The 72089-nt window shown below is 40.9% G+C and overlaps 2 long non-coding RNA genes across 3 annotated transcripts; one reads left to right on the forward strand and one right to left on the reverse strand.

Annotated features, from left to right (window-relative positions):
* Positions 1-12454: 12454 nt before the first annotated feature.
* On the reverse strand, positions 12455-34916 carry LOC111262972 (uncharacterized). The gene is made up of 3 exons (XR_002681959.2): positions 34641-34916; positions 33637-33754; positions 12455-12836 (listed from the first exon to the last, which is right to left on the reverse strand). It is a non-coding gene; the product is annotated as an uncharacterized LOC111262972 (long non-coding RNA).
* A 35-nt stretch (positions 34917-34951) lies between these two features.
* LOC111262973 (uncharacterized) lies at positions 34952-52752 on the forward strand. 2 transcript variants are annotated; one of them, XR_002681960.2, is made up of 5 exons: positions 34952-35559; positions 36706-36919; positions 37849-37919; positions 51967-52108; positions 52388-52752. It is a non-coding gene; the product is annotated as an uncharacterized LOC111262973 (long non-coding RNA). The 2 variants fall into 2 exon arrangements; XR_015312098.1 differs by having other exon boundaries at positions 52082-52108.
* The last annotated feature ends 19337 nt before the right edge of the window (positions 52753-72089 follow it).

Below are 72089 nucleotides of genomic sequence, written 5' to 3' on the forward strand. Positions count from 1 at the left end.
TAGCGTTTCAATCTAATACAGCAGAACAGCACAATGCTTAATGTATGCTCAGTGCTGGCAACGAAGTAACTTCCCTGGCGGCATCTTTATTATATAGAGTCCTTTCCAGTCGTGGTTCCTTCGTTGCTTTGGCATATGTACGAGAACACAATCGTTGCTAGATTTTGATTACATGTCGCAGTTTCGTCTCGCCGCTAGACGGTCACTAGGTTAGCATGAGTCCTCTGCGGCTGCCATGTCCGCCTAAAACGATTGTACGCATTACACTAGAATTTATACGTTCTACATTCATCCGATTAACTGTCTTATATGTAATGTAAATTAAAGACAATGAGGATCTATCCTATCTATCTATGCAAACCTTTTTGTGAACCGAAGCAAGGGCATTAGATCAAAACAACCTCTAGTTTCTATAAGGTGTGACAACTTGCCATACTGCGCCAGAAATAATCTATCTGCTTAAAACCATGCTCGCAGACCAGTTGATCTCGACGTATTGCTACCGGTGATTTCGAATAACTGCCGTGGTCCTGGGACTTGATTTCATCGTTTGCATTTCCTTTTTATGTTATGTGAAGAATAAATTCGAAAGGAAAACTCCGAAAGCCATCAACGATTCCGAATGTCGCATTCGTAAACCGATAGGTAAAACGACTTCCGAACTACGAAGGGATTCAACATTGCACAAGATTCATAAAGTTACGAGAGCGGTCTCCGAGAGGACATTTGCGGATATAGTTTTCCATTAAGGCCGTTGGGTTGTGCTAACGTACGAATAAAAACAAGCTCGCTGTTATTTTTCAATTCCGAAGGCATTAAAACACACTCGACTCTTAGGCTATACTACATGATATGCCTCTAAAGGTATAGTATTCCCTGAGGAAGCACTAAATCATGATGATATTGTTTCAATGAAACAAGTCCTATGTCTCGGTTCTAAATACATTAGTAATTCCATGAAGTGTATTATATAATAGGAAACAAATTATATGTATAGGTGATTTCAACGCCAGCTTGTCACATTTTACAACGCTCATTGGGCGTGTGCTTCCTAAAAAGGTTATTTTCGGGTAAAGAGCATTTTTGCTTTTTCCGAATTACGTCTTAGCTCATCGCTGGTTCGTTCGGTCTTGACGACGGTCCGGGTAGTAAGCGACCTCTAAATAAAAATAACTGTGACCTTAAACCACGACCAACCAAACAGCGAGCAAAAACCTTACCTTACTTAAAAAAGTAAGTACCTTTATTTGTACCAGTCTGATTTTAACTTACAAAGACATACGCAGCTTTAAAATTTTCACGATTAATTTCATGTAGCAAATGTTAATTAAATCAAATGAATCTTTTATGTGCCAATTGAAATAAAATAATTTAAAAATTATTTATCGGAAATATATTAATTAACTGTTTTAACGCACAGCAAATAAATGGTACAAATAGATGTCTATTTTTTTGAAAGGCCAGGTACCCGCCTACGTAACAATAGGCGGCTTACTTTGCTAAGATTACGCGTTAGAGGATCGACGCGTGTCTGCAGCGGCGCTTCTTCGATGTTTCATTTCATTCATTCATCTATTCATTAGTAGATTTTGCAACTTCGTATATATCCCCGAGTTTATTTGAAAATATGGCACTTGCAGGCGATGAACAATGATGAGGATGTTCAGGTGGCCGTTACCTCGGTCCGATGGAGACTATTTCAGCGTGTAATTTTTACCCCAAATTAACTCTTTCCACAATGTACATCACTGGTGCCGCGACGAAGGAAAAAATGAAAGATTCAGTTCAGCAACGGTTAATTAGGGCGCATGAATTGTCAAAAGTTTTGCAAGTCCTCCCTTTATGGCTATCAGAGAACGGCTTCAGAAATCCGACCACAAACATGATCTGTATATTCGAATTTCTAATATCGGACGCCGATTGACACATCTGGGCGCCACGCTTCGGTTGTTCGACCGTTACCGTCAAGGAAAGCGGACCAATGTAGTTTGTTATCGGCAAACAGCGACGGATGCCTTACAATCTCTTCCTCTATAGTACGCTAAATCATGAGTGTGAAATTGAACATGATCAATATGTTCATATGAAAATATTTCAAGTAGCTACAAATATCTTTGTTGCACAATCCCCTACGTTCGTTTTAGGACTAAGGGGGTAGTAAGCAATGAATAACGAATCCCTACAATAGACATGCTTTAACTGTTTCCCCCCTGTGAGTTCACGTCTAATGTATTAGCTTGAAAAGGAAGTTACCGTTGCTTTTTTTTTTTCCCCCATTATAATGTATTATAGCTCCTGAAAAAGTAAACTCATCTTAGCTGAAGTTGCGTACTTCAGCACGGTTGCGCACATTTTCTTATTCTTCTTTGTGTCTTCAAATCCCACCTTTTTTGGGATCACTTCAGCTGTAGACAGACGATTGATGCTTCCAGCCGCGCAGAAATCCCTCGGAGAGACTGCGTCGCATTTTGCTTACTAAGTGCCGGCATTTGGTCGTGGTTCGCTTCTTGTAGTGTGATTTGTTAAAACCTTCAGTTTGTAAACGATTAGATCATAACCGGCAAACAATAACGCCTAGTGCGCGTTCACCTTCGCAATCAACTCTTTTTGTCTGGGGGGTGATTTTTCAAGAATAATAAAAAAGACAACGTTCGATCCGTACCTGATCTTTCGAACCCCATGACTGAACGCACCCAATCATAATTTTTACCGAACTTGGCTTAATGAAAACAATAGGGCACACGCCCAACAATCAAAGTACTATCCTGGAAAATGTCAGCCGGACACTGCCCGCCAACACAACGCTAGCGCAATCTGTTGGCTTTAGCAGAAACATTTTCTTTAATCTAATAAGTAAATAAATAAATAAGAATAATAGTCTCCTCATTCAGGTGGACTTCATAGTTACTTCCTTCGCTTGGACACGCCATTGATAACGGAAAAATCTGAACATTAAGTCGCTTACACCTGACACTCAAATGATAAATACTCCTGGAAATCCCGGTAGCATTTTCATGCTTTAAATGGAGATAAATCGGGTCAAATGACAGAAGCCATATTCTTCGGTGAAATTTGTGGCTCTGGACCCATTTTTCTAGCACCCCACAGGTCCTATGAGGTCCTGTTTTCGATCGGGTTACTATTATCAGAGCTTGCGGTAGTATTTGCATAGGTTTCAATAGTGTATGGCAAATGCGAAATGGGTTAAGAAAAATAAAAAAACTGATAATCTGTAGTTTCTTTCACGCTTTGATATTTTCTTGCCAGTATCGCTACGACCTTCCGCTGTGTAAAGCGAAATGACTGCATGCTTCCTTAAGTCATATGTGAAGTGCATTGAATAAAGAAAAAGGTGCAGTGGAGGAGCTATAACTTGGTATCATATTCTGGTCCAAGAAACGGCATCTTCTATCGCCTAAAAACTGTCACCACCGTTCAAACCATTCTTGTTCTCCTTTTTCAATTAGCAGTCCATATAGAGGGATTTATTATTATTACAGGAAGGGTAATATTAGCAGAAGAATACCGTTTCACGTAACGTCAAATAGTGTGAACTTGAGGTCTTTACTAACAGATCTTACTTGCATCTTTTCGAAATAGAGTCGATTCCCATTTCAGAGCTTACAGCCTGTGCTAATATATCAAATGACTTCTACATTGTGCTGCGTTCTTGTAGCTCGTTTCTATACCGTCATGTTAACAAGCTATACTTGTTGATTGATCCACGGCCTAGACTCGACGTCCGTTTACTCATCCTTTCTGTTCCGCAGAAGGTCAGACACCACTACGTTTCGAATAATGACGGCGTATTTCTTTTTTACAGTAGTGTGGACTGAGGTGGCATTCAGCGACCTTAGTAGAAACTGTCGATCTCTCTCTTTCCTTTTATTTTCACGACCAGAGAATAAGGCGTTACGAATTTCCTTGATCGTGCCTAAATGGATGCCTTCCACTTAGGCCAGTTTAGCGTCACCGCACTAAAAATCATGCGAACGATTGCCCATCTAGCCATAGATACTAACCACGATGTTGACAATGGCGCTCTGCCTCGTCGAATCGTCATTTGACCAGCGCTTCGTTGTACTGCCACGATCCGGAGAGGCGTATCGTATTGGCAATAGCCAAGCGAGATAATTAACTAATTTGTATTAGAAAACAGAAATGGAGGACCAGCGTAGGTGCTAAGGAGCCAGTAGCCGCTTGACTGGGTTTCAGACTAGCAGTCGTTTATATGTTTAACGAGGATGGTACGGGAGTGGACTACATACAAGATGGCAAAAAGATGTGGGCAAGTGTCTAAATGTATGCTAACAGTTGGTAGCATACCGGAAGCCACCAGTGACATTGGGAGATTTGACAGTTTTCGTTAGATAGGACATTGTAGTCTGCCCACTAAACCCACATTGACCTCATCATTCGATCCGGGCAAGAGAGAAAGATTTCGAGGAGAATCGAAAAGAAGACGAACCGATTAAGGACGTCGGCAGCTCGGATTCGGGCGACAGAGAGGCGACTACTAGTTAGCGGCCATGGGAAGGCTCTGGATATCAGTGGTCACTGCGTCCTATCGGTAACACGGCTTGTTAGTTAATATTAAGCAGCTCCTTATATTTATACTATTACGTTATAATATTAGCGCTCAGTCTTCCCAGTTGACAGAGTCCAAATGCCATACAGTGCACGTATTTCGGTACTTATGGAATATCAATCAAAATATCCAGATGAAAGGCGTTAAAAACGCACTTTAATATATAATCCACTATAGCCCCTTATTCGACTACATTATCTATGAGAGCCATTGCTTTCGATGTTCAGAAGTCAGTAAAATTATTGGCGGTATCGATAGACTGAAAGCTTTAGAGAACAGACTTCCCTACGTTTATCTAGTTTAGTTATAGTAGCATAAACGTACACTTCTAAAGGCACTTTCAGTTCAATATTATTCGACTAGAAGGTCACCATTAGCGGTAAGGTCAACAGTCACGTACTTCATATGCCCATGGTCGTATTCGTGTTCATGGCGGCTGGTCGTTTGACAACAAAGATAAACACAAGAGAATCGTAACGATGCGAGGGTTCCCGCTACCTTTGACTACGGCTAATTTTTGTCAATTCAGTAAAAAACAATTATATAAGCCAGATCGCAACCATGCTATTGATTACCGAACTGTAGAACAAAGCCGCTGCAAAAACAAATTGCTCTTCAAATTTAGCAGGGCTATTGCAAGCCCTATAGGAAACTCAGGAAGGGCTTTGACGTGGCATTAATATTTTAATTTTAATAAAGCTGATATCATTTACTTTATATTCTGAAATAGGCAATGGTAATATTTCACTATAACGTTCTTGGATTGTAGCTTGGGATGAATTCTGTTTGACCTAGAATTAATTCTGTGATACGCTGGAATTAATTCCGCTTACAGAATTCCAACTCAAATAATTGAATTTCGTAGTCATGGAACAGGCGCGAGATTCGAATTTACATAAGGCTAACTTTTTCTAAGCATCTTCAAGACGATCTTCTAGGATGTATAATAATATCTTTAACGTGCCTGCTGAGCAGGAATTTCCGGAAAATCCACTTCAGGAACATTATTGTCCTTTCTGTCCCAGATAGATTTTATTTACTAAGCAGACGCCAGCGCACGTGCAACATTATTTTTACAAATGGGGCCTTTGAAGATAAGCTCGCAGCCAATTTTCACAACATTTGAGCTACGGGAAACTAAACAATTCACGTTGATGGTCGGTCAACAGGCATTTTTTTTCGACAATACAAGAGGCTGGTCTAGCCTATTCAGATGGCCTAAATAAAGTTCAACTTTTAGGCACATAGCACATACGTTGCCCTTCCGGCCGAAGTAATTTTTTTTTCATTTGTTTCGCCAGTTTCTGCAAGCTATTGTTTTGGAGACTGTTCCATGGCTAGGAAATTCAATTATGACTACATTATTATTATACTCTTTAAGCCTATTTGCATATAGCAAGCGCGTCACTAGGTTCCCGGCTTCTGATAGATTTATTTTAAGGTTATAGCACTTACAAAATTATCATATTTTATTAATACGAATTTGCACAGACTTACCATACAACCAGCGTTGGTTCTTACTTCGTAAGTGCGCACAAGATATTAGTAAGACCTGGGTCAAATAGCTGTCTATGGTATCGACATCAGAGATTACCACCGTAGGCCATATTTTGAAAACTGGTTGATTGGCTTTATTTATATATGTATATGTAGAGAGAGAGAGAGAGAGAGAGGGAGAGAGAGAGAGAGGCAGGAGTCTTGCCATACAGTTAACTAGCTTGAAAATAACACGATTTACATATACTCTTTTATGTCTAGCCACCGTTATGCCTATGATACTTTGTGTCTTCTTATTTATTGATCAAAGCCACTTTTGCACTAGTTTCACCTTACATATTTGCGCATACTTTTCGCTTTTTATATTTGTTATGGATGTTGTCCATGAGTGCCTGCAACTTATATAGCTATACAAAGCTATATATGTTTCGATATTAATTCAAGTTGGTGGTCGTTGCGTGCCTATTGTCCAGATAGGCCACTCAAGAAAAGTTGTGCGAGAATTGAATAAGTGTGCAGGTGAGCAGTGTGCAAAAGGGATATGTCAGTCGTTTTTACCCTTATAGAGCTACCCCTTATAGACCGCTAATATGCGGCATTTTCTTTTACATTCTCGATGATTCCAACTGCCCTGGCTCTTTTCCTTGCGTAGAAAAACGTCAAAAGAATTGAGAGGTTGGGTAAAAAATGAGCAGAGGAACTTGAGGCTTATTAGGTTGGGCCAGGGCCATGTTTGCGTCGTTGCTACGTGCGGGGTTGAGGCCTACAAGCATATAAAAAAGACTATTGAAGAAAGCTAAGAGAGAGATAGAGAAAGCCTGGGAGCCAGAGGTCTGCGGTAGGTAGGCCTGTAGTAATGGCAGTAGCAATTGTAGTAGATATGTACTAGGGGGCAATATTAGCAAGCTACGTAGATATTTTTAGTGCATAATATTAGACGGTGAAGCGGCGGCGTTCAGCCTTAGCAGACCAACGATGGTCTGCTAAGGCTGAACGCAGACTGAGAAAAGAGAACGCGCCAGTGCGAGTTGTTGAAGGACTAAGCTCCGCAGACTGACTGTACACCTCCATCATGGCAAAAGTAGGAACTATTGGTGGGCACCGTCACTGGGAATGAAAACGGATATTGCGCCCACTGCTCGCCGGAACTTATAACACTTGATAAGAGAGTAGTGGGTCCGGTACCTGCTAAGCATCCTGACTGCTTTCTCCGACAGTGCCGAGGCCTAAACCGCTGAGGCTGGGGCAACGGTGTCGACAAGAGTAACACACCTGGACGGACCATCAGCAAAGGGCGGGTCGATGGACCAGCAGCAGGACGACGGCGACAGTAGCGAGCGGAAAAGTTTCTACAAAAGTAAAACGGTTGTCATAGTCCAGTAGCTAAAGTCGACCGAAGGAGTGAGCAAAAAAAAAATTATTTTTTTGAGAGAAGCAACAGACCTTCCCTCACCACGATCATCTTAGTATTTACCTAGAAGGCGAACATCGACGCACAAATACACACAGTTGCTGCTCGGTACCTCGAACCGTGAAGACCGACTGGCGGGCTGGCAAGCAATCTGGCGAGAGCCGACTACCCGCCTGTCTCGGCGCATGATTCTAGAAAAGAAGAAGAAGAAGGATGGCATGGAATGAAGGAAGACGGAAAAGAACAAGAGAGGAGAAGTAAAAGAGTTGAAGGTATTGAAAAAAGTTAGTGGTGTATGACAGCCACAACGATTAGCAAAGACATCAAAAACTCAAGCAACAGGAACGGCTATATCAGCCACAACAACAATAGCAGTAGCAACAATATGATTCTACCTCTATTAGTATGCGTTTTCACGTCTTCCTACGGATGTTAGAGTTCCTACCGTCATTTGCTAAGATTAAGTTCAGCCTGAAAAATATCAAGGAGTACTGCCTAATGATTTCGCACTGTTACCAGCCAATACAAACGTTTGGTTGCTTGCAGGCCGAAGCAGATTTTACGTGCGAAGCAGGATGTCAATCTTACTTCCCATGTGAAATCTACTTTTACTACTAAGCTTATAAGAAGACAATGGCTTCCGAGGGCCCAGGTAACTCAGCACATGTCGAGATAATATTCGCTTCTCGCTCCTCGTGCCTCCCACAGATCCCAGTAAACACTACCCGTTCATTGGACTTTATGAGCACAAATGGCGATGTTGTCTTCTAGACCTCATGAGCCTCGATAGACTTTGGCGTACAACGGATTCTATTTCTTTGCTAGCGGCAATTTTTGGAACAATTTCATTATACATGGACGCAAGCAAGTAAAATCTATGGACGTTTAATGCTAAAATAACATACGTATCTGCGTTGAATTGAGCTTTACTGATTCAGTCGAGGTTATCCAAAGGAGGAATTTATTGGCTTCTAGCGAGCTCGCCCGAATGTGCTTCAAGGACCAAGATTTGAGCGAGCTTGCTCAAGATTTTTCATTTTTAGCCATATTACAGCTCGTCGTATTTTGAATCATGTTGAGCTGTGTTTGACGTAATAACGATCGTATCCGTTTTTTCGATTTAATTAATCTTTGTGCTTGCGATCAACTATGCTTTTTGCCAGGGTCGTTCAAATAAATCATCATAATATCCGATAACACTTTGGTTGCTTGTCATCTTTACACAAAATTAAGAGAATCCCATATCAAGTACGTACGAAAAATGATGGCAACTTATGGCTTGTAGACAAGGTACGGCTTCGCTCTTCTCCATGGTAATAACGCCTTCGAATAGATATGGCAGAGATATGTATCCATTTGTCGAATACAACTACAAGACTACTATACGGTCACGACATCGACCTTGCTATGCGACACGGTAATTCCGGCGAACCGTATAGCTACACAAAATTCGACTTTATACGGGTCTGTTGTTCGGGCTGATGCTTCGAACAGCGCTCACAGAAAGAATGTGGAAGTGGGTTACTTACTCTGTCGAGCACTAACCGGCAATGCATTGGTACATCAGCAGTGTGTCACAGTCAGAGCAGTTGTGCGTTTTACTTGAAGCCCGCAGTTTGAACCAGCAAAAGTTGCCCCGTACATCGGCCACAGGCATCTGGCACGCCCTACCTGCTACACCGTATGCTGTCAGCTGTTCTTGATAACGCAGCAGGTGGGCGATGAGAGCAGAAATCGCCGGTGACAGGTGTTTTGCAAAAGCGGTTACCGTAGACTAATTAACCTGACCAGAAGGTTTGAACAGACAGGTTTGAACAATAATAACGGCCGGTGTCAGTTTAAACAGGTCCAGTAGCATGAAGCTGATCAAGCTTTTCTGCTTCAAAAGACAACCAATACATGCAACGATAAAAATTATCCTAGTAATGTTCTTAATCTTATGTAACGTTCGAAACATTTGATTTGGCTAGATGTTAAATTATTCCCGACCATTGACTCTTCACATGAGGATATTCTCAGAACTACTTCCACTATAGAACCTATTATGGATCCCCTTTATTGGCAACCGGAAGAATCAAATGTAGATGGCCGTATAGTACCCATCTTAAACTTTAGCTCCGGAAATCCTTTATGACGTGCAGATAGATTTTACATTGAAACCTATATCAAAAGCAGGGTAGCGACCACTTCCTTGGAATTTTAGTGTGCTTCAATAATGGCCTGCAGTGTATGGGAGGGGGATTCAGAAACTACCGTTTAACATTTTGTAGATATCAGAATTATGTACATGCCTTTAAAATTGACATGCGGCTTCTGATTCTGAATTTCTTCTTGCTAGCCATATATATAACCCCGACAACCCTCCTCAGTTAGTCAGGCTGGTTCTGACTACTCTAAGTCTGCCTCATTTTTGTCATATATCGAGACAAAGGATAACGGTGAATATTAGCTGCGATTGAAAATGGATGGTGAAAGTCGGTAGATAAAATTTTATGATATGATGCAAGGAAAAACAAGGGAGAGACTAAAAGAAGATCAATAATGCTGGAAAATCTGTTTTGTACAACGGAGAAAAAAAGAAGGGGCCACTGCACACCGCCCCTTCAAAGTGACTGATTGAAAAGAAACGAAGACAGAAGAAGCATCGGGGTAGCTGGATCAAGATGGTTTTTGATAGCTGTGATTTATGACGGGAGGAGAACGAAATAGGGCAAAGGGGGTGTGACTAGCGTAACGCAAAGTGTCTCGGAGGAACTGCTGCTGATCGCCATTTGTGCCTTTCGACGCGCCGGCATCTGCTCGCCGGGCGGCTGTTATTTCTCGAGCTTCGTTCTAGACGCCGCCATAAGCGAAAGAAAAGCAAGCCTGTGTTCTTCTCTGCCTTTTGCGCTGCCATTGGCGGATCACTGGAATGGTCTCATCCCGTATATACGGGCTGTCCGTGGAGAAAGGACGGCCACAGATGTCGCACACAGTGGTCCGAGACAAATGCCTTTAGCCTGGAAGACTTTCAATACTCAGATCATTTCGACGGAGCTACCGCCAGACGATTCGGATCCGCTACAGTTTTCTGTACCACTATGTTATTCGGTGTTTACCGGTACCTTTGCTTCCAGTGGCGCTTTCGCGCACTGCAACTGCGATAATATTTGGCTATATTCTTCTTCTTCTTCCTTACTACATGCCGCAAGGTCGGGTCGTGCTGTTTACGGTATATTCAGTCCTACCTAATGTCCTCCGAACCATTGATTGTTCTCCGTTAGCGCTGTTGCTTCGTTCGTATCGTCTACATACGGTGCAAACCGCTATAGCCGTTGTAATAATAGACGCAGGAGAGAACGAAAAAGCAAAACAAGGACGAAAATAAGGAGAGAATTATTACTGTTAAATTATAGCTGTGCCGTCCAGATTTTGACGTCGCGTCATACTGCTGTAGTTGCACGTGTAGGGAAGGGCTGCTTGGTACTTATCTTGCTAAAATTAATGATCTGATAAAAACGTTACGGTTCTTAAAGGATTTCATTATCGCCACTAAGCTATGGCCTGACCGTTTATGGAGTGGTGCGCCCGGCAGGAGTTCAACTTTGAAACAGACCACTGTAGCTGTCTCAGATGTACAAAGTTTGGGCTGGTCACCGAAGGACGTTCAAAATATATATGTACAAAAAGCTAACGACTCGCTTTGTTGTTGTTGGCAATGTGGGATGCTTCTGGCTGATATCGAGCGAGTGCCTACTACAACGTTCCATTATTTTGCCTTTATTGACAATATTTGCCAAGGTAAACAGTGGCACAGAGTCTCATCAGGTACTGATTGTGCTCATGTAATGAAAGCATGTTTAAACTGAGTTTCAACATCGTTACTCTACGACTATCTTTTCGGTCTAGGTAGCATTGTAGGTCGTATATTTACGTTTCATCTAAATTGAAAAAAGGCGTGCATGTTAACTTGTAGAGACTATTGGCGACTGTGTTTGTTATTAAAGAATGTTTATTATGTTACTTAAGTTAACTGGGCTTAATCTTACCTTCGGCATCTACTCTATTTTGGGTATCGATTGACAACAGGCAGGCATTAAATAGCGTGCAGCAATCTTCAAGGACCATTGATAAATAGGCAATGTGTTCTACATTTGGATTGACTGCAAAGTTAGTACGTATACCGCTTTTTGTTGTCTCTTTATCGACATTGTAAAATTTCAAAATGATGTAACGGAGGGAATAATTTTTCTCTTCTGCACAGTGTATACCAGACCCGTTCTGTCATTTTATAAACGTGAAAGTAACTAGGAATAGAAAATGTCTGTAACATTTTCGAACATCAAACGATGGCGGAAATTCAATATTAAATGTATAAGATTTTCATATATCTGTGGCTAATAGATTTTTCGTGTAAAAGCTATATGTGAGTCCGAACTATAGTGGCATTCCGTCCACACCTTGGCTTCGTTCAGATTCTATAGGCATGGAAAAGAGCTCTTTAGCTTTCAGTATTGTATAGTGCGTACTGACGGTTCAAGAAGCTACTAGTAGTTTGTAGGAACCTTGGTGGGACAAAGATCAACAGAATTGCAATTCCTGTTTGATACTTACCCCCCCCCCCGCCGTCGTCCAGCTGGAATTCCGTCGTGGATTATGACACCGATCTGTCGTCCCTTACGCTATGCGTTCTAGACATTTTTTTGGCATGCTCAATTTATTGCCGTACTACGAAATGGTTCCTCGTTCACTGATCATTATCAGTTGGCTGATTAGAACGAGCAGGATGATGAAGGTCACTTTCAGATAACGGTAACTGTCTTCTTACTGACGGCGCACAGGCCATATAAACTACTGTAATTAATTTTTCTTTTATTGGTGAGTTTGTTAGATGTATAAAATGATAGGATTAAAGCGATATAACAGAATGTGAATGAGATATATATATATATATATATATATATAGTAATATGGCTCAGTTATAGTCGACATGGTTCTTATAGAATTCCATTGATTTATTTTGTAAGTAATCATTGATTTTATAGAAGCTTGCACTAATCCCTACTTCATGATATTTTGGCACTACCAAATCTAGGCATTACACACAAATGGCAAATTTAGATCTTTTTGGTATGGGACAACCTTATTCAATTTGTACAAAATGTAGATAAATCAATCGTTTTACATGTAAACAAAGTTATCTGTAACCCAACGATAAGCTAATTTGCTGAAGTTAAGCCTGTATAATATATGTCCTGAAGATTGTCCTTCCTTGGTATGTAGTGATCCATTATGTAAAGTAAAAGACTGGATGCCGGTCTATACTCGCCCACTGATGGAGGACGTAACAGGGACCAATTCCTGAAATGTAAGTATTCATCTTTCAAAGGCGGACTACGACTGGAATCGCAATGGTTGTACGTACATATCAACTAAGCTTCAAATGGTCGATAGACTTTTCGCATGAGTTATTCGATTTACAAAGACATCACTGCACGTATAGCGTGTACGTTCAGGCGTTGTATGTGTTTGCACGTCTAATTCTACACAATGTAATAACAACTGAATCTTGAGATAGCGCACACAGAATACACACCTAAAATGTAAAAAAAACATTTAGAGTTCTGAAAAAAATAAAAGAAGCTAAACATAAAGTAAGCTTGGTTACATCTGCAATATACTGGGATATACAATGGGGAGCACTGATTCAACGGTCGATATAGCGCTATATTTTTAATTCGAAACAGAATTAAAAATGATAATTTGCTGATTAAATCTAAAGATTCAGTACGCAATTCAAGGCTTAAGCTTTTTTTTAAAAAAGCTGCATCCAAAGTATTATAGTTCGCACATAATCCCCCAACAACTAGAAATTCCATTAAAAACTAAAGGAATTAGTTGGACCAACTGCAGTTTATCAGTAGATTAAAATCCATTACCTTCTCCAACCACAGCACTTTAAGAGAACACTTTAGCCATTCAATTTATTTAGGATCATTCATATCAGTCGGAAATCTATACCTTTTTATACAGCCTTAAATTTACTGATATCTACTGCCTTGTATGCAGTCGTTGCACCGAAGAACTCACACTGCACTGAATATCTATGCTTTTAAGCTCACAGCTACTGCCGACTTCAGCGTACTGCTATGGAACAGACCACCCTACTGGAGGCGTTCCCACCGTGACCCATGTGATAAGGGACCACTATGACTTTCTGGTAATTCCTCCTGTCCTAAACTTGGTTGGGCCAAGTGAGGTCTATTGTTCTATCAAAAGTTCATCGAAAAGTAACGATAGAGAAATGGAGGAACAGATGGCAATCCCGGCTCCCGTCAAAGTAAGAATCCTAGTAGGGGGCTAGTGATTGTACTAAAGTTAGACGGAACGCGACCAGACCCACAGAAGCATTGAGTGTCCTGGTTTCTTGTGAGTGTGATAAACTACAACGTCTTAGTCGTTTATGATCTAAAGCGATACCTAAGCACTGATAGCTAAGACCAAGGGCCAAACCGAATACATGAAGTATCACGTAGTCATCGAAATTTCGCCTGGGTACTATGTCATTCCAAACTTTACAGTTCGGCACATCCACCTCCTACAGTCCACCACGTCTTCGTCCGCCTGCTTGCCGGCCGGCAAAAAAGCCTTACCGAAAGAAATGCTGTACCATGTATCGGCGGTTTGTCTATCTGCGTACTAGATAAAAGTGGCTCGCTTTGCTTCCTGTGCTTCCGCTATGTCTGTTTGTGAGTTTGTATACTTGTGTTACTTTTATGTTTCTTCTGCCTGTTTGCCAAGGCTGAGTTCAACACATCTCGTATTATTGTCGTACTGCCCTCTCGCGGCTAGTACACGCCGCCTTTTGCGGCGGATTGACAGGGATTATGTAGTAGTTGATCGTTGTTGCCCAAATTTGCTACCGCTTGATCGTCCGTTCTCTGTCCTCAAACTCGCAGCCGACCAACAGCTGCGGCGACACCACTTTTAACCTGTACTTTTCTTTGTGAAGGTAATCATAAAACGACGACGATATCGCGGTAGTAATGGCACAAGGAGCAAACAAAACACTAACGGACTTTTTTTTACTTACGGAACGGTCCCAATACAAAGACAAACGAACTGTTACTGCTGATCGGCTGTTCCGCAATGACAACCGTAATCATAAAAGTTTCTCATGGCCCTTCCTGTCTCCTTCTTTCGTTTCCTTTCGTTCTTTTTTCGAGTCCTTTCTCTCGTTGCTGTCGTTTTCTTGATTCCCGCTTTTCCTGGTACGGTTCTCATCACTTGAACCTTTTAAAACATCTACACTTCTCGACATTCCCAGGACTTTGTATCACATTCTTGCCCCGCGTTGCCGCTCTGATGTCATTGCTGAATCGCTCGATGCTCCTTCGGACCCTGCCCGCTTAGTCCAAACCAGTCATTCGGCCCCATGTCTGCAGGAGTAACGCCGCTTTTACCTCGGCTTCTGTTCTCGACTAACCTTTGACATTGCGTATTCAGATCGAGCCGTTTTCACTTCACCACAACCGCCACCATCGCCGTCTGACCGTGAAATCTGACCGTGACCCTTCTGGATGGAGGCCCTCGCTGCTCTGATTTTATCAAAGCAGTCTACAACGAGCAGTGGTCTTTCTAGCATTTCTCCCGCCAGCACAGTGTTTTCGTGTGGCGCGAAAGGCTTGCTGGCAAGGAAGACGTGAACCCTGCATTTCCCGACTGGCTTTTATCCGTCTCCATTGGTCACAACGCGCTAGGGGAGCAACGGCAGGGCCAAGACCCCGACCACCACCAGCAGCCTTCCAGCAACACCAAGACCATCTCCACGGACACCCAAGCGACCGCTTCTGTGCGTTGTCAATGTCATTCGCAGGCCAGACTTGGCCTTTTTGCTGTTATTGTCGAAACACTTTGACGGTTGACGTGGAAACCAAACAAAAGCACACCGTTGCCGTTCACCGCCCAAAACGGCCACCGTCGTTGCCTTGCCGACGTTACCTTCACTGGTAAAGAGAAGCGTCGCAGGAGTCAACAACGATGACACAGAGAAATGCGAGTGAAATGCCACTCTTCCCTTATCTCTTTTACTCCGCGCATGTCTCATTTTTCTCCCCCACCAGCCCCCGTCGTTCTTATTTCCTGACCTCAATGCAGGTCTGCATGTTTTCGGTATGACCTCTTCCGTTCTTATCTTCTCTTGTTCTGTTCGTCTTGCACCGTTGTTGTGTTGCCGTTTTTGGCAAACTGACATTGATCCTGCACTGACCTTCTTCCCTTGATCCCCTAACTTACGAGACATTCTCTGTTTAGGTATCTATTTGTTGTAAGGTTATGTTTCGGTGATTGTGTAAATTTTTTTCGTATGTTTGTTCGCGTGTCGAATTCGCCTCAATGGTTCACGAGCGATCATACATTCAGCAGTCGAACACCAGTTCGGCTAGTTGTTGCCAGCCCAAACCCCGCCCGACGGGTCGACCGCTGCGAGCCGCGCCAACAACCATCGTTACTGCTATCGGCGTCATTACGTTAGGGCGTAGCGGCCGACGTTAGGCTCTTAACTCTCTTCCCGAAAGAGAGCACTTCAACCACTCTGGTCGAAGAGGCTTCAAAGTGCGCTGAAGCGGCGAGGAAAGAAATGGGTCGCGTGAGAACGGCAGCCTGCTACAGGGTTCAAGTTCGCTGTGAGCAAAGATTAGTAGCGAAATAGTATAAGGGAGAAGGAGGCAGGGCTAACGCTCTGTTGGGTAAATGGTTTAGAACAGGGGCCAACCGAACGTTCGAAAGCAATGTGTGAAAAAGGATGGGAGAGGGGAAGGGAACATACTTGTTATTGAAAGTTGAAGATCGTTGCCCCGTCTTACCCCGTTTGGTTCTTTCATAGGAAAATGCTCCGGCTTGCCGCTACGATAAGAGAGTACATGGACACATGTCTACTGGGTATCTTTGTGTATGTACGTCGTCCGTCCGTTCCCTGAATGCCACAAACATTTACGCCGATTTGTGAGAGACTGCGCAAGCACTTTTCTGCTTCAGATGTCGATCGGTGACGGTGGACTACGAATTATTCACAGCAGTTAAAATCCACACTTGAATATATAATCATTCTAGCTTGGGACGACCGGAAGATATCAACTGGCGAGCGTCTTAAATCCTACAGCTTAAAACGTGCTGCCCCTGTCATTGTGGTAATGTGTAAATAAATAGGTTATTTCTATACAAACAATTACGTTTTCTTGGTCTGCTCAAATTTAACATTAGGGTCGGTGATCGGAGTAGTAACATAGGGTCGTAGTAGTATATTTATTCAACTTGAATACAGATTAATGAACACTGACGCTGGAAGAAGTACGCTACCATACATGTACTTTCTATTAATGGAAGGTAATATAAACTTAGCCACAGTTTGAAAATACTAAGATAAAAACTGTTTAACAAGGTAAATGCTCCATCTCTTTGATCTTATCCTTGTGAAGTCTTTTTTATCGAAAAATTAATTGATCTTCACCCTGAAGCTCCCCTGAGATTGCAACAAGTTGAGCTTGGCTCGTGATATGGTTTTGTCATATTTCAACGGGAAATCTGAACTTGTACGCTCTCAAGTAAAATTGAATCGCAGGCTCAACAAGGCCAAGTGACAACCGCGTATGTACGTATACGCCATATTTGAACTGCAGCTTTCGTATGTATAGCATACTGTCGTTGAAAAAGAGTGATACCTGGTTATCTTTCCTAGGACATACTAAATGTAAACATGTACATTTCTTTGTTTACAATTTCTTACAGTCACGCATTGTCGTTTTACAGCTTAACGCGTCATACGAAGCTGTGAAAGCAAAGATTGGGCTTTTTCAGTCTTGAGCAACGTCACTAGATCAGAGAATATGCGAAGCATAACCTGCCGAGATATTCATTAAAAGCCTTTATAAACATTAAATATCGTCGAATGGTCAAAGTGGAAACGTGTCATTGTGATTTTGATTATTAATAGCACTTTCATTAAAAAGCTTGGGTGTGGATGTGGCGTTATAAAAAACGTTTTCTTTATTTTAAACTTACCTGTTTAAAATGGGAAATGAATACTAAGTAGGATAAAAATATATGGAAGTTACGAACGCAAAAATAAGTCTATGCCTTATCCTATCCTAGTAAGGCTTACCAGCAGCGTATCCGAATGAAATCCTGATATTTACAGATGTTCCATATGCTGGCCAATGTTCAGAATAAGTTTCATTAAATTTATTATGAACGTGAAGATAGCTTATACAGGTGTCGGTAGAGTAGATTATACTCTCTAATGTCCAAAAATAAAACGGTGTTTTCCTTTAGGACGTAAAGTCCGGCAATGTTTTTGAGCCTTAAGTGCGTATCAGCATTGGCTTATTTGACCAGGTGCCGAGAACACAGTAATTTGGAACTCATTTTACCAAAAGCCATTTATGATCTCTTGGTAGAAATATGCACTCGTATTTACTGATTTGTTTTTCGTTATGAAACACTGGGTAGTATAAACCAGAACAATAATTATCAAAAAATGTTAAGCCTGCCGGTAACATCCAGAGACCGATAAATTTGCATCGAGCGCGTCTACAGAGCCTCTCAATAAAATGGGGTTAGTAACGGTCTGAAAACTTCTATTGCAGCCGTCTACCAGCAGAGGGTACTCAGAATGATATTACCTTTCTACCACGTAGAATCTCGGTTGCTTCACCTGCTATATATCAATCGTCTCGCACTATTGGTAACAACGCTGAAAACAAACGAGGTAACTGAATATCTCCTACTTCTCTACAATCCGACACACGCCTGAAGCTCTCAGTGAGGTATCAGTAGGCAGAAGATGAAGCCCGCCAGTTAAATATAAAACTTAGTAGAATTGTATTGCATAATGTTTACTACTCTTTTTTTAATGAAACCTGTTCAGCGTGCATATGGAAAATGAAAGTGTAAAATTCGTATTTGCGTGCCACACATCGTTTACTGCCGCTGGGTCCAGGTTAACTTGTATTTCCATATTACATAGATTTGTATAGATTCCCAAATCAAAACACTTATAAGAAAACTCTAATCATATATTTGTCGATGCAAGGCAACGCTTTCGGGTAAATTTAACGTAAAAAGTCTTTTACAAGACCCACTAGTACGTACCCTGAGGGGTGCATGAAGTTGTTTGTCATTGAACTGTTTTCCTGTAGTGCAAAAAAATTGGCATTTAATATCGCTGACTACAATTTTGGTACAATCAAAAAATCTGAAATACCATTTTTTTTCTAGGGCCAACAATGCAACCAAGGGATCTCAATATACCCAACTAAGTTTACCCGTGAAGCATTCGATGATAATGTACGTTTTTCTAGGCCTACATTCTTACGAAGCTGCCATTTGTAACGGTTAGTGATTTTGATTTAGCAACGATCCGGTCTGTTGGCGCCTGAATCAATCGGTATCTGCGGACCAGTTGGCGCGGGCCAGGCCTAGAGACAGGCGGATGCAGAAACAGAGCTGCTGCAGCACACATAATCAGTGACTTGTTTTATCTAAATGAGACAGATACATCGTGGCCTGCTGGTGGACACTGCTGACAAAAGGATACCTTTCGCCTGATTTCTAGGACGGAAGACTGATCTATAGAGGTTACCTCCCTCATCCGCATGTAGTGTTCGGTAGTCGGCGTCGGAATCACCTGTCACTATCAACAACACGCTACTATAGCGCTACAGCATACACCGACTGAGCCAACGCTCCCTCTCCTATTAGCCACTGAAATATAATGTACGATCAGAAGCAATAAAAGACGGGCGGCCTGACAGGAGCGGAAGGACTAGGCACACCTTGGCTGGCAGCCAGTTTCTTGCAACACTTAGTTTTTTTCTCTTCTATGCTTTGTCCACAATATCTCGAGTAACTCCTGAAGGGTGGCAGCAAATTGGTCCAGATATTTCTATAGATACCCGTATGTGAGTACTCACGGCCCAGCCAATCTTTAGGCCCTTGTGTGGTGATTTTTATGTTTGGCCAAGTACGAAAAAGAAAAAAACGAGAAAACGACTTGTAAAAAAAGCTGGCCATGTAACGCATTTGGCACACAATTGAAAAGTTTGTTAGATGGCTACCGGCTCGCTTCCCTGTTTTCTACGCCTGTCGAGTGGAGTGGCTATGAGGGAAAAAAGGGAGAGAAAGAGTAAAAGAGCGTTTTCCCTCAGTAAAGGAGGGCGTGCACAGTTAGGCGCTCAGACATACCCGCATGCAACCTGCATATACACAGTATACATCCAAACCCGCTTGCAATGGGCGCTGACATTGGTCTCGAGTTGGTTTAAACTGACTGGTTCCGTCGAACCATCCACCAAGCACAATCAGTACTACCTCTGTGCGATTTCTGGATTCTCTGCGCTTATTCTTCCCCTTCTGCTCCTTTTTCCTACTTCCCTACAGCAGCAAACAACCGTCAACTTGTTTAGATCCGATCTATCTACTCCACTTATTACTCACCCTCCAAGCCGATTCCTCGCCTGGAGATCTGCTATATCCGCCACTACTACTGTTGATGGTAGTAGTCATATATTTCGAGTTCCGCGCACCCTGTGTTCTTTCCATTCGTTTGCTGTGTGCCGGGCGTTCGCTCTACACTTGGGGTAAATGACTGGCCGATATCGGGAAAAAGAGGTGGGAATACTATAGCATCTGCTGGCCACCACTGTTACCGACAAAAAGATCCTGTAGCAGCGTTATCACTGCCATTAGCACCGTCATCTTCTAGACGCCTAAAAGCTTCTATCATTTGCTTTGTTAGCAATCGGCAAATGCTCCGCTGCTAACTGAGTCAAACTACTAAATCTGTTGCTACTAGAGAGCGATTACCGTCTGAGTCGTTGATGTCGTCTTGATGAATGCCTGTTTCGGTTGGTCGTCCATTGTTTTTCGGCTTTCAGTTGGCGCTCCGTTGTATTTCTCGATTCAAGCTCTTAGCTCAACATGTACTAATTAATTTAACAACTTAGTCGGTAGGTATTCTGTTAAAGCCAAGTACGTACGAGCGCATTCGGTGTGTATTATAGACAACACATCTGTACAATTAACCTAATAGCATTTTTATGTATCCCATATGATATATATATGCACACACGTTATGAAAACACGCTACGGTGCACTTCGCTATTAAATTACTCTAAATAAAGGACTGTGCTTCACATCGGTTTACGGATAACGGCGCTATATACAGAGAGATATATTGCCTGGCATTTGCGTCGTGGTAGGCAGCAACCTTCGCAGAAGAAAAGAATACATGCAAGCACACACATACACATTACACACGGGCATACATGTAGACACATAGGTACACACAAGGCCGACCATAGGCTTCACCAAGGTTAACCAGTGCCGCATGGAAAACAGGTCTAGAGAAAGACCATTTTGACTTCTCTTTCTTTTTTAAGGGGAAAAGGGGATTGGTTTGGGAATGCTTTTGGAATTGGGAGATGCTGGTTTGGTAGTGTCGGGCGTGTTCATCGTCGTGCCGCCAGCCAAGCCCCTACGTATATCTAGAATAGGAACCGAAATAGGTGGGAGCACGCAGAGCCAACTATGCCACCTATGGTTGTTTAAGGCTCTGTGCTCTGCCTCCCCGCGGGCAGGCACGCAGGTCAGCTGCACGCTCACCCGCCTACCCTGTCTTTTTCTGTTCTATGAGTAAAAGAGTAGTAGGACGCTTATTGCTGCCGCTCCTGTTGAGACCAGGCCGCTGTAAGGAGTAGGTCGACGGCCGAAGCGGCGGAGCTCGGGACAAAGGACCTTGTGTCGAAATGTGACTTAGAGTGGCTCGGCAGGGTCTCATTGCTACTGCGGCTACTCGGTATGCGGGAGCACGTAATCGGCGCAGCCGAAGACAGGCGGTTCCTGCTGCATCTGTGTTGCTTTGCTGCCGCCTCCCGGCTCCTGCCGTCTTGCGTCCGTTGGTCTTCACCTACCCCCGCAGCAGTTGCAGTAAAATTGACCCGTAACTTCAAAAGTGGAGCAGCCAGCAGTGAACAAACGGGGCTGGCGGCGTTGGTGGCGTTTCATGCAACTTCCATCCATATCAGCTGGGATCGTAAAGAAACTCTCCCCTTCTTTCTCTCACGCATTCTCTAACTGATTTTGCTGACAGGCGTCGGTTCGTTCCTAACGGACGACAGAAAAAGAATAGTCAGGAAATTCAGGCGGTTTAAGAGTAAGGGACGTATCACCCTTGGTTCCTTTTGTGGAAGCGCAAGATATTCCGATCTCTGTGCTAACACTCGGTTAGTAGGCCGATCGGTCGGGCGGAATAGCGAGTTGCACCCGCCCAGAGTGGCGTTTCTGAACTTCAAGGCGTGCCATATAGCGACTGTTAGGTGCCACCATTGTCTACATCCTTCACAAGCACGTCCGTTCATGGGCACAGTGGTAGCAGGACTTGTTCGTAGGGGCAGAAGGAGTCGGCATGACTGGCAGAAGCAGCGATGGCATATAGTTGCTCTGTCTGCAACCAACAGTCTGTAGTCAAATATAATGACTATTATAGATATGTCAAACCAGGCCAGGCCACGGCACTGAAACCATATAGCTACATTACAATGAACGGCTATTCGAGGGGCTGAGAATAGATGGCCGAACGGACCCTCAATGACCACGAACGCCGTCTAGAAGCATGGTCAATGAAGACTGGTGTTTACTGTCAATCAAAACGAAGCCAAACCTGGAACGAGGAAGGGAGAGGTTCGCTATGAGTCGCGACGTTTGTAAAGCACTCAGATCACGTGCTCTTTCTTTGAGATGAGGTGGAGTAGGAACCGGCGGGGCCAACCAGGTTTAGTTGCCTCGTACCCAGGCCGGAGAAGCCGCTACTGTATATAGACACTGTACTTATATGCAGATATGCACATTTGAAACTGACTGACCGACTATCTTCCATTCTTTGTCTTAAACATCTTTTTGAAACGCGCAATACCCTCTTCGAAGCGATTTCTTCCATATCACTTTTCCCTGTGTACGGAACTCTAGAGAGTTTTTGTCGAAACAAACTGATATGTGAGACAGTTTACCTTAAAATGGCTTATTAAGTTACCTGCTATAATAGAATTGCGCTAACTGCAATCTCACGGATTTCACAAAGAGGCCTCTCCTCAACTAACATCTAACTTCATATAGGTAAATTCATTAACTGGTTGATGTTAGAAAAATTGACCGCTATTTCAAATATATTGCCTAAAGGAAGAGCTAGAAGACATGACACGGTTTCGAATGCAAGTCTTTTGCGCATGAAAGCCTGAGCGGATTTGGCGAGCGAAGATGATGATCAGAGATGGAGCAAAGATGATCGTCTTCAGCTGCAAACCCGAAATAGAAAATATTTATTGTTAAATATATAACAAACGGAAAAAGCCTATACACTATTGTTATACACGAGCTATAACGTAGTTGTACTTTTAGCTCTCAGTGTCCATAGACAGTGACGTTTATTAGCTGATAAAGCTATTCTTGATTCTTTTTTACGGGGACAGCCATCAACGGCAAAGGCGGTCAGGCCTGTCAAACGAAAGCCATATTCAATGAAGACAATGTATTGGCTAGCTATATATATCCTGCTCTGTAAAAGGCCGTTTGGCTTCGCAATTTCTTCCGGCTTGGCTGAACTCCTGCATGCGCAAAGGCAGTAGCCGCGCTCAGCCGTAGGGATAATTTTGCTAAGACCCATCGTCTGCTGCCATCTTCTCTGTTAATCTAGCGTCGTTATTATTATTTTCCCTGTCACAAGCGACTCAACTGGGTGCGTCTACATGCCTGGAAGGCTTTTGTAGTAGCTTAAGACACATCGTGGCAGCTGATTGGCAAATGGGCCTGTTTGCGTACAGGAGGACACACTACTCATAGGAAAACGGTGACTCCTGCTAGGAGTAAACAACTTCTGCGTCGTGCGACCTACTGAGATAGGTCAGAGACATCGTAAACTGGGTTTACGTTCGCTTCTCCACAAAGGATCCCTGTTCAGCCAACTGTGACTATTATCTTGTTGATTCTCCATTATCTTTATCACTTGCCCAAATGATAGGTCTACATTGGAATCTCCATTTGTATAGCGAAAAGACACCGTGTTAATTAAAATATAGATGGCATACTCATCATATGAAATCAAATTTAACTATGTTTAATAGTAATTATTAGACGTACACGTAGAGAAGACCTTTCGTTTGCCCAAAATGCTTTTCGGTTCACAAATCCCTCTTGAAAGCTACGCGTGTAGTTAGTGCTGAATTGCTGCGTGTTGCCAACGGTACGATCTAAATGTTTGTTATTTCGTGGTTATTTGATAGAAGTATGTTTTTCGAGGCCGAATTTCAGCCTCGCACGACTTGCGTCCGTTTTAGCTAATGTCGCGAAGGCCTAAGATGGAAAAGTTTTGTGTAGCTCTAAGTAGATAAAATTCTACCAGGCAATCGAAGGTTCTTCTTAAGGCTTAAACAATTCGTAAGGAATAACTATGACAAATGCAATTATCTGTGAACGAATTTTATTTGAATGTATTTTTTGTATCACGGTGATCGTGTACGTTTCTCTTTCGTTTCGTTCGAATGTTTTTATAAAATGATTGTCATCTTTCTTAGTTAATTTCTCTCTTAAATTTATAAGTCCCATCAACTTTTTAAAATTTTGAGAAATTTCTGAGCCAATTAGATTGAGGTAGAGGACGACGTAATGGCCTAGGCTTACTTCGTGTCATGCTGACTGCCAGCCGCTTGAAGTAACCCCTAAAGGGTTTAGCTACCTAACATAAAACATCCAAAACCTACCAACTTAGGTAAGTTGTAATGGTTCGTAGAACCCTGTTCAAAATGCATGGTGTCAGTTATATTTTCATAGAAAAAAATTACGCGAAAATGCTTACATACTCATCAACTAAGTTTCTCCGCAATTGAGGCGTTCCTTAACATTGCTATTGCGAGTCAGCACGCTAGCCGACAACTAGGATAATTGATTGGTTATTTGGAAACACAAAATTCGATACATCTAAGCCAACAATCTTGAGTTAGAAATTTGAAGTGATCCATAATAAAGAAAATTAGTACAGTTCCTCCAACGGCACTGACTCAACATGCTCTTAACTTGTTCATAGCTATTCAGCAAGCGAACAAACACATACTTACTACGATGGAAAGTTCTATAAGTTAGAATAGCGACGTCTTAGCGTATGCCAGAGGCACCCCCTCCCCACAAATTTACAAATTCAAGTTAGCATGCATTACTATACCACTGGCTTGTTTGTAAGGAAAATCAAACTACCACGTTACCTATTGCCCTCTTCAGGTTATGCAAACGATCAACCGACTGAAGCACGGAGGCCGAGGCTATTGTGGTCTCCCTTGGTCATGGTGTCCTTGAAGCGTAGTTTTCGTGCGTCGTTTTCGAGTGACCACATTTTTTACTGTCAAATGTTCACGGAATTATTTCAAAATGTGAGGTATTTGGCAGCCTTAACCAGCTTCTCCAGTTTTCGGGCAATATCTTGCTGATGTCCATTTTGAGTATGAGGAGTCTATTGCTTTGCCTATATTGCCGGCGAAATTGCCTCCTCCTTTTGTTCGATGCCATTTTGTGACTCGATTTAACAAACAGAGACTTAAAACAGTTTGCCTTTAGTTAATCTTCAGACCGTGAAGCAAGTCGCGCATGTCCTGCACATCAGCATTAACGCTTGTCTGTAGTTAAACGTCTTGAGGTCTTACCTAATTTCATCACAAAGTACCCACTGCAATCTAATGTGCTGTATACAACTTCACAGCAGAGTACGAGGCGATCACACCAAAGCATAACGTCAACAAGCAATGAAGTTTGAATTAAAAAAATGCTTATTTGTTAGTAACTATTATATAGTTAACCATTCATTTGTGCTAGACAGCCCGTAAGCTCCCGAAAGAAATCTTGTTTCAACTATTACAGTGGAACCATAGAAAATAAGACCTAGGTTTACGCTTGGTAGGTGTTGTTTTCGGACCAGCAGTATTATATAAGCAAGCAAAAAACACTATGCCTTTATGCCTCTCTTTGTACTTCGTATGATGTACTTTTTTTTTGAACTGATCTGCTTTGAGCCTCGATCGTGGAATAAAATGCCCAAATCCTTGAATGTATGTGTGGTCCTTTGTTGTCCTTTCTAACTTAACTTCAAGCTCTTTTAAAAAAAAAGTCTTTGAATTCATTTTCGATTTCAATAAGGCAGACACACGAAAAACTATTACTTTGTTATAGGTTACTATTGAAATTAGTGTTTCGACATATTTTACTCAGATAGATTGTGAAGGTTTTCAGCAAAGCCGAATAGTTCGCAAGTTGAACCACTGTTCCAGCTACGGTGATTTGCCGCTACGTGAACGTGTAGAAGTCGGCATCACATATAATCCGTCATCAGACATTTTGCTTCATGTGGTCAAACGACCACATGAGTGCGTATAGATTATTTCGAACCAAGCAAACCTTAGTCCAGTTAACACTCAAAAACTACATATGAACTGACACATAACTTCAATTCATATATTGATACACGATTTAACTTAACGATTTCATCAGTTTTATCTATTGACACTCTATTCCTGAGTTTTATTTTAGCCCCACTGGGTTGCTAAACGCCCAGATGTTTCGCTTAGCTTAGACTGTGTGTCGCTTCGTCTAAACATTTGTGGTCCTCTGGCTTCTCACAATCCGGTTCTGAGATGCCAGCTATCATTGCCTGTCCGTATATTCCTTTGTTGGCTCCATTTTTTTCCGCAGGGCTTCTTGATGATGACATCCAATTTGGATTTTTCGCTTGCAGTTCGACTGCGGGTTTTTACGTTGGACAAGCCGGCCCAGACAATTTATCATCTCGCTTGACAGACTAGGGCATACGCGCTAGATAATGGCAGGATATGTATATATTGTCTATTAGTGTATAAACCATTCAGAAACATGCAGCCAAACCAGATAGCTGAATCAGCTCGTTAACTTGAGTATCTGTTTTTTTTTTTTTTATTACTATCAAAAGTTCTTATGATGCTAACTGGCACTAGTATTAGATGCCGTTTACTATAGATGTTTACATGACCTGTGGAAAATATGTCGTGTACGCATCATATTTATTTAACTCCAAGAAGCTTGTTTTCCTTCGTTCGCAACATTGATAATCAGCAATTATTCCTATTGATTATTCCTATCCTATCCTATCCTATCCTATCCTATCCTACGGGCAATATGTGTGGTTTACAATACTTTGCGATTTCTAACGAATATCGTTAGCGTAAGTTAACGCAACTCCCTTTTACCCAATTCATATAGGTTGTTGCCAATTAGATATGTTCGTCCACTGGAATATATGCAGAGTATACGAAGCAGCCGTGTTCTTTGAACAATCGCTGCTATCTTATCGTATAAAAAAAAGGTGGTTTCATTTGCAAACGCAGTTACGAAACGTGCAAGGTGTCCAACTACTAGGCCTTTGTAAACCATCTACATCTACAATCCCTGCCTTCTTGCAGGGTTGTAGCTTATACTTCGATATAAAGGTCCATCCTCAGAGAAGTCTGCTATGTCAATGTATTAAACGATACATACTGGAAACAAGTTCGGCTCACGATGAACGTACCTCTATTCGAATTTCCCTTGTAGCAAAAGTCTCGCTAAAAAAAAAATGGGCTGACAACATCACTGGCACGTCTCTAGGCTTATTCTTATTTACCATTCAGTGCTGGAAAGATTTGCCGTTCCATAAATTCCGAAAAATCCAGCCGTTCTTATTACGACCTAAACAAATCCTCTTACAGGAGATCTGGGTGGAACAGTGTTCTTGGACACAAGTTGGTATACAGTTGTGTCTCTTTCAGGAATGAGCAAGGTATTGGAAATTTGCGCCATATATATCCTTCGATAGTGTAAGGCATAGCTCAATATTGACAAATCGCCTAGTGATGCAGCCGTCGAACGTACGTATTGATCACCTCGGCTGTTCAACTGACCTCCCAATATCCGCTTTGTTGCTTGATCGCCTTTTTGCTCTGTTCCACATTACACACACGTTAAATATATTAGTGGACGAAAACCTAATTGGTAAAACATGAATGTCTATTCTTTTTTAAACTGATAAAAAGAAAAACAGGTTGACTAGAAGTGTGATGAAAGACATTGTTTCTTCCTGCCGTATCCATAGGCAACTCATGTTCGAAGTAAAAAATTGGATAGCGTCGTGACTAGCGTCAGGACTATTTGAAAATTAGAAATAATTTATAGCTTAAAAGTGTTAGATGGTAATGTAAGGTATCAGGTAGTCTTTGTGGTAACTTGTTCCATATTTGTTCGGGAAAAGGGTGTTTCATATAGCACTTTCGTCCTACGAGGACGGCGAATATTTTCGAATCGAATTTGTTATAGCAAGCTAAGTTTTACCTCGAAATTATTCAATCGACACGCATGGTTATTGCGTGTTGCGTACACCTGACGTTGCTAGATATTGCGTGCTGGTCGTCGAAACGAATGCGACTTTTTTTTTCCGTCCTTATTTGAATATGCAAACCTCTTGTGTTTGGTTAGTTCTAATCGTTCGATTGATACTGCCTTCGAATATCTGCGCAACCAGCAAATGTATGCAAAGGTGTTGCTCAGTTTTTTAGTGAAGAAAGAAAAGAGTTCATTTTTATCTGATCTTACTTTCGGTAAAGCCACATTAACCTGCAGACCTACAACATATATAGAACGTTCTCATAGTTATGGAAAACAGGTACACAATATTTGCTTGCCTTTCATTCAGCCGAAGTAATATTTGTCATTAACATAATCCCGGACCATCAACATAGGATTGATGATCGTATTCGGTATACATTAATGGCGTCATTTTTCAAGATTGTGCCTTATCAAATTTTAGTTGAATCAACTGTATAAGAAAATAAATTACCGGTTTCACAACTCAACCATTTCTAACAAGTATTTACTATACAGGAAGCTGTTGGCTCTGATCGAGATCAATGTGCGACCATTGCGCGACAGCAGGTGGAAGAACGGTGTGAAGTCGGCTCGACTGTAACCCGGGGGATACAAGGGAAAGGAGTGGGGGCGGGGGGGATAAAGTTAAAGTGGATGAGGGCTTTTTTCAGGCAGTTCGTTGCCCAGCCTTGGCCTATTCTACCTTCAAGGAACACCTGCCCATCGTCACCAAATTGAGCTATTTGCATTTTATTATATTTTCTCGACCATCTTCAGGTCGGCGTGGATCTTCCTTTCGCATTCAGCAGAAGAACAGACATACCAGACAAGTCTGTTCTTCTTCAGGAGGTGCAAATAACCCCGCTCTACTGATAACCGTCCTAACTATTTCAAAAGCTCGGGAACGACCCCATGATTGCCGATGAGCGCTCGTGACGGCTCGAGATAGCAAGGTAAGACTAGGAGTGTGAAAGCTGTTCGGTCCTTATCTAGTTCTGGATTTGTTCCAGTTGCGGCTTGCGGTGACAACTTGACAGCTATCTCGACTCCCGGAAGAGCTTAAGCACAGCCCACTGCTATTCACCGGCTGCAGTGGTTGGGGGGTCATAAGAGACATTGTGCCTGCATGAAGATACATCTATGACTACAGCTGGAAATAACGCGTCTCTTTTGTTATGTACCGCATTAAGCGTTTGGGAGTATTCATCGGTTTAGAATTTGCGTCGGCAAACCTTCCGTGGAACATTTTTTATGTAGACGAGAAAGTAAATTGATTGATTAAAAGTGTATGACATGTATATGCGCAAATGCTGGATGCAACCGTACTTTTCTCGCCATTCAATAACTAGCAACGCACTCTTCACGAGTATATCGTCATACTCTGTGAACACGAGCAGAACAGAAGACTGTCATTCTATGTTATAACGGTACACAGAATAATAATAACCTAAAGGCTCAACGATGAGCGGTAAAAGCCGGTACTCCACTGGACGCACATCCTGTCACTGAGAAGAGATAGAGATGTAAAGGGCCCAAACCAGAATGAAAGGCATATTAAATCTTCAGACCTTGGAAGGGACGTTTTAGCAGTGAGCTTCGCTCTTAGAAGTTAGAGCTTCGCTATGCCCCCGTCTTTCGTTAGATATTTTCTACATTAGTAAGCACGTGAGTGGTTGCCCGAGCTTGTATGTCTGAGCTTAAACAGTATGCTATGGGTACAAAGCATACGCTAAGCATAGCAGTGGTCTATCAGGGCCCAGTTTATTGTAGAGAACCTGCGTTTGTCCGCCTTGCTTCATACTAAAGCAAAGCCCATTTTGTTATAGAATAGAATGACAAATTCCTCACAGATGGGACACGAGGTTCGTCTTCGGAACATGAGCGGGAGTTAGCCATTGTCCGATTTTGTCCCGTTGGGAGAAACACGCATTCCTTTGCTTAATCGAAAACAACTCAGCAAGCGGCTGCTGGAAAGATGGAAATGGGTTTATACCCATGTATACAACCCAGTAACGGACTGCACGACTAATTAGAATGGTACAAGTGTGCATGAATTTTTAACAGTACTATTTTCTCCACGTTTAAATTCGTCTATACATATGTATGTATGTGAACCATTTTTCGAAATGTTTATGAATTTCTTGCTCTCATGCCATTAAAGCCAGGCAAAAACTCTCCCAAGGAAACAAAGCCTAGGAAGTTGCTCGGCACGACTTGCTCCTGAGTTCGTTTTAGAACGTAGCAGGAGGCCGTCTTCCATTTTTCAGTGCTGAAACATATTCAACCTGGCTGTAAAAATGAGTCGCAGAAGCAACCATTGACTCGCCCATGATCTCCGTCGGGAATGAGGCCAAATTTCCAAACAGTAGTCACTCTCTGGGTATATTATTCAATAAAGGCAATATCATGCCGCCATACTTCTTCTAAGCATATTAGAGCTTAACAAAAAAACAAAAAAAAAAAAAAAAAACTGTTTCGCATACATCAAAAATGTGATAAAAAGATAAATAGCAATGATGTCGAATAGATATGCGCCATACAGGATAACATACGGGTGTGGGCATGTTCCGGAACGAGGATTTATGAACTTCGAAACATCCCGAATTAAATAACATGTACGAAACGTAATTTAGCGATACTTTAACCCATCCCCACGTAACTCGATCGTGGTCGTTATTCGTTCAAACAAAATTGATGGTGATGTTTTTACATGGACTTGCGAGCAGTTTCGGCTCTGAAATAAAGCGCGGCCATTGAAACAGCTAAAACAGTTGTGCTGAATAAGTACGCTTATTAAAGATGACCCGGGCGGCTATTCGGTATATGTAAAAACACTTGAATATCTTTGGAATCATTTGGATTTTTTGGATCATTTCATAACCGAACCACATCAAAACAATTCAAATATCTAGCTATCATACTATTTATCTTTCTACGATGCCAAATTCCAAGAAAGTAAAAACCACATCCTTAAAATACGTATCGTCAGTCCTGTCATGTGTTCTTTGGAAACTCGTCGTTCATAGCTCAATATATGTGCTTTAGTAAATGTTTTCTGTAGTATTAATATTTGCCCCACTTTAATTCGCAAGGCTATTCACAGTAATTGAACACCCCAGATCGTAAGCTTTGATCACAAAGAAGCACACATGGTAACTATTGCCATGACGAAACGATCATTCTTATATGCTTTTTAGTATTTGTATAGACTATTTGCAAGACCCCAGGCAAACTTTAGCCTTGACCTTAACTTCGGAATATCGCAACATCGTTGGCACGAAGTAAGATTTGCTTCCGGTACGTTATCTCTTTTATTCCATTAAAATTCCAAATTATTTTAGTGACTAGATCATTTTTAGTATATTTACTAATGTATTTTTTTTTTTTAATTAATATCAATGTTAGTAGATTTGCAAGATATGTTTATACGCACCGTTTAGCATGTCAAGGTACAACGTAATAGCATGCTGTGTGCGAAGTACTATTTAGGGTAGGACAATTGAGGCACAATTATAAAAATCATCACAGTAGATGCCTTTCAACTGTCAATGAATTTCTTTTGTACCAGATATGTAACTGGAGAAAATTGAATGCTACCGTTCATACGGACTTTTGATTAATCTTCAAAAAGGCACCTCTACTAAAATAGGCCTCTAGTTATACAAACGGATGAATGCATAATCGTGTGGGGCTTTGGGGCTCATAAAACGTATTCCTTGCAATTAGGAGAGGTTCATCAATCGAGAGATGTTTAGGTGCGCCTCGTTCGCTGTGGTACCCACGAGTTTTTCTGCCAATCACTCAAATATTTACAAAACATAACTTCATTATTCAGATCACCGATACATCAACGGTGATCTATACAAGGGTCTAGTTCACCAGTACTGTTGCTTAGGGGGAGAAAGACTCGGTGTCTAAGTCAATCGTTAGGAGAAAGAGATGAATACAAGTCGAAATCAGAATACTGTTGCCGTCCAAATCTTATATGCATTGATTACCAAATTTCTCGTTTGTCACTATGAACTAAACAAGAAATGGTCTAAAAAAAGCGTGCGCTTAACGATGCAGACTAACTGTATGGCATGTTTTGAAGTGCCCCCTCAAGCTTGAAATGTAACAACAATCAAGGTCGACCGCAGCAGCCTAAATTGTCACTAGCTTCCCACGACAACGCGGGAAATCTTCCATAGGGTGTACATTTGCATTTTTCTCAAGAAAAAGAAAACATATCTCGTTGTGGAGTCGTTTCGGTGTGTGATGTGCCTATCGCGTCCAGTTTAAAGGCGATTTACAAATCAGGTTAGCGCAAGTGACATTTAGCATGCGGCTCTGTTGAACAGAAGTTCGTTATACCTACTGATACAAGCGGTCAAGTACGTTGGCCAAAATAATTGCCCAATAAGCTTCCGATAATTTTAGAGGCGTTTTCTTTCGAAACACGATGTGTGTCCTTGTATAGGATGTGAGATGCTTCCACTACCTATGCCAATGAAGTAAGGTCAACGTCAATTTTACGTAGCGATTGAATTTTTCGTATCTTTTAGATATTTAGGTCTGATATAAGCCATTAAAGCCTTAATAATACTAGTTAAAATTCTTGCACTGTAACACTTATTCCTTGTTTATCTGCTTCCATTGAACATCGTCCATAGAACTCTCAATACGTAAATGCTACACAACAGTTTATGCGGACAATCTATTTTTATCACGTCATACTCAGCGTTTTAACAGTTTAGCTTAATCTGCCATGCGAGGGTTTCAAGGACTAGCGGGAATTATAGACCTGCCAGCGTACGGATTTTGTCATTATCGAAATGCGTAGATCCGACAATGAGCTAGAGGTCCAAACTGGTCTGTGAAATACTATTTCGTATTACATGCTTTCTATGGAGAGATAGCACCGTTGAATTTCATTATACCATTTTACTCTATTCTAAATATTAAGCTGCACTTAATGCATCACGCCTATATAAAGTAGTCTATCTTTAAAAGGTACTTGTTTTTTAGGGTAAATTTTCGATGTTTTATGGCAATCAGATGACGTTAATTGTGACTTTCGATAAAACACGCAAATGGCCAAGTTGAGCGTTTGTGGTAGCTTCCATAATAACATAACCTATGTTTCTAAGACGCTTTGGCAATTTCATTCGTATATATAAGAGATTTTAGCCTGCACTGCATATTGGGTTTTTAACTTATTTTTCAAATCAATATTTCCATAGTTCCAATATCAAAACTCCATAGTTTGAGTAGTTGGGTCGAAAGGTATTTATCTATGCACGTAGACTGCTTTTGATCTATGATTTTATCCAAGTGTTGCCTTAAAGGTGTCGAAATTTACCTTCGTACATTTCATTCAAGTTACAGTCCCACCGCTCACCCACCCCACAAAGAGCTTGCGCAAGGCCAAACAAATTACTAGATAGACTCTATCAGTATAAAATTGGATGCGGCATAAGACGAACGTGACAATTTTAAGAATACATTTGTGGAAATAGTCAGTCATTTGATGTTATTTGCCCATATTTATGTTGTTGAAATTATGTTGCAAAACTGTAATCTAGGACAACGTTAGTCTAATTAGGGGGTGCCACCTGGTTCACTTTAGATCACTGAAATCCCTCGGGTAAAATGTCTAACGGCGACACCGGACGTAAAATTCGAAACATAGAGGTACTAAAATCTAGAAAAATGTTACCTTGTAATGCACAGAGGAGTCCCGTGAAATCGTGCCGTTGCGGACAGAGGTCTAAAGATGTTGAGTAAGTTCCAATGTACCCAGATAGTTAACGAACTTGTGCAGCTACGAGCCAGCCCTGCGCCAATATCAGAGGAAGGATGTTGTACAATATTTCATAATGTCATATCTTCGGGATTCATAAACAGTAAAATCGAAACGGGTTAGGTGATTGGGTTCAGATGGGCGTAGTATCGCCGGTCGTAGAAGTGTATCGTCGAAATTTACTTTCTTGAGATAGGCATAGCGAAATAAAAACACACATCCTTATTCAAACATGAAGCAGTTAGTTAATATGTAGCAAATACTAGTGGATGGACCGTGCCAGAATGCTGATCGAGCTCGTTTGTGGTCTGACAAGTAGTAACTATGGCCCTACGGGGCAGCATATGCGCAATGATGCAAGCGATTAACCTACACCCATCTTTAGTGAACGTTTACGTATTTTCAGACGATGATCGAAAACAGAACCGCGTGCGTACGGGTAAGGAGCAAAAATTGAATCCTGGGTATTTCAGAAGCCAAGTATAAATATCAAGAACAGTCAGCTATATATCTCTATCTAAAAACTTAGCCAATATCCATGAAATTCCGGTCCTAACGCGTCAACAAATGTACGTTGTGCAAAAGTTATCAAAATCGACAGAACCTGGATTGATTTAAATCTAAGTAAAATCTGTTTCTGCCAATTAGATATCGCTTTCGTTTTAATTGGGCAAGTCCTGAAAAATTTTACCTAATCCATCATCAGATTCAGTGCCATCTTTACTGATTGTGCTGGCATACGACAATTTCAACATTTCATACAATTTAACATATTCATTAGATATTATACGCGGGGCTAAAATTATCAAACTCGATGCTTCATATTAGAGCTATATTTCATAAATCGGAACCGAATAATAAAAAACTGATGATATTTTTTGTAGTTCCTTTTTTTTTTTTTTTCTTTTTTATAAAGTTACCTTCCACGGCGTCAAATTCTGATCGCTTTCAGTTTGTCGCTCCGAACTGCTAATCAGAAAAATCACAATGATACAGAAGTCTCGTAGTCCGAGTTCATTCCAGCCTTGCTTTATATGGGGGTGTTTAGTTTAGTATAACAGTTGTCGTCTATAACATTACGATGACCGTGCCGAACGATGCCAAGCCACTTTGACAATATAAATGATAAAAGTGGCTTGGTATATCCTAGGAAAGAACATTATCGGCTAGTTAACTGCAAGCATCGTGTTTCTGTAGAAAAGACAGACGCACGCAGAATGTGACCAGGCTAAGTTGGGAGGGCAAAACAGATCCTGGCTTCTTGGGCATGAAAGAAGGCTATACAAACTTGTTCTGTTCCGCCATCCTCGTCGTTATATTAGATGCGGCGTAGCCATCTTACACACACAGAGCGTTGGTCCTGACAGCTTTATGCCGGAGCAGCTGAATTATAAACGTGTGGCGATCTGCAATTACTTGGCTTAATCCACTAGCTAAACTAAAAACAATGTTCCGCACGAGCACGTAAACACGACGCTGGCCTCGTTCGAGGCCGTCGTGTTTTGCCATTATAGTGTTTCTACGTTACGTCAGAAGGAGAAAAAACGCTTTCAAGAGTGTTCGTATTTGCGCGATGCTTCAAAGTTCAGCTTTGAGGTCGAAAATCGGTTGTTTGCATACTGCCGCGATAGAGCCATGAGTTACGCTCATGCCAGCAGTGTGTTAGTGGTCGTCATACATGAGCGTGCGAGTGTTTGTGTGTATGAAAGGACTATGTTTTCACAACCCAGCGCCCCAGCGCCCAGTTCTGAGATTCGCTTTCGACTCCGCTAGCATATACGTGAATCTCGCGGGATCTACTATTCATAGAAGCCGTTATGGGTTTACGATCGGTTCGAGGTAAAATGTTTCATTTCCCATAACAAAATATTCATCTCCAAACACTTCTGTCAGCCTGAATGTCTTTGGCCGTCGAAACGACTAGAACGACAGTCAGTAACTGTTCTCTGCAGTGTTTCTACATAATTCGAATGCAGGCCACAATGCCAGCAGCCACATTTGGCCTGGAAACAGTGGCGAAGCCAGCTAAACAAATCTTCCTTCAGAATATTGATTTCTTCCTTTCTATTCCTGCTACTGCCTTTGGTACGGAACGCGCTGAAAACAAGTCGTCCGATAAAAACGCCTAATAGACATAAAGATCAAAACGACGGGAATCAACCGTTCAGTCAGCTAAAGCCAGTCAATTAGTTTTCTGTTTCTGTCACATCTTTAAGTTATCGATAAGTGTTTAGCAAGTGCTCTTTCAGCTGAACCCCTTTACACAGAACTGTTCGTAATCTACTGTAACACCGAACTGGCCACGAATTATTTAACGTATATACAATAACTTATAATCTACAAATAGTCTGATTTCGATTAAGAACGCGCTGTTCACGTATGAAATGTTCGCAGTAAATAAATTTTGTATATATTTGCGGAAACTAAGTAGCTTATTTAGGCAAACGGCTACTTATCCACTATTATGTAGCTGCTGTTAGTGCGTTCTACATAATTCCATTATTTTTTTTTTCGTTCACGAGCTCATTTTGTTGCTAAAGCTTACCCGTATCATATAGTTCTCTCGACTATTCTAGCGCTTAGTTCTCTTCTGACGGGGTCGCGACACGAAACTTGATTAATCTAACGCCTTAACGAACCGATGGAACAACACCTTTGTTTTCGGCCTGAATCGAAACAAACATTCACTCCTAATTATTAACATCTTTGTCATTTTACGCGAACAATTACACAAAAAAACAGAATTTCTTCAAAGCTTCTAGACTACTCGTACGTAGCCCTCAATTCATTCGGCATATAAGCACTTACTTAAACATAGAGATATAATAGAACGCATAGATCTATCCGTTTAATTTAACCTACTTTTTTACTCATTCTTACCGGTATGGTCAACAACGATGGCATGAAAATTATCTTTACCTTTATATAGGATTGTTAAATACGTGCGAGAAAAAAAATATGTATATGGCATGTTTTTATTTATAGGTTTAATATTTTCTGTCAGCATCATCGCAGCATGGGGTAGGTGTTGCACGATGTGCGCTGGTGCGTCTGGGCAGGGCCCTGCAGCGGTGCGCTCGGCGATGATTGAATATCTCAATTGGAAGAAAAAGCCTAATACTTCATCCATGTATCAGCTGACGTATTGACATCAGGCTGTAGAACTACACTTTGGCAATATCGACAATACTACAGTATGGTAAGCTGAATAGGGCGACTGCTGCACTCGAGGACAAAACAATCAGAAAGAGCGTCTCGCAAAGTGGCTGTGGTTATAAATTCAAAAGATTGCTAAAGAGCGGCAATACAGGGGCACTGAGGCGAGCTCCTTGAATGACATTATGTGCGTAAAGCTGATGACGGCTTCTGTATATCTTCACAGAAGCGTGCGGAAAAACGTGCGTGGTTAGAAAGCCATTATGTCAAGATGATACGAACATGTCAAATGTGGACTCATGTAAATTGTGCGATATAACAAAGAATCATTCCCCTAATCCATGTCTCAGTATTTTTAACTTGAACAAAACTTGCATCAGCTACTTAACCCTGTCCGAGAGCACTTCGTTGAATCAGTCAATCTTATTTTCTACAAACTAAAATTACACTATTGATAGAGAAATAAACACAGATGCGTTTTTAAATAATGTATGTAACTATTACAGGGACAATATCAATGGACGTCCTATAGTGTAAATATATGAATAGACTGGGACCCTTTTTTTAGCCCATAATTAGGAATATCTTAATGTTTTGTAGTTTGCAGAAATGAATTTGTGTATTAAGCAGCAGGGCAGGCTCAACCTCAGGGCCTCCACTTAATCACTGTAATCCTCAGAAATATATTAAAGAATAACTTCGAATGGTACTCCACGATACGCTAAGCTAGGTTTCCTCTAAGCCGCACCGCAAATCTTCTTCTAAATTTCTAGTAAAAAATTACAAACGATAGGAATTGGTGGCGAATCGCCAAAAGAGTAAGATCTGATTGACAGATTTCTGACATTACAGACACGGCATATGATGAGTGTGAAACAACGCTAGAATTTCATGCATAAACGGCTTACACAATGAAAACTACATAGCGAAATTACAGGTTTTACTGTAGACCTTTTCTTCCGATTCTCGCAGAGAAGCTTAGGCAAAACGATCCGAAACGGCCATTATAACTTCGGTCATCAGGAGCACGCGTCTAACAGTAGGTGAGTGATTCCTAGCTGAGGTTAAAGTAGATCGAATATTCAACACCTGTCATTATTATTAATGTTCCTGCACGGTATGGCTGGTCATGTCGCCCTTTTCAATGTCCTTCTTGCTGCTCTACTAATCGACAGATACACGGATAGTGATCATCGGTTTGTTGCCATGTGCGTTGTTTAAAATGTAAAAATGCCGAATTGCCTCATTTTGCGTTGCTATGACCAATCTCCTCTCTCTCTCTCCTCTCTCTCTCTCTCTCTCTCTCTCTCTCTATATATATATATATATATATATATATATAGCTCGCTTAATACGTTTCCTTTTTCCTTTGCCCCTCCTCGCTATTTCGTGTTGTTACTTTGATTTCTCAGGTGCCCATATACACCGAGCCTATATTAGAAGAGCGAAACGTGCGAGCAGGCATATAAGTACACGTCGTCCATGGCAGCACGAATATAAGCATAAGCAACATAAGTATCTCCGTTTTTATCATTTATGTTGCATGATTTGCACTCCACACAGATAGCCCAACTAGAGTGGAAATGCCACTGCAGCAGATAGCCAGCCACTTGTTCGTACGTAAGTGTCAATAGTCGGTAGCAGGCGACCTCTGCAAGCCAAAAGTGGTAGAAATAAAGAAGGAACCCATTTAAATGAAACGTGAGACTTGCAAAAACGGCCCTGTGATAGTGCAACAGGATGTTTTATGGACAGAGAGCAAGGACGATAGCTAAGAGCCTGGCTGCGCTAATTAATACAACTGTGAACGTACGTACGTACGTTTATATATGTGTATTAACTACGTCTGCATTGCAGCTTTTTTCCATCAATACTTGACAGAATAAAGTCTCCGGCAGAGTAAGCTTCGCGGGCAGTTGCCGGTAAACACTAGTGGGTATACTGTGGATCATACAGTGCCCTCACTCTGGGGCCCATATAACGTCTATAACTCGCACATTGGGATTTACTTCTGGCATACATTCAGACAGGCTCCCATAAGCATCTTGCTGAAGCATTTATACACAAGAGCACAATTAGCGACCCATCCAGTCTGCAGCCAGACAAAAATGGCTTAATTACATTGAGCCATACCAGCCTCTGCTATTCCGTTCGTTTCCCGACCATGCTTCCTCCGAGTGTTCAGTGGCGGTGTTCAGAAACTCCATGCCGTCCACAAGCTCCCAGACGCTACTGTTAAATGACGCTATAGAAGTGGCCGACTTTGGTGGAGTCTTTTTCCACCTGCTGGCGGTTCCGGTGATAGTCTGTAGGCACGAAGTTGATTACTGTTTTATAATTTGATTTCGAGAATTTAGGCCGCATACGGGAATCCCGCTGACAAACCTTCTGAAGCTAAACATAAAGTGTACACTAGAATCTTACTTGTCGCTCTTTCGATGCCTGCTGCCTTTTTTCCGGCTGCAACTTCAGATGTTTAACGTTGCACACCAACCTTCTGCCAGGAAGCCAAGGGACTGGCGAGGTGGGGCGATTAATCCCCAAGGAAAAATCTTCGCCGCAAGAGCTGGCTTTTATAGTCAGAATCGATGGCAGCTAAAGTCAACCCGCTTAGATCCAGATCTCGTAATTTGTTTTACCTGCATCTAATTGCTACGAATTATGTGTAAGCTTAAAAATAATATTGTAATCAGATTTCTAAGGCATGAGATGGAACTAATGTCCGGAAGTGTCACTTACAAAACCGCCGTGACGACGCGTTGTACGAAACGAGAACCGTTTTATGTACAGAAACGGTTTCAATTGGACTACAGAAGGGGACTAAAGCTAAAAAGTCGATTTTATTCAGCGAGCACCATGTCTTTGAGGCCCACATAATAAGCCTGAGGCTCATAGCGCGTACTCAGAGCTAATAATACTCCTATGTGAGAACAATTATATGACAACGTTGCATGATGTAAACGCCTTTGGCAAGCGTACGAGAGAGCAACTGATTGCGTCTGATTTTTTGCCCATCGATTTAAAAAAATTTATCTCATATACGTAGATCACGAGCGTCAGGTAATACATTGAACGACGCGGTCATAAACCAAAGCTAAAGTGGTGGTGTTTTTTGATATTGAGTTCCTTTTTTTGTGTCTGATGTCAAGTTTTTTTTGTGTACCGAGACAGCTGGGGTGAATATCATAATGGCAGTCTAATCTTATTCTTACATTGTCACATAGCGTCAAAAATTCCTCACTACCTATAGATTACTCGCATGTAGCTAGTGTCGCTGCACTACAGTAAAGTCCCTAATTAGAATCACCAGACGTTACAAATGCGCTCGCTGTTTGATATTTTCCTGTGATACCGGCCATTGAAACGATCGATCTGTCCGTATATCTGTCGGAACCCTATGATTTGCTCCTAGATCCACTCAATATTGCCGCTTGAATATTTCTTATGGAAGGAAATGGTTATGAAATGAAAAGGATATCTTCACTGTTATTACGTGACAACTCCCTGCCTTTTGAGATAGTCTAAGCATTTGGAGGATCTTTGGCAAACTTGGTCACTTCTATCTATGCCTGCTATGATGGCCTATTCGAAGTCGTTAACATTTCCTATACGAAAACGTGAACTGATAAGCTAGATCTTGTAATTTGCAAGGCCTGCACTAGATGATAATGGTAGACGGGAGATCCCTGCTAAATTTTTTGGTTCAAAAAGTTGTCGGCAAACTACCGAATTTCTCAGTACAAGTTCGAGCCTATATAAAGTAAAGCCAAACATTGAGCCGCTTGTTGTCTTCAAACAACAAAACTACAAGATCTGTATTAACTAATCTATCTGTTTCTTCTTAATTTGCTTATACACATGTATGTATATATATATATATATATATCTTTACCATTTAGATCAGTAATATGTGGTCGTCGGTCATATAATAATAACAGGCAGTAGACTAAAAAAACTACTAAGACTAAAACATTTTGTTTTAGTTAAATTTGGATCAGTAGAGTTTTTCGAATAGTCATTTCTTTAGCCATGTGCTAACCAGCTTCATGACCCTCACAATGTTATATTTATATCACCAAAAATTATCCAAAACTTTGCCTTTAGATATTCTACTCTATTTCCGATAACCTGATGACAAATCGAGACTCACACGATTCAACAGTGCACGAAATAGTAAATATAGTAGTATATGAAAAAAATTCAGACACTTTTATCGCTCAATATTAATATAGTTATTAACCATGTTTACTTCATGTTTCGGACAACGAAACAGTGAGGTTATGTTATTTCTTCTGTAGCGCGATCGATAGGACCCTATGAATTCGTCTTAGTTTAAGGGCATTTATAGACGGCAATCAAGACCTCCATCCCGGCGACAGTCACGGGTTGGAAGACCAGTTCGCTCCCACTATGGGGCAGTTGATAGGCTGGAGTGAAATATTCAGTTGAAATTAAGGTTTCCGCACTCTACGAACTAAATAGAAAACACCATATTTGTTATTCTTACGACAAAATGTTATTATATTTCGTATTTCCTGCCATTGTTTTCCATTTCCATCCATCCTTCCTTCGAATTATGTACGCCGTCTGACCAGTTTCTTTTCGAAGAAGCTTTTCGATCACGTTTTTAGTTGTTAATCCGTGTCGAAGAGAAGGCCACGAAGGTAATTGCCGAGTGTACGGTAAATGTGAAAGTTTGTTGACGCAAAGTTTGGAGAATGTTAAGGGTGCAACAAAAGTTCGAATTCAAAGTCGATGAGACTGGGTTTTACGAAGTTTACCGTGTGCATCCTTGTGTCGTCGTGGCCCATGGTAACATGGCTTCATTTGTAGGGTCTTTCTTTTATAGCCTAATGCAATTGGGTCAAAAAAGTATACGTCCCAGTGAATCAGGCTCTCGCGGCCCACAAAATTCAAAGCACAATCTTTTTTTAATGAAGATTTAGTTGAACTCTGGGCCTTGGCTTCTCTCCTGGCTCCACCAGTTCCGATTTCGAACTGACGTACAGATACCATTCCCTATCACCGGGATGATTCTGTGCAACAATTGCTCATTGCAGTCGTGTGACGCTTAGGCGTCACGGGCGAAATGTGCAGTGCAGCGCTAAGCCTTAATTCTTTGCTGGATTTAATGAGTTAATACACCCATACGCACACGCACCGAAGCTCGACTTTTCTGTATAAATCCAAATGACTTAAAATAGTCGATTGACTGCTGTCTATCTTTTCGGTCGATTTGCAAATTGTTTGTCGGCCGACTCCTTTCAAAATTGCCTTCAGAAAATCGCCACCAAATCCAGACGACTAACCGCAGCGGACGTCATACTTTAGGTTCTGGATATTGTGCTCAAATATGGCAAATTACTCTTGAATAGGCTTTTTAAATGGTAGCATCGTTATCGTACACAAGGCACATATCCCGAGCTGTTTTAGTCTCGATCAAATATGTAGCACAGAAGGTGTCGAAGACGCACACCTTGCTACCTGGAACATCCATCTTCAAGGAGATTTCTGGAATTGAAATTTTAGTCACAAGATAATACAGTACCTTTACAACGCGCCGATAGGGCTGTTTACCGGAAGCAAACAAAAGCGGAGGGCACTTTTTTTTTGGAAAAATACGGTGGGAACTTTTTTGTAATTTGCAAATGCGCAAAAACTACATTAATATCGACGCGTAGAAATTGCGTTCGCATAGAAACTACATCAACTGCCGTTTCAATTATCCTATTTCATGGTCGAAGGAGCCCAAAAAAATTAGGAAATGTTTTTGCTCTACTCTCAAAAAATCACATTTCGGTAAGATTAAACGTAGTCGAGCCAACTTTTGTCATTTACCCTTTTTTCATCATAGTCCAACCTAACGGATCATTTAACTACAATTGTGTCCCACATATAAACTAGTAGGACTCAGCATGTAGAGGAGATAACCGATTTCCCAGTGTTTTTTTTTTTGAATCTAAACAATCAGATCCTGTAAATTCCTCTGTTCAGCTTCGTGACATAAGCACTTAGCTGTACATGGAACCAACTACCTTTCAACTTTAACTTTCTTACGCATCTTCGGCTCACCTTGAGTGAAATATCCAGCCGCCAAAAGACCAGATTTCTTCAAACATACGAAACGAATGAAGTACGAATGGCAGCATTAGAGTAACTCAGCCGGTTGTGTCACCGAGCCGCAATTCAAAAAGTTATATGTATTATAAATTTTATCATGAAACGTTGAGAAATTCAATAAAAATAATCTTTATTAAGGTCGGGTAACATTGAGTTAAATGAAACTGAGCCTATTAGCTCGCCCTAGTAGAGCGATGCGTGTGTTAATAAAAATTACAACAAGTACCATTGCGGCCGGTTTGGCCTACCCTAGCCATTCAGCAAATAGACATAGCTACAGGAGGGGGTCTATTCACACATAGTCTTATGGTTATGTCGTTTTATAGCTAACAGCGCTTGCTAACGACTCTATCCAAGCGTAGATCTATTTAAACAGGATAATGTTGGTCTTAAGAAGTCAATACCAGAATCAATCGGATCGCTATGATATTTAAATTTACAACTGCCATAGTGAAGCGCGGTCACTTCTTACTTAGATATAACTACGATAAAAGCTGGACGTCAATTAACTATCGGCTTCACTTAACTCTCTACGCTTTATAAATAATTTAATTGATGGATTTAATTCTTCTTCTCATAGACCCTTTCTACTGAAGGGAAAGAAACAACTCATGATTTCAGTAATATATTCGGTTGTATTTCAAATCAGCTTAGTTGAAATCGTTTTCAGCGGTACAAAACGACTGTCTAACATGACGAAAAGCCCACCATAGTATGCTTTAATTATTGACCCGATGTGTGCGAGCTTACTTTGAGTGGACTGTGTGGGCGTTCGTAGGACCGCCATACAACTCTGATCTGCTATTTTCCAACGTCGACCATATCCTTTTTTAAGAGAAAGATGAAACTTGCTATAAGCAAGATGACCGTTTGAGTAGCACGAGTTATATACGATTTTAACCTTTATATAATTTGTTTTATTAAACTTAGGTTTAATTGTCATCTTTCACGACGCGACGAGCTTGTGTATTTCGTAATATCTGTACCTAACCTTTTCCAGTTTGTCACCTAATTAATTAATCAGTGTTCAAATCCGACTCGTTCTCGTCGTCGAGACGCATCTCTCAACAATAGTAATCCTTATTCTATGAGAGAAGTATCGTAATACAGGTTAGAGGATATCGTGTAAGAAGTTCACCGGCGTACTTATAACAGCAAAAGGTCATTTCCGTTTAAATTTACTTCAATAGATACGTACGAACGTCTGCGACGTATACTTACGCTAACTAACTATTAGAACGCGCTGTTTAATTCATTACGACGAAGATTGGCTCAGATTCATATCGGTCACATTTTCGAATCCTTAATTAATGAGCTCTTACGAAGCTGCCCCTTTCGCTTCGTCGTTTATTTTACCTTTAAATTACATTGTGACCAAGTTACGTTCTCCAGGGCGGAATTTGGACCAGTGACCACCATCACATAAATAATCGGCAACCTGATGTAGTTCCACTTGCGCTACGTATATAGCAATGATAATATGAAATACAATAGCCTCATTATCAAAGCACCATTTTGATAAGTGCAAGAATTACATCAGTATGTGTTTAAAGTTTGCCACAGCTAAAAATGCATTTCGTCATTGTCGCTATTCTTCGTTTAAGAAGACGTTGACGTTTTCCCTGTTACGGTCGCTAGTGCCGTTACGAGTACAGCTGTCGGGAAAACCTCCGGATTGCCTTCGTTCCCGCTCCCTCTGGCTTGCCCTGTATGTGGCTGCTTGCCTTCTCTTGTTTACGAAACATAAAGATGATACTATTCTAAAACTATAAGCATCGCTTTGCCCTGGCATGGCCCATTCGCTGGCCGTAACAGGATTTGCGGCGGATGTTCTTGGTTCGTATTGTTTACACTGCTGCTGCTGCTGCTGCTGGCTTCGGCTGTAGCGGGACCCCACAGAGAATACAGCCAAGGCGAGAAGAAGACAAAGACAGGCCAAACTGAAACCGTACTAGTTATGCGACGTCACCAGCTACTAGGACATTGTAGCTACAAAGCCGATAGCCAATGAGCTCATACTTACTGTGAGTATAGCTATGAGAGACTACTGTATGGGATGGGGTGAAACAGGAATGGAGGAATGGGTGGGAGAACACATGGGCACACACGCAGAACCTTCGCAATACAATCCGACGATAAGCATCACCACAAATGGCCACCGCCGCGGCACAAACACATGTAAACAAAAAGCCCACTACTTCTATGATAACAGAAAGGAAAAAATACCTTGGAAGAGCGACCAACGCAATTTAGCTATTGGGTACGCTACAGAGACGGCGGAAAGTAACCTAACAGCTTTTTACTGACTCCTGATTTAAAAACAAACCGCACAAGTGAAAAAAATGAAGAAAAATTGCAAAATTTCCGAATTTTGTGTCGTCCATATATCTTTATATGTGATAGATCATATTTTAGCGTGCATGATAAAGTATGTAGGTTATGGACACAGCACGTTCATCCAGGCGATGCGATGTAGTAAGCGAACTTTCATACAAAGATGGAAACGCATACGACTATAGTATAAGAAAGCGTATGAAGGGGCTGGTCAATTATCTAACAGAAAGATAAATAGACGGACAAAATTAGGAATAAGACTGGATCGTCGAGCCTTCTATGGCCTCCATACGATCCCGGTAGAAGTACAGGTCCGTCATTCATAAAAAGATCTTCTGTTCCACACCGAGGAAGTTGCGGTCCATCTTAAACCTACGTGCAAAATTTCACGAAGTTTCTGTTGCTTTTACAAGACGCCCGCAAAGGTACAGCATTGTTTGTGCTTGCGTTAAAAAAATTAAACTATCAAAAGCGCACTTATCTTAGAAGATTGTTAAAGCCGGTGCTGTCTTCTGCACCAGCAATTCATCGACCTCTAACGCCGTCACCTGACTATTTACATCATACAGGTCATTTCGGAATCTGTACGTGCATTTCATAAAACATTTGTATTAGAATGTTGTATTAAATGCTATATTAAGGTACTTCTGTGAAACACTGTTCCTTTTTTGTTCTTGTAAAATTGCAGTGCTCAAGACAAGAATGGTAAGATCCTTGTCAATTGAGCTAATCTAAGGGGTTTCTACGATTTCTGTTAATAGTACTTCAGCTGCTCGCCTTTTTTGGTGTATAGTCGTCCAATTTACGCCCTAAATCACCTTTACAGCAGATTAGACTGAACGGGAAAAAATAAACCGCGAGTAAGCTGGGACAGAATGGGGCTAGTCTGCGTCCATTGGAACACATTTCGGCTTCGAGCAGCAATGATGATAACAATACATATACACTGGATCATTAAATAGAAAAAAAAACCTACAAATAACTGGATGGGACCGCTTACGTAAGCAAAGGAAAAAAGACGAGCAGTTACGAATGTCGTCACGGAACGTTACGATCGTGGCACAGAAGGACAAAAATTATGACAATTCGTTGCTTATCGAAGCTGAGTCTCTACTGCTGTGACCAAGCCGGAGGGTTAGTCAAGGGGGATAAGGGGGTAAGAGGGAAGTAGTAAATACGGCAAAAGGAACACACAATGGAAAGAACCAACAGGAAGATCCAAGACGCGAAATGGCGGACTGTATAGGCCTCAACAATTTTTCGGTTAACATGAACGGGTAAGATCCTTTGGACTGCTATTAGTGTTACCACACGTCTATACTACTGAACAGACCTTCGCTAGCGGCAGCGCCAGTTGTAAGGCGAAGGAATGCCCGAGGCAGTAGAGACTCCTTCCAATAGTTGCCCTCCTTTCTACTATACCTTTTCTTCTACATCTAGGATCCACTTAGTGCGTGGTCCCGATGGTTTGATACGTTATTTGTCGTTGACAACCAAACCATTAGGTTCTCAACCCATTTATTACAAAAAACACAGAAAACCTGAACTGCAAAAAGTTTTATCATGGAAAACGGTGTAGGAAGTAAAAGATGAGTAAAACGCTGGCCGCAATAAATGGAAAACAAAAAAAGTAGCATCAACAGGCTTACTGTCTAGTTAACCTATAATGATAAATGTTCTATTTTGACTGACGAGTGGTTAATTTCGTCGCGTAGTACATGTTGTCGCAAGACGTAGACAAACGATCAATTTTTTTACGTGAGCAAAACATCGTTAGGCCACTGAACCATACTGGACATTTGTAGACCTAATAGAGGCAAAAGTACTTGTCTCATTTGCAGTAAATACATGTTAGATAGTGATGCTATATTTTTGGTGTATCAAACATTATGTGAGACGCAATTACGATCTACGAACGAAAACTGCACAATTTAAAATCCGAGGCATACCTTTATAGGCCCGACATGGATGACTTCTCATGAGAATTGTCTAATAATAATAATAATAATAATGAGTAGGATGCCCCTAAAGGGGTGAATACTTTAAATCAAGAATTTTTGCCCTCGAACGATTGCACATTACTACCTTTGTTCACTAACGATCTAGCTATAATAGGACTAACAGTCCACCGTATCGGTATATTTCGCGACTTCACCGCCGGCTCAATGAATGCGTTTTACTGAAAATATATTCGGTAAAACCGTAATAGAGGAATCTGGGACGGTCCGAAAGTGAGGTGTAGGGAGAAGCTTTCGCTGCGATTGCGCGTTGGTGGTCTAGGATTAATTCTGGGCGTAGACCTTCGCTTCCTGTTGACGAAAACCATTATTATACGCATATATACAATTAGCACACCTAACGCATAAGATATATATTTAAATAGCATCAATGTAGCGTGAAGAGAAAATCAGAACAGAAATGGCGCCCTTTAGAATTGCAGCCGTTCATCATTTTGCTTTCGAAAAGACATAACAGCCTGCTGATAGGCGGACCTTCTAAGTGTTTATGTTCAGGCTAGGAAATCTTTCCAGAAGGAAAATTTGTTTTTCCAATGTGAATAATGAAGTACTGTGATGTGAATCCATCTCAGAAAAACCTTCATATATATATATATATATAAAATATTGGTCGTGTTACTTCAATTTGATTACCTTTTTAAAACCTGCCCGTCTTAACTAAACAATTTCGCAATTAAACGGATAAAGCAAGTTTTCTTTGAATTCAGCCGTAGTTATTAACGGGCGCTACAGTCCTTTATCACTGTTCGGTGGTCATCATAATGGTTGCTTCGCACAACACTCAATGTTCTTTAAACCCACTTAATAACGACAGTTTCCTAACTAATTAATTGCTTGTTCTAGTCAATAAGAGCCATAAAAATCCAAGGGCACGTTTCAAACTAAGTGCGGACACGCGCTACTACCTCACTGGGTGGTCCGGTTCAACTTCTAGGACAGATACCCTTGGTATCAGGCACAAAAACGCAAGTGAAATTCCCTAAACTATATCCGGGTAGAATATTAATATGATAGGGTATCATACACTGAAAACGCTTCCTCCCAACTTAGTATTTATATTTAATATAGTTTAACAACGAAATCAAACACGTTATCTGGCAGGGATGGCTATCGAAAAGTACCAGCAACTGTCAAAAGTTAATCTACAATTATAAGACGTTGGAACGAAAGCAGTTGCAACCTTTATCGGTACAAAAATGTATGGTGTTTGGTAAATATCATAGGTTGTTTTTCGTAAAATGCGACTCCAAGTAGAATTCCTAGGTTTCTAATGGAACAAATGGCGACTGCCAACGTTTCAAAGACAACCGAATCTCCACGACTTTTTTATTATTATTATTATTATTGTTAGTATTTACTTATAAAAAAAAAGGCCCCAGCCTAAAAGTAGTAGAGCTATTCGCCATTACTGAGCGGCCTGCCGTAACCGGGTCCGACAGGAAGTCCACGCGCTGAGTTATTTTCCTCGTTTTCGCCAGTGGCTCATCGCACGAACGTTAAAACAGACGAACTACTAGGATTAGATAATTGTTAATATACCAGGATATGTGATTTCGCATAAAAGTTTACAGCGCTATCGTCAGGCTTGTACCAATGGCTCCCCCGTTGCGGAAGCCATTCGAATTACCTGTCGTTCAGTTGCAAATTGACCAACCTCGACGAATCGGAGGTGAACAATGATTTTCTCAATTAGCCCAGAAAAAAAATTACAAAAATTAACTCAAGCATTGCTTGGATTGTTTCAGTACGTGCTTTCGTTGGGGACTTGGGTCGAATTTGTAAGTGACCTTTTCTAGCTTGCAGAATCTCGGTTTTGTTAGGGAGCCACATCCAGGTAGACCAGCTAGCGTTCACTGCTAACCAAATACTCGCTGAATACATGGTCTCTCATTATGTGCAGCACTCTAGTATCTTGCCGGAGTATAGCTTCGTTCAGTTAAACTGGGCTATTAAAACGTGAGATAAACATGCAACGTAAACAAATATACCGACATTTTCAGTTGCTAACACATCCCCCGAAGAAGAATAAGAAACAATGACCTCCCGTTTACTTTCATGGTGGTAACAATGTCCCGGCCCACAATATACGCAACAGCGAAAAAAGAGATCCTGACTAGTACTTCTCATAGCGAAGCGCTAATTATGTCTATCGATACGACTCCGCGTGAACTGTACAATTATAAAACATTATGACAACGTTTGTTGACTGAAAAACGCCTTTGTACTCAACAAGGTAAGCAGCACCTTTTTCGACTCGTCTATTCTCTAATTCCTAATTCTAATAATATTCCTCTCTAATTCAACGAGTGCGCTTTGTTGTCCCGAACGGTCATACTGGACATTTTTCATTTTGTCGTTAAATAAAGATTATTATTTCAACTATAGCGTGAAATCTTTGATAGATAGTAAGGTCTGTGAGAGGCTACTGACAGCAATGGCAAGTCGTTGGAGAATACCAACCCGCCAAACCCTAACGACGCATTGGGATTCGCTTAAATAATCCACAAAAATAAGTAAGTGAGGTTTCGTAAAGAGAACGTGCAAAAAACTCTGCCCATGTAAAAACGTACAAAAAACACTACCGGAACGATCATACACGACTCACTAGGGTGGAAATAACATTTTAGTTTAGCACTTAACATGACTATATTTTCTAGTCCAATATAGCGGTAATCACACCAAATCATTTGGCATGTGAATGTGGCCACCCCACTCCACAGTTTGTTGGAGACGAGTGACCCCCTAAAGCCACAAAACTAGATCAGGATCCGCGATCTAGGAGCCCTATTTAGGGTTAGTAAATCACATACATCGTATAGAATAATGTTTTTTTTCCCTTATAAGATACTCTTACAAAAACGTATGATTCAATAGCAAACTGTGTACTTAGCAGTATAGCATCTCATTTATACCTACAGGAACTAATGGACCTTAATTCTGTCAGCACAACTTTGTCATACAACTATGTAATGTAGCGTCTATAGCTCCTTAACACTTAACAATATTAAAACATTGAGAGAATTTCTCAATTGTACGCTTATCTTCTTTTGAGATTTCGTAATGTTTCTTGCAGCTGGCCCTTAACCCATATACTCAGACTGAGCCTCCAAGCGTCCTTTCCCCCCCCCCCCCCCAATCAAAAACAAATAGTCCACTACGTCCACTTCAAACTATTCACTGAATTATATTTGTTATATAGCTTTATTTAGGTATTCAAAGGAACGCAATAAGGTTTCATGTCATGTCAAATAGGTCAAAACATATAGGATTATAACGAAGATTAACAACAGTCCTGGCTAAGAACTACGGAGATACGGCGTCGGACGCTCTGCTAAATCGAAAAAAATCATACTGATCAGCTCTCTGTTAGTTTGAAGAAAATTTACAAGCTGTACAGCAACAAATGTTTCAGAAATAGTATCAGCCATGTATTTCTATGCGATAATCGACGATTTTAATTATTTTCACAATTCTAAAAGCAGGAATTGTGACGGACAAGCTAGGGTAATTGGTTGTCAGTCGGCCATTATTATAATACCGTAATCATAACCTAACTAGCTATTTGGAGCCACTGGGCCAATACTACTCGCACTATTACCACACTTGGGTTTAATATGAATCAATTTCAAATATAAACTTTAAATCTCAGCCTCTATTTGAGGGAATGTTAACTTGCTACGGATGTTATCATCGTTATCATAACGAAAGGTACAAGGACGATGAAAAACAGAAAAAAAAGTTTTGCGTAAGAATACACAACGTTACAGGGAACTGCTAAACGGTAAATACAAGAACTATTGTTGTCCACTGGAATTGTATGCAGCTTAGGTTGGCCTAGGCTGCGATAAGGTTGATATCAACTAAAATCGGTTTAATCTTACCGCCTTGAAAGTTGAAAGAAAAACAAACAACCATAAAATTCAACAGCTGGAGAAGGACTCAACTTACTTGAAATATGAGACCAAACGATCAGCAGAAATATGCTGCTAACTTGTAAGATGGATGATAAATAAGTATATTTTTGATCAGGTTAATTTGTATTTTGCTTATTTGCATAAGCGTTTTGATTTACTGAAATTATATATCGTTACATCTCTCAAAATAGCATTGAAGAAAAAGGTTCTATTACAAGACCCAGAAAAGACACCGTTGCATTATTGAAGTGTTTATTGTTTTTAAATTTCGAATAATCTTTGTGATCGGTATATGGCCAACGCAATATCCATGTTTTAATCTGTTAGCGTATAGGCGAGACAGCTTCGAGTGGTATGTGATTTAATCGGTTACTCTATGATCTCTAAAATTTCGGTTTTAAAAAATAATAGTAAAAAAAAAACGACAATATCGCTCATTTTTATTACGTTTCTTACTATAAAAATCGAATTCCGTGTGCATGGATGGTTGAAGAAGGTCTGCGCAATAGTTTACAGTTGTATATCGTATGAATTTAGTTGGAAAAAATAGTCTGTTGACAAGTGAGCTAGACAGATGCCTGATCTTTTCCCTAAGTAAAAGCCATTTTTTCCTAACTGCAAATGAATGAATTTATGTTCCCGCCTGTTCCATACAGACTAACGGAAGCTTGTCTAACTATAGTCCTGTGTTTGCATTACCCCAGGTCGTAATGGAGAGCTATTAAGGATCAAGTTAATATAGTATAATAGTGAAATAAATAATCCAAGCAATAAGGATTAAGTTACTGAAAGGGTTTGTTCTTTGCGACGCCGAACAAGGAAAACTTATTCTGCAGAGTTTCAGAGGTGAGCCTTCTCTCAGGGTTAGCACAGTACCTACCGTGCTGTTACGATCTATATGGTAAATCCTAGATTATTAGGTAATATTTATAATATACAACGCATGGCTTGTGCAACTAGTGTTTACTTACACGGAGCATCTAAGCCATGCCATTACTAATGGAAAATCAGTCTTATGAAGTGCGTCGAACGTGGCTCAGTCAATCGGGTACATGTAATGAGCCAGTGAATCTTCAGCTGAACTATAACTGACTTCTTAACTGAAGCAACGCTTCCTCTCTCTAGGGAGATTACGGGGGATGACCCCGCTGCTGAGCTGCGCTGTCGTCTTCGACGCTGGATAAGTTCGAGTTGCGTCTGCATCGGCAACCGCTTGTTCCGCATAAAGCCTGTTCACCGGGTCGATCAGGGGGTACTGCGAGGTCTCTAGATGCACACCGAACGTACCAGCCACAGTTTACATACAGCATAAATTGTTCGAATAAAGTCGAAAATTCTTGAGCAATAGTGTTTGTTAGATTAAATATATATATGCTTCTAAGCCTTATCTTGGCACGATATGAGCACAATGTATGCTTGAACTATATAAAGCAAACGAACAACTGTAGGCTATTCTTTCGAATTGGGAATTTTGTAGGCTTTTTATTACACACACTTAGCTGGCAAGAAATAATTCTTCTCGTAGTCATATTTGTGACACATTGAATACTCAGGGGTGCGTGCTCTGGTTAATTTCACGTACTAAAACGTCAAAATAGGACTCACCTGACATACTAGCGTATTCGTATTAGCGCCTAAAGATAGTGGTATTAACAGAATAAATTTATAGTGTAGAGAAAACAACACTACACATATAGAAACACGTTAAGTTTCATATAATACATATATACACGTAAGATCGCTGTATATGCACACCAACGAAGTATTTCAACATGATGCTGCATATTATTCAACACGGTAGTTCTGTTATTTCTAGTTACCTTTAGAGACGAACCATTAGAATAGCTAGATGATTTTTTAGGATTCGTGCGAGTTCTGACATGGCTGAGAAATTATCGCTCGGCCGCTGCATAAATGTTTATTCTCATATCATTTAGTTGGAATGGGAAACAGCCGTGTCCCGCATAAGGCTCAAAGTAGCTATCTCAAAAAGTTATATTTAATATTGTAGTTTAGCCATTAGCCGCTGGTTTCAGTTGTTGCTTACAGGACACTCATGAGTACATGTAACTTTTACCGACCGACCGACCGACCGACCGACCGACCGACCGTCCGTTTTACCAGGGTTTTCTGTTGTCATCGTCCCCTCTCTAACTTTTTCGTTCGCACTTGTAGCATTTGTTATTCGTGTATAGTTTCCCAACGAAGCGATTGTTATTACATACAACGAAATAGCTGTTCTGTTCTATAAGCATGTATAAAGCCTCGTTGACAGCTCACTCCCCAGGTTCAGAAACAAAATAGAAAAATACACACACACACACACACACATATATATATATAACATATCGAAGTGAATGCCGTCACGCTCTCAGGGAGCAGTCAACGTATCTGCTCACACATTATTATATAGAGTTCAACCATCATCTCTTCACGAGTAGGCTGACTTTGTTATCGTACCCTCTACCGCAACTAACGAGACCTCGCAAGCTTGTTTTTCTCGTTGCAGTGACCCCGTAACAGCTTGGTAGGTAACGCATTTGACAGTTAATCTTAAGCACACGTAGTGATCTAGGTGCGAATCTGGCCATAGACACACTTCGTTTTGTGCTAGGTGCCAGCCCTCTGATAGAATACTAACGGCGACGTAACTCTAAACGTTCAGTGCCTAACCATCTCTCTTTCGATTTTACGACGCAAGGAGTTGAGAAAGGATACAGGAGAACTATAAATGTGGATGTTTTCTTGTTTCGTCCACTTAGAGCTAATGTGGCCTTGATGGCGGTGGCCTCTGTTTGCGTTACCCTACTCACCAGGTATAACTAAATGCAAAAAAAAGGAAGGCGTACGTACAGCCATTGTTGTTTTGAAGTACTGCCCAATATTTCTGGCTCGTTCGATTTTCAGTTGAAAAGGGCTTCGCAAAGCCTGCTGATGCCTAAATAGGCTTGGGCCGTGCAAAAGTCGACGATTCAGCAAAAATAACAGAGATACGTGTTGTGGCGCGCGGCGTTACTACGTGTTAACGAATTATATACGAATTTAAAAGGTTCTATGTACAGGCAAACGTTCCATGCAGCAAGAACAATTTCCCTACAGAGTACAGCTTCTAAATCGTTGAAGGAGATAGAAAACAGCCGGTGGTGCCTAACATTCGTCTACTATATAGGATTGTGACCTTATGCCACCAGGCAAAATGATGTTAGTAGGTTACAGCATATAACACTCTGAACAGTCCAAGAGTATCTGCATTTTGCTATTGTTAGGTTTTAGGTTTTGTTAACGCCTCTACTAAACATCACCTTTCCAATCGTTAACATAAACATTCATCTGAAAAATCAATAGGTACCACTGCTTTCATCATCAGGCATAAACTTTTGTATTATTGCCATAGATTTCTAATACTCAGAATAGAAGAATACATCTAACGAAATATAATCAAACCCTTCGCTATCTCGTTTATGTTCTTCATTTATGTGAAAACTGTGAGAGGGCTTCGTTCTACCTCTTTTTATGATGCCCAATTTTACGACAAATCTGTTCTAACAAAACAGATACATGTTTGTGGCGGAGAAATATATTCCTGTACAAGCATTCTATACATGTATATGGAAAAAATATGTTAGAGGATGGTCGGTATAATGACATTTCTGCGATCAGGGTTGAATGTTGATCAATATGTATTTGTGCATATATATTGTAAACGTTGACCTTAAAGACTTTTCCGCCTTTGAAGACCTTTATTGAACTTTTATTCCCATATTACTTAGATGGCCTTTACTTTTATGTATAATATTATACATAAGAATGCTATCTATTATATGTGACAGTTCATTCGAGCCTAGATGCGTACACTGCTCTCTGAGAAAGTGTTTTTATTTAAAAAGTTAAATAAAGTGATGTTCTCGATGAATCCTTACTGTGGAAACTACTGCTTATACTTTAGCAAGTAACATCACGAAGCTTAAGTTAAACTGGTATCCACGAGCATGTGTTTTGTGGATATACAGAGGCAATTATTTATATTAGAAGATATATATATATTAAGACGTTCTATGTAAAATGTGACACAGTAAACACCTTTTTTCAATCATAATTGGCGAGCTAGGACTCATGAAGTTATAGTGTATTAGATCATTAAGCAGCCACCGTAAGCATTTTATATATTCATCCTATAGTGATGAATTGCTGGTTCAGCTGCGTCCATCTACTGATGTAGACGCTTTCGATTATCATCACTCTTCATTACAAGTCATAATTCGATGATGCAACAAATGGGACATTGTTGTGAAGTGAGAGCACAAAAAAGCGGGTGCCCTTGCGTCTCTTCCTTCGGCCCTTACTCGAAATCTATTCCCTTACCTCGTCGATTTGAGCAGAGTGAATAGATGTGTTATTTTTACACACAAAATCCGAGCGTTAACACCCGTGGATTTTAATAAGGGTCGGTTTTCCCCACGCTTTCAGCTCTCTCTCTCTCATCCGCTTTCGCAGGTCGCCTTCCGCGATACTTATTTTTTGGTTCGAACTGTCCCTCTTGAAATTTTTTAACCTGCGGCTTACAATGTTCCTACTTGTAGAGCCTTTATCGAACCTAAGGCTTTCATGGCGAACTATCTTCGCTGCTGAAGTTCGGTTCGAAAATGGTATCAATACTCGCAAAGCGCTAGAGTTTTTGTAATTTTCACTGAATAACTACAACTAGCCTATTAAAAGCCCTGATTGATAATATCCTAGTAGGTTCTCTCGGATCGCAAAGAGTTCAAGCGTATTTCAAATAGAGAAAAAGTGTTGCAAAATGTCTCGCCGATATAAATTAGCGTCCTCAACATGAGAAAAATAATAATAACGTTATTAAATTTATTCGATAAATTAAATACGATACAAAACTAATTTCATCAAAAATCAAAGAGGTCAATAATAAAAGTCTCTAGCAATGAGAGTGATTTATAGAGAAAAAAAAAACCATATCATCTTCCTGTGCGTAGAGATTTAGTAGAATACCCTCACTATTGTATTGTGACAGGTTCGGTCTCGACTTCGCGTTTAAGACTCGATTTGACCACGCCAACTGTATACAGTAAGCGGTGCAGCAAAACTAATTTCAATTGGGCAAAAAACCTATATCGTTCCGCCCTATCGTTTTTCTTTTCGCGGGTCGACGTTGCCTTTTCTTCAAGACTATACGAGCCTAACAGGCTTTCCGCAAATGGTGGGTAATCTGTTTACGAAAGCACGGCAGTCAGATGAAACAGTTGAAGCAAAAAAGATCACCCCTCATTATTGGCCTGGACCCACCATGCATTGTCCCATCGACCTTGGTTCCGACGTCGGCGGCGATACGGATAGCTTCATGTCGGAACACAGAAGGCCTTTATTCTTTGGCAGACTTGTCCGTTTTCGGGCTCCTTTTATGATACGATTACCGATGATCTGTTTCGCATTTTCGCTGCATATAGCCTGAGGACTAGTACTAATGTATCTGTGATATTTCCTCAGTGGAGGGTGCAATAAAAGATATCCGTCCATGCTTTTCTATGTTACACAAAATAATTGTAAGTTCATAAACACTAGCGTATAAAACAGGTATTAGAGCTTGCTTTGTTCTGGTCCTGTGGAGAATAAACCATGGTAGACTGCCGATGTAACACTATTTGAAAAAAGGACAAAGTGATTTCTAAATCAGTTACGTGATGAGATTATCAATTTCTTGCTAAGTAGAGTAAAACCAAGCGTGGCGAAAAAAAAAAAATGTCTTATATATTGTTTCTTTTGTGAGGTATTGAATAGTCTATACCGCAAAAACTAAGAGAAGCTCTCACCGGTATAAATATTTCTGCACTCCCCTAAAATTCCATATGTATTTCCCATAGGCCGTTCCCGTATCGCCATGATGTATCAAACAGCTAGCATTACGATAAAAAGTAATGCCTTTAAAGTTTGAAGTTGCATTTGCTATATGATCCGCGTACCAATCAAATATGCGACTTACTAATGGTTACATAGCCTCGATTTATCAGAAAATAGATAATTACAGTTATAGCTGTCAGTCGCGGTTAATGAAACACTATCTTACGATCACTACGTAAGAACGTAGATCAGTCACCTCGTCCTGTCATAGTTAGCTTCTCCTACTGCAATAACAGCAGTCGCAGCGTCAACAATGACGACAGGAACACACTTTTAAAATGATTGATTTAGCGAGCCCGATCTTATTGAAATGTGCTAGACGTAAGTATAGTGACATGCGATAAGTCCGTGTCTTTCCTGGTTCAGTTACTACGACTGCTGCACTAATTGTCTACCGAACGCTCTTTGCGCGTAACTAACTAGTCGCTTGAGTTCGCACCTGTAGGGCCCGAATTGGGGTATCTTTGCAGGTATGTGCAACACTATAGACAGTTTTCGTCTCCGGGGGTCGCCTACTTCGGCGGGAATATACGTTCACACAATTTACGTTTCATATTGGCAACGGCATACACCCGTCTTCCGCTTAGTTCTATTGCAGTATACCCCGTTTGAGCAACACACAATTTTCGGCAGGTACAATTTTCGTTGGCTTCTTGCCCATCCGTTAGACCGTTCGTACGGTCGGGTACCGTAGAGCCTACGTCCCACAATGTACAGCCATCGCCGTTATTTTCTTCGCGTAAGCAAAACGAAGATACCAAAGTCTCTATACATATAGCGAAAAGAAAAACGCAGTTTCAGTTATGCGTGCCTAGGCTCGAAGAATCAGGCAGGCAATTTGGAGGGAAAATGATGCAAAATTTGAATATTCAGTGTGCAATGGCAATACAAACCTTTTCTAACTATGATCAGAGCCACTTGTTTAGTCTATATGAAAGAAAGAACCTTTGGTTGCTTCATGCATATAACCATCATCACTGGCAGCAACGCCTTAACTAAGCCGATATACCGATGGCCTAATTGCAAAATACAGAGTTGATGGAGAATAGCACAAGTAGTGGGAAAGTAAATTAGAAAGGTACAGAGAAATAGAAGCGACTGGAGACGACGGTACAATCAGCCGTTGAGTCCGACTCAGCCAAGAAGTCTACACCCGCTACAACTACTGCTGCCACAGCTCGCCAAAAGCGCTACGTGTGACGACACGACCTTCGTATGTCAATTTCTGGGTTTAGGTGCCCGTTAATTGATTGACGACATTGGTTTAGGGGGCGGAGCGCATGATTCGAACAGGTTTCATTGGTGGCGCCAACAAGCCTGAGACCTGGGTCAAAATCTTAGCGCGATGGCAGATACTGGCAGGCGAGCGTTTTGTGGTCTGCTTTCACCTTTCGTCCTATCCGTACTCGCATGGTCTTGCCCATGGCATGATGTCCTGTGGACGCTTTTAGGATATTGGTCTGATGAAAATCAATATTCGCCATTTCATGGACCCGTTTGTATGCGTACGACATAATCGTTGGAAACAGCTTTATCTAAAAACCGACCCAGAGCTGTATTTGTGACAGAACATTATAGTACATACTAACATTTTTGTCAACTAAATAGCACGGGCGAAGCACAACAGGCATCACTGAGCGACAAATTACCTCACTAATCATCCTAAATGTCAAGAACTTGTTCATTTGATTATTAGCTACGGTCTAGCTAAATTGTTGTGTTCTTAGTTAGAACAGAGAAACGTTTGTTTACGTCAATCCCAGTGCTACATACTGTAATGTTTTCAGTAAATGTTTCCAATTAATCTTATCAAGCCCGCTCGCCTTGGCACAGTTTGATCTGAGTCGAACTTTATATTTAGGGCAACTAATTGCCCCTTTTATGCTTGACCAGCCAAGTGTATCCATGGTGAACGATGTTTGCTCATTTTGTATTAGTCCTTACCAGAACTTTCATGTATCCGCGAGAGGCAACGCGACTCGAAGTCATAAGACGGTCCGTATCGTTTGTTGTAATAATTATTAGGGGGCTAATTCTTTGTGGATCTCATACGATTATATAAATAGCTGTACGCGATTTTCTTTGTTTCCAGTCAGCTTACGATTGCGTAATCAAATGTTTGCTTATTTTATATAATATTTTCTTATGGTAAAAGGTCTGTGCCGTGTTCTGAGAACAGTGTACTTTACTTCATTGACTTTTTATATATAAACTTTGTCCTTAGATGTGAATTGTGTTGGTACGCAGATACTTTTTCTACTTTTACCTAGAGCAGTTTTGCTAAGCAAAGTTATTTAAACAATAACATAGTGATTGCAGAGATAGTGAGTAATAACGAATATAAGTAAATTAATATATTAGGCTGTTAGTGGTAAATCGGGCAATTTTAAAATTGAACAAACTTTTAATTAATCTAAAGCGGATGATTATTTTTCAATATGTATTTTATATACGGTTTTTTTTTGTCTCAGTGTTTTAACAATATCCGGGCCGCCATATACCTAATATAATTCTTCTATATATGATTTCTCGAAATAAAAGCATGTTTGCCCTACATTTGCTCAGTTTAAAGCAGGCGTAAAGAGATTAAGAGAGCATGTACGTTATATATAAGCCAACGTTATATATTTCTATGCCCAGTCCACGAATGGCGTCATGACGTAACCAGACCACATGCTTCCGATTTCCATTCTAATGGTCCATGCGCCCTTTGGAGGACCCAAGATTGCGGACTGCCTTTATTACCTCATTTTCAGCGAGCATTTCATAACAGCAGATACTACTGATGCCCATTATAGATATCACCATCACCATCACCAACCTACTCGACACTGTTGCTAAATTCGATCTCTTTCCAGGGCGACGCCACATTCTAGACCAGTTTTTCTATGGCTGGAGATAGAGGTTGAACCATACCTCATTTATAACGATCCTAAGCTACAAGCGGATTTTTCATTTATTAAAATTTCACTTCATGACACGCATTTCCGATTCGTCTGCAGTCAATTCACAGGGATCCTTTTTTTTTGCTTAGTTTCCTCGTTTTCAGTTATAATTCTGTCATACGTTACGCGTGAAATGCCAGTTTTGGCCGATAAAGCCCTTAGGCTTCAAGTCCTGCTATTGCAAAAAGCCTCCTCGAATGCTGCAATGCGCTTTTAGCCTTCAGATCCTGGCGATTGGTCATATTCTCACTAATCTTGAACACTCCAATCTCCGTTCTTGGAACGTTTGCACTATTCACGTGCTGTGCTCCCGCTGAAGACCTTCTTGCCTAACGTCGTCACTAATCGTCGATTGTTTCACACAGCGTAATGATCCTTAGGGAGAAAAAACTTGACCACTGAGCATCGATTGTCAAGACTAAGGTGTTTTTCCTTCTGAGTTCATTTTTCCTAAAGTAAACTTACCTGCTATTCATCCACCAGCTTCTAGAAAAGTGGAATGTTTTAAATATTGTAATATATTTAAATATGAGCTTAAATATTAATTACAAAATCCGCCGGATTCGTTTGTAATAGTTTCACGCGCTAATTTTTATGCTCCGCAATTTTCTGGAATATTATTTTCTGTAGCTAATTGCATCGATAATTGTGTTTTGAAAAGTAGCATTTATAGCGACTAAAAATTGCCGACTGGGTGTTAGTACGTACGAAGTTTCTGCCAGATGAAAGCGAAGATCTGCGTCGCTAACAACCCAATGGTAGTTACGAACTTTCGTATAATAAGGGTAACTAAGATCGGCAGATAACGATAAGTAAGGGGCTTGGGCCCTAAAATTGTCAGGGACTAATCGACGATTGTTTTGTTAGATGCCATGCTGCCACAAGAAACAAGTATGGGTTGGCAGCTCTACGACGATCTGCGTTCAGAAAATATACGAAGGAAATCATGTTACCGTACGTAACCGTAAATGCCATCATGACTACCTTTGATGACATTTAGGCTCATAATACACGGCATGATGCACGTTTGTAAACTGTTGTTGGTAGACGTTACACGAGAGTATCGAGTAGATTTATCAGCCACCCACTACAAGTAAAGTTCTCACAATGGCTGAAGGTTGTTACGAAAATCGTAATGTCACGTTACTGGCTAAGTGTTTAGCTTTATTTTCATCTTATGTCGGTTAATTTTCCCCGGGGATCTGTCGAATTCACTCTACAGGGTTCGTGCTCGCTGGCGGGTCGACTTCGTCAGAAGAGCGAGCTATCTTACGTACTTGAAAGTATCGAACTTTAATTTCAATGTGTAGCGTTTCTTTAACATCTGATACTACCTATTAGACACATACATTAGCTAGCTAGTCTTAACCGTTCGCAGACGAAATGCAAATATCACATATGGGCGAGAGCATCCCAGTTCGAAGCCGACATTTTCAGCTTCGTATTGCTCTAAAAATAATGTCGACTCCATTGGATTGATAGCGGACGAAAACGCTGGTTCTATACGCGGCACCTGAGCCAACTGTGGTAGGAGTTAAGATAAGATAAGCATATTAAAACTTCATTCAAACTTATCTGATATGAAATGTAAGACAAGCATTTCAAGGGCTTTAAGACTGAGTTTTGAAAACGATACGCAAGGTTTGTTTTCTAATAGTTTCATTGATGCCGGTAAAAAACAGAACGTGCAACACTTCCACTGCATGTGTAGACAGATTATAGCACAACCTCAATCGCCTTCTTCATTAATTAGGAGGTCAAAAAAGTTCCATGAAAATAGAGGCTGCGCTCAAAACGAAACAGCATTGTCTACATGACAAAATACGGCAGACAGCGGTGATTTTAAAAATTAGCTCTGACTAACAGGAACACCTTCCAAATAGTTTATCAAGCATCATATCTGTCAAATACGCCATACCTGACCATGCGCCAAGAGCTAGCACTGAAAAAAATATTAAACTCTAACCAAAATGTGGTTTTGGCGGGGCACAATACGTACTCAATAAGAATTCTTGGTAACGGATTTGAATTTTGAACATTCAACGGATGTGCTATGAAACCATGACACTCTTATTCGCACAAGAGTCTTTCATCTAATAAATATTGCCTTGGGCATCAGCCACAAGAAATCGACTTCTATACAGCATAACACCACACGATCCTCTCTCCGCTCGATAAGGTTGTGCGTAATTTACTAATATGTACATCGAACGTGCATCGATTTGCCACACGACACACTTTCGCTACCCTTGTTTATATCTAGGTCCAAAGTCAATATAGGAATTTTTTTCGAGATATTGAATCTGTCTGGGCACTATACTGAAAGCCTCGATGTGAGGTGCTATTTGGCGAAACGACGTGGTGGTTCCTCCGTGGGGCCGCCAGATCCCTGCCTGTCTGCTCTTGCCGCCGCTGCTGCCTCTATTTGCCAAGTCTAATCAGTACCGAGGAAAGAGGCAGCAGTTGAGAGAAGATGGGAAAGCGAAAGGGGAGAGAGGGATAGGACCAAGTGGGACAATGGGATCACTTCCGCGTGCGACGGTCCTGGCACCGGTCAGGCGGGCGGCATCATCGGGCTCTTTGCGGCTTGACGGCGAACGTTTGTGTTTTCGTATGTGAACGAAGCGGCTGATGAGGCAAGCCTAATCGTATTTGTCCCGTAACGCCACTTTTGCGTTCCCATCCTCCGGTAGTGGGTGTATCCATCTACCGTCTGTTTCATCCCGTCATGTGCCGTTGGGAAGTGAATGGAGGATACTGGTTCATTTGAATCAAGCGACATGTTGATGAGCTTAGTTCAATCAAGTATTCCTGCATCCGGAAAATGGTATACAGGAGGAAGCTATTGGCATTGTCGATGGGATACATGGGATGAGCAAAGCACGTTATGTTTTCAGTCATTGCCGATGATACGCAGTCAATGGAACCACGACTAATTAGTCAAATGTAACGCAAACTACGTTCAGTACGGGCATGATCATCACAAATAGTGGCGGGGTAGGTTGGGGAAACAGAAAGCACATGAAAAATTGCTCAATTCATTTAACAGATTACAGACGTCTGATACGATAGGACCAAATTGGATAGCGGCAGTTGATTCTACAGTGATTGTGCTCGAGTGATTTGTCATCTTTATTGCAGATTGCTTACCAGTAAAGTCAGCTTGTGTAACAAATGCTTCTTATATCAGCCTCTCCCTAAAAAAAATTAGGTTTCCATTGTAGGGCATCGAGGAAAAGCGCGTCGACTGCACAAGTGAATTACATACATTTAATTTAGCCACTGCTTATCGTAAGGATGCTTTGCAAGCAGCCCTATGTGGTTAGCTAAGATACGGAATTATCAAATACACACTCGGGAACGTGGGGTAATCTAGATGTACACTTAACATATGTTCTTCGACACATCGAACAGCATCGGGTTTTAAGGGACCGAAATGTCAAAACAACAGCCAATTTTGATACGTTGGAGATCAAGATATAGGTGTGGTGTATAAGTCCAATCACTCTTTGCTAAGCTTCGTTTAGCGTGTAACATATCTCTAGTATTTATTGAAACATACAAATACAGGATTCAAGTTCCACAATGGATTGAACGCCAGTGTCGCAAATGACTGACTGATCAATGGTTGAACTCAAAGCCCCTTAGCCTTTCCTATAGATGTAGTAGGATATACATGGTTCTTCTAGGTGATCTTTTTGCGCAGTCGGTTTGTATGAGTTATCTTCGTGCGATCTACAATAGGGTGTAATGTAAATAACTGAATCATTCCGCATTGAAACGACAGTTCTGGTTTCATCAGCCGGCGTATTAAGTGGCAAATATTAACCACTCGGTCGATCATTCCTTGTTATATGCTATCGATCCATCTTAAACAGCACACTGAGACGTACTTTTTGTGCACGTACAGTATGTTTATATTATCTCCCTATGGAACCGAACTCAGTCAACGTTCGTCGTTCTCCACCTCTCGTTGAACACTACTGCAACGAGAATTGTTTATAGCAAAGTGACCATCTTCTTTGGATGCGCTAAGCCTGTTCCTTATCGCCGTTCCGCCTGAGTAACTTATTAAATCGTTCAACAAGCTGAGTCTACTTGTCTTCGCCGCGATTTGCATAATTACTACAATACCATTGAAGTGGTTACTCTGCCGCAGGCATACAGCCTGCATCACCAGGTATATTAAGGTTAGGTAATATTATATAAAGTTAGGTAATATTAAGGTTAACATTAACATTACGAGATAGCAATGACTGTAAGCCATACTTTGAAAAACGGTTTTCGACATGACTGTCTAGGCGGCAGGAAGTTAGATGACAACAAGAGAAACCCTGTGGATCCGGAAGCACAGAAATCAAACGAGTAGCTTGCAGATATGTTTCATTACAGCAGAGTAACAGTGCGATTGTTTGATAGCGTCAATGGTATTAGATATAGGATAAAGTCACACACACACACACACAAAAAAATCTAAAACGTAGAAATTGAAAGCTTTTTTTTTTTCTGATCAAGGAGAAAAATCCTCCAGGCACTGGTCGGCTCAAAAAATCAAAAGTCATAATGTTATCATTGCTAGCGGCTTTAAACAGCTTTACAACTTCCGTACGAAATGTAAACTACATATTCTCGCATAGTTGACAAATAAGCCATATTACTTAAAAGCCAATTATGTCTGCACCATTTAGCGCTTCGGGTACGAAGCAAATAAACTACGTCAGTAAAGCGGATCTAAGAATTACCGTATCAAGTTAATAATAGTCGTTATAATTAGAGCCATTTTGTGCTTTTTTTTTTTTTTTTAATTCATGGAAATTTTCAGTACATTTATTAGATAAGTGAGTCGGAAGTCCGAACGGATTGATATGACGAACTTCACTGCGTTCCATGTATTCCAAGAGGTGCGACACGGCCGAACTATATTTACTGCGACAAATCATATTAATGCTTCTCATATTGTAAGGCAAAAGGACGCCACATTTGGGCATGGCTGGCTAAACTGCTGGGTTTCGATACATTTTTTTTTTCTAATAGGAACGATTTTTGTATTTGCGGTTTTTCTAGCGTGAAAACTTTGAGGTCACATATCTCTGATGACAAAAATAGTGTTAGATGTAATTTGAAAGCTGGCATTTGACGGTAGTACATTGTTCAGATGCTTTCATCTAGGTCTATGATAAGGCGCGTTGAGAATGAGTCAAATCCTGCTATGTTTAACAGTTTTGTCATAATAAAAGGATAAATTTTGCTGTTTGCGATCAAAATCGGTGATCGGGAGAAACGACCAAATAATGGTTCTGCGACTTTCGTTCTACAGATGCTCCGCGTAGCTGTCGATCAGTTAGGAACAAAATTGACGTTACCAGCACGACAGTCGGGCGAGATCGACGTATGAGTAGTCATGATATCCCCAAGGAACTAACCATCCATCGTTAAGTACGTTTCAATCGTTTAAAGAAGCTGGGCACAGAAAAAAAGCAGTTGAATTTTGAGTGCCACATGGGTTGAAATAAGGGAATTTACTCGATTACGTTTCCGTCTAGCAAATTCGATAAAAACATAAAAAAAATCGAACCATTTATAAAACATTTGACCATGAGTAACGAAAAATAAATCGCATACAACAATAATGTACAGAATAAGATGGTTCTGAAATCTATGGGGAGCCCAGATTAACGCTAAAGAAAAAAGGCGATGCTATAGGTTTGGAGGAATGAGGAAAGAATCGTGCATCACGAGGTGCTGCCGTTTACCAAAACGATTCACTGAGATTTCTGCTGTCGACAGTTAATAAAACTACGACAAACCGTTGAGAAAATTGACTAGAATTAGTGAGCAGAAGAAGCGTTATCTTCGACCATGATAAACATGGTCGACATAAATGGGAAATTTCCAAGGGTCCGCTACATAGCTCGGATCTTGCACCACCGCCCAAAAACCATGGAAGTTCTACACTGATGGAATTATTATTTATATTAGAATGGTCGTCGTCGGCGTTTATCTCGTTCCACAATATTGTTGTAACCTTTGAAAACTATCTTCTTACATTTTAGCTCAAAAACTGTTTGCTTATTTTTGGCTAAATAAGAATAGCTTTTTATCACCCAACATTTCGTATATATATATCTTTCCCTATCTATGCAGATTCTGAGTGGTGAGAGGGACGCAAGTTTCGACAGTATAAATTGTAGTTGTTGTTTTTTTAAATCCAACCTTTAGCTTTATCGCTGATGCTGGCGTCGACTGCTATTGTTTGTAATATATCTCACACTCTTGCCGTAGCCGCTTTCATGGCAAAATAGGCCATAACCATCACTTCTAGCAACAAGTAAAGTCAGAGATCAGACTGGGTAAAGGTAGGCGCCGTCATAACGCATAGGTAAATGCGTTCGTTAGTAGTTAGATGGACCGTAATATATTTGGAAATGGATCTCAGTAAATTTTCAGCGATCTGAATTCTTGTCCTTATACATACACTTAGCGTTTATTTCATTTAAGCTTCATGGTAAAATTTAGAAGTCGATTCGTAGATCGTTGTTTACGTATACAATAGATCGATTTCTCTTGTCAGCTTAACACGGTTAGCCACCTTGAACGAGACTAGAGTGTATCTAGTGTTTAAAAATAACTCTTGAAAAAATTGATTTTACGAAAATTTCCAAACCTAGTTTGAACAACAGATCTACCCAAAAAAAATAAACGTATCTGCCATGTCAAGTGCACTCGTGTCTCATTAGAAACTCAATGTGTTCCTATTACGGCTTTTCAAAAGGCCGTTTGAAAAAAAAACATCAATTTTACTCTAACTTTGATAAAACGACATATGCTTATATATATCTTAGATTGTTCGAAGCCATGAGCGACCTCAATAAGGGTTGTAGCAGATGGGAACGAGGAAATGAACTTTACGACGGCAATACTTTGGGCAGATTCAACGGATGACTCCGAAAGTAGTTATTTGTTTCAGTCAGATTACAAGACCAGTCTTGGAAAAAATTGTAGTGGTAACTCGCCATCCGTGTTGGCAGTGCCATTAGAGAGTAAAGGCCTACTTTGAGGAAGAAATGTTTCGGCCGCCATATGCTGACCAGTGCAATAGCAACGATGCTTGGAGGAAACCGAATGAGGTCTTTCCATCGTATTGTACAGAGGCGCACAGGTAGCAATGACGTATTTTAGATAGGTAGGTAGGCAGCTGGGTAGCTGGCAATAACTACTTTCAATCCGCCATCAGGCGTAGATGAAACAGGGGAGCGGACAGATTTTTTCGGGAGAGCATTGGAAGCATCAGAGAACAGAGCGATGGAATTGTGCCGAACGAAAGGTGCTGGACGGCACAAAACAGCAGCAGCAAGCGGCGTTGGCAACACTGTTATAACAGACGTTGCTGGCGTTCCGATCCTCGCGGCATGTAGCAACGCGGAAGCTTACCACCCGAACCTGTGCCATGGTATACTAGTCACAGTGCCTTAGGGTTCTGAGGTGCAGATAGGTAAAAGCCGTGAATCCATTTGTCGCTCTTATGTCTTTTCGTGATTTCCGGCTAGTTCCGTTTTTCGTTGCCGCCTCACTGATACATACCCGGAATGACCCATTTTTTTGCGTCTAACAGGCTTTCGCAAGCCTTTCAAAAGGTCCCAAGAGAATCGGGGAGTCGGCTACGGATTCTGTTCTATCGATCAGTCAGTCTCTCGGCCGACAATCGTCGCCATCGGCGATATATTTTCCATTCTACTAAGTATCCCGTCAGCCCTTGTGTAAACGGTTAACTCTGACCAAGTCGCAGAAGGCAACTGTTCACAAGACATTAGACTCATCACTACTGTGAAAAGTATTCAGCATGCATGTTATACTGGTCTATTTGGCGTCATATATTTTCGACTTGCTAGTTCAATCTCATGAACGCAAACCACGGCGTGTTTTCAAGGCCCTAATTTTGAGAAGTAAGCGCAGCTCACCTACCCTTTCTTTGACGTAGAGGCTCTGTTTTTGACTACCTTGTTTCGTTAGATTTGTGAATTCGGCAAAGGGAAAAACAAAATATGTACCGAAAATGCTTCTTTGTTTAGAATTTCTATCAAAGGTTACTGAACTTAAGATAGAATCACGTTGACCATATAAATCTACAAACTATATAGATTAGTTTAGCGTATATAGGATCTCATCGATACGAATAGACAAATTACTGGGCTCTTTCGACATGTGTATTCCATTCCTTCTAATCATTTGCGCGCCCAGAACTAATAATAAAATTGAACCGGTCATGAACGTACCGAGCACGTTAACGATGCAACTAGTAGAAGTATTTCTTTGCGTCGTTCACTTATCCCACCCTTACTAACTAGAAAATAGCGAAAAAAGAAAAAAAAAAATAGTCCTATAGGGAGCCCGCTGCGGGTTTGCTCCGCTTTCTTCTAGCTATGAATCGCTTTATCGTCCAAAAGCAAGGGCATTACGTCCTTAAGGGAGTATCGTTTTCTCGAATAAACTTAGCAATTCTATATCCTGGGCGTTATGTGCTCTGTCGGAGAAACACAGTACAGCTTAGCCGCGATGACCGCCGAAAGTCCTATCCCAGTTCTAAACAGGTAAACCCTGGCGTCTAGTTGGGTACCAAGTCGCCCAATACGCATCAGTACGACTCTTAAAATATCGATTGAACAACCTATAGAGGAGTGACCTGCTTATTGGACCTTTCGTGTATCCTTCACGGTTCCCATTTTCTTTCCCTTGTACCTACCCCTATGACACTGATTAGCCTCATTTTACCATGGTGTCCTGATTCCTACCCTGATTCCGCCGAGCGGTTCTCGCTTTCTTCTGCATATATAGCAGCAATATTGTTGATGGCTAGTGAGAACCTAATAAATGCGAAGTGTCCATATGAGGCCATCGAGGTAGATGATCTGGTAACAACGTGTCCCAAACGAGGCGGTGCGACTTGTGCTAATTACCTCGTTGATATAATATTTTGCAAGTAGCATGACATATTAAAGTTTATCAGCTCAAACAAGCGCCTGTTCTGCGTTGCAGATGCGACACAATGAGGAAAAGTCGAAAAGTTTCAATATAGACCTGCACAATTCAGTCCAAATGGATATTTAAGAAGACACAGCTATTTAGCTATGTTATGACAGAAGAGAAAACCAATTATTCTCTTTTATTGCACGATTGTATATATTCTATATATTGGTAGTAGCACGTTCTTTCTGTTTTCCCGGTTATGGGGTTATTATTATATTGATAATTCTTTGCGTAAATCAATACGCACATTGTTAAAGTGATTGATGTGGCATAAGGTGGTTGTATAAGCACCCTTGAGTGCTGGTATTATTTTACGTTGTACGGACTCAGCTTTTGCGGGTTCTATAGTGATTCCTACTATAGTTCCGAGCTCCTGCACGCTGTAAGCACCATAATAACACATGGTACATGTAGCAGTATATACGTGCATTTTCCTTTTGATTTTTAAGAGAAGACACCTAGTCTTAGAAGTCGGCACCAAAAAAGCGTCGTCTATCTTTATTTTTATTGTAGGTTCCCGCAATATACATGATGATATCGTACGCGACGAGAAGGGTCGTCTTGTATTTACTATTACTAGTAGCAGTATAAGATCTCTCTAGTTGTGTGGGGTATGTATAGAGCTCCATCTGCTCAGAGCATTTATCGGAAGGTTACTCACCCAATCCGAGTCATATAGATACAACTCATCCACTTAGTTTGGTTGTATAAGATAACCAGGTAGAATGGTGTCAATTTAAGGCCACCTCTTTTCTTTATAACGACAGTACGGTAAAGATAGGATCGATTTAATCTTTAAGACAATTGTTCCAAAACACTTAAACAATTTACGCGGTTGACGTTATAACCGGTTGAGTAGAAGAATTTGATACGTAAAAGGACTCAACGCATATAAGCTTCCAGCGCACATACTACATCGCCATTAGTTCACTGTGAACATAAGCAAAGCCTCCATTTTTGCCTGCTTTTTAAAGCAGAGACATCCAACTTCAATTTGAATGGTGTTATACTGAAGCACCCTCAACAGTTCAGCAGTGTATCCGTTTATACGACACAAACAGAGACCTGCCCTACGTTCACATGCATACTTTAGCACGTATAGGATAATAATCTTCGTTGATCGCCCCTCTAACGAAACAAAAAGCGGTGCAGTTTGTAGAAGTATGGCGTTACAGAGTAAGTGAGCAGCCCTTTTGAGGTGCGATTCGTGATAGGGGACGAATAGGGGACGTGCAACTAGAGATCGCTAATAGTAAAATGGCAAGTTTAATAGAGTTTGTTTATTGACAAAAGGAACGATTGTATATAATTGAAACCTTTTTCAGGGAATGGATGCCCCGCTATGCCAAGTTATGTCGACTGTCATTAAAAAAAAAAAAAGTTTCTCATTACAAACACTTCTAAGGCCGTTTTGAGAAGAACTTGTTATGATACTGCTGACCGTCGATGCGCTGACTTGAAGGGCTTCGTCGTTGGTTGAAAAACACCAGAGGCCGTTACTGCAAATCCCGCCAATGACACATACTACACAAAGTGTGTGAATAGAGAATATTATTCAATTCTTCGAAGTTAAATTGGGCTAACCTAGTGCGGCATGGCGCCTTCAAACTAGAAAAAATCTTGGCGGCTGTTTATCATAACGGATATGCGTTCATCCGCTACCTCTGGCGCCAGACGAATGCCAGATCTCTCCAGAGCGTACTAATAAATTCGTCGTAGCAAACAACAGTGCACCGTTTCTAGAATTTGGACGAAGATCAACTATTATCTAATCTTTACATGTTAAGCGAACCCCAACCACGATGAAAAACTTCTGTTTTCGCCTGATATCAACGGTTTGTTTTCATACGGCAATTCCGCCGAATCCAAAAAAAAACGCCTTTATATAGCAAACTGAAAGATCCTAAATAGAACTTAAATTAAAATCGAAATTCATCAAAATTACTTAAAAACCATTTTTAGACACCTTTCTTTTCACACAATGGTTCGCAATGGTCGTTTTAGACTGGAGAATACCAATTGCCACTTGGGTACACCGGACAGTTTTTTTGGACACTTTTGGCGCTTCTTTACACCTTTCAGCTATCTTGAGCTCTTGTATTTACATTGAAGCTTTGTAATGCTTCAATTATTCGAAAAAATTAATTTGGGGCACAAATTTAATTTTTTTAAAATTAGTTTTTGTATGCAGAATATCTGAGACATACTTTAAAGGATGTACGCTTACTAATATGGCGTGCCGCATGGTTATTATAAAAAAGCTGTCTACAAATACAAGAAAAATACTTTGAAAATTCTTAGTTAACGGCTTAGGTCCCATTGGAAACTGTAATCGCGGTGAACAGCGGTGCAGTCTTAAAATAAAGGCATTGCGGAAATTCTCGATTTAGAAGCATCGTCCTGTATTTATAACCTATTCCGCATATATATATACAGTCCAGCACTATTTGCGGTTATATGTCGCAAAATAATATGAGGAAAACGATGAAAATATTTCTAGTCATAGCCTACGAATGCGTCGACTAGAGTTAGACAAGTTTACGAAATTGTGGTCTGCCTGTGCATAGAACTCGGAAAAAATCTCGAATCAACACCGGTTTACTCTTACGACTGGTAACTAGCCGGCAGGCTGTCGTTCATTTTTCTTCGTTTTTTGCCCCCCACTTGCTCTCTCTATCTTATGTTCTTTTCTATGTATCGGATCTCAGCGTGAATAACGTGCATTGCGCCGGTAGCGTCGGAAGATAAACATTATTAGTTTGTGAAAGGGTCTTGGCTCGAACTAACACTGCAGAGCTACGAAGAGGAGGCAGGCTTTTTTTAGCCGCTTTGCTCGTTCGTGTTGTTCTTGACGCTTTTGGGAAACATTCGTCCGACGAAAGCGGAATTCCCGGCCTATATCTATGGTGTAATAAAGAGGGGTAGCTGCTATAGAGCACAGGAAAGGG

The sequence above is a fragment of the Varroa jacobsoni genome, unplaced genomic scaffold, assembly GCF_002532875.2.
Source record: "Varroa jacobsoni isolate VJ856 unplaced genomic scaffold, vjacob_1.0 scaffold_718, whole genome shotgun sequence".
Classification (NCBI taxonomy): domain Eukaryota; kingdom Metazoa; phylum Arthropoda; class Arachnida; order Mesostigmata; family Varroidae; genus Varroa; species Varroa jacobsoni.